The 72,089-nt window shown below is 33.4% G+C and overlaps 3 protein-coding genes, 1 non-coding gene and 1 pseudogene across 7 annotated transcripts; 1 reads left to right on the top strand and 4 right to left on the bottom strand.

Annotated features, from left to right (window-relative positions):
- Window positions 1-31,347: 31,347 nt before the first annotated feature.
- Window positions 31,348-36,963, bottom strand: LOC145572054 (pentatricopeptide repeat-containing protein DOT4, chloroplastic pseudogene; annotated as a pseudogene). The gene is made up of 3 exons (XR_014096679.1): window positions 36,859-36,963; window positions 33,572-35,796; window positions 31,348-32,848 (listed from the first exon to the last, which is right to left on the bottom strand). The product of XR_014096679.1 is annotated as a pentatricopeptide repeat-containing protein DOT4, chloroplastic pseudogene (transcript).
- Window positions 36,964-43,696: 6,733 nt separating this feature from the next.
- LOC145570374 (large ribosomal subunit protein uL14) lies at window positions 43,697-46,040 on the bottom strand. The gene is made up of 3 exons (XM_081629431.1): window positions 45,908-46,040; window positions 45,499-45,783; window positions 43,697-44,037 (listed from the first exon to the last, which is right to left on the bottom strand). The coding sequence occupies exons 1-3, from the start codon at window positions 45,918-45,920 to the stop codon at window positions 43,913-43,915; spliced, it is 423 nt and encodes a 140-aa protein (XP_081485557.1). The 5' UTR covers window positions 45,921-46,040; the 3' UTR covers window positions 43,697-43,912.
- LOC145573595 (small nucleolar RNA snoR137) lies at window positions 44,255-44,394 on the bottom strand. Its single transcript, XR_014097578.1, has one exon. It is a non-coding gene; the product is annotated as a small nucleolar RNA snoR137 (small nucleolar RNA).
- Window positions 46,041-47,232: 1,192 nt separating the features above from the next.
- Window positions 47,233-53,306, top strand: LOC145572053 (uncharacterized). Of its 2 annotated transcripts, XR_014096678.1 has the most exons (4): window positions 47,233-48,053; window positions 48,355-48,604; window positions 50,945-51,604; window positions 52,882-53,306. XR_014096678.1 is itself a non-coding variant. In XM_081631071.1 (3 exons), the coding sequence occupies exons 1-3, from the start codon at window positions 47,269-47,271 to the stop codon at window positions 51,134-51,136; spliced, it is 1,227 nt and encodes a 408-aa protein (XP_081487197.1). In that variant the 5' UTR covers window positions 47,233-47,268; the 3' UTR covers window positions 51,137-51,773. The 2 variants fall into 2 exon arrangements, 1 of the variants encoding a protein (XP_081487197.1); XM_081631071.1 differs by lacking the exon at window positions 52,882-53,306 and having other exon boundaries at window positions 50,945-51,773.
- Window positions 53,307-54,386: 1,080 nt separating this feature from the next.
- LOC145572052 (putative inactive histone-lysine N-methyltransferase SUVR2) lies at window positions 54,387-66,877 on the bottom strand. Of its 2 annotated transcripts, none has more exons than XM_081631069.1 (11): window positions 66,767-66,877; window positions 66,517-66,571; window positions 65,488-65,692; window positions 65,357-65,398; window positions 64,794-65,256; window positions 60,580-61,775; window positions 59,905-60,164; window positions 59,098-59,164; window positions 58,575-58,625; window positions 56,394-56,490; window positions 54,387-54,832 (listed from the first exon to the last, which is right to left on the bottom strand). In XM_081631069.1, the coding sequence occupies exons 3-11, from the start codon at window positions 65,665-65,667 to the stop codon at window positions 54,804-54,806; spliced, it is 2,385 nt and encodes a 794-aa protein (XP_081487195.1). In that variant the 5' UTR covers window positions 65,668-65,692; window positions 66,517-66,571; window positions 66,767-66,877; the 3' UTR covers window positions 54,387-54,803. The 2 variants fall into 2 exon arrangements, with proteins under 2 accessions (XP_081487195.1, XP_081487196.1); XM_081631070.1 differs by having other exon boundaries at window positions 65,488-65,689.
- Window positions 66,878-72,089: the final 5,212 nt, after the last annotated feature.

The following is a 72,089-nucleotide window of genomic DNA, read 5'->3' as shown; positions in this document are numbered from 1 at the left end:
TCAAGTTTTAAACATGATTTTCAAACATGGAGTCTATTTCGAATTTTATGGCCTCTAACCACTATTCGGAATTTAGATTTGTCGTAGCTATCTTACAAGGCATTATTCCCTTACTATCTAATAGTAAATAGTATGCTGGTAAGTCTTAGGTTTATTTCTAACTTAATAGAAAATTTATAAGATTCAATCCAAACATTTGGTGAATTATATACCTATACGGGGTAATTGCATCAACACGGAGTTTCAAGGCGCTTTCAAAGCCCTTTGATTATGTTGACCTTACTCCAACTTTTCAGAAGTTTAATGAGTAATGAATTCTGTTTTAAGGCACTTGTAAAGTCCTTTTTAGTATTCTTGATCAATCATTCTCATGAAGCCTTTTTGAGTCTTCCGAGATTCTCAGTTCCAGTTTGTTGCTAATCTCGATGGTCATTGAGTTCATTTTCTCCCACTTGTCATTTTGGAAATGTGTTACTTTCCAGAAAGACACCACTTAGAGCAACAAACATTATGTTCTCAATTAGGTTGTGAAGGTAATGCCCGTAGTCTCACTTGAATGCTTACAAAGAGACATGTATATTGTCTTTAGGTAAAAGTTCGTTGTGAAACAAGCAGTTAGCTCCTACTTGAGCTATCTTAGCCTTTAATGAGCCATTAAGCTCTCACTGAGCCACCTAGCTCTTGCTAAGCCGGTGAGCTCCCAATGAGTCTCTTAGCTCATACTGAGCCAGTGAGCTCCCACTGTGGCTAAGAGTTTTAGACATATACTTGAAAAGACGTTTAGAAGTTACTTCTATCCAAAACTGAATATGGCGTCCTTTCTTAGCTTCGAAATTTTTTTTAGTGTAACATTTGTCATTTGTGCAAATCTTTAAGAACTTTATAGGAAGGGATGTGATCCATCATCGTTCGAATCATTTTCAAATGACATCGAGGTCTCCGTGAAGACATATTATGATCTCTGCGGAGTTATTTATGAAAATTTCCCTTCATAACTTTGAGATGGTCACGCTTGGCTCAAGCAAACATCGCTCGATCTAATCTAGATGTTTTGATATCTTGCCAAGTCGATTCCGTACTTCATTGAACTCTTGAGCTACTCAAGGTCAAGCTTGTTCACGTTTAATGAATATAGCCATTTTCATTCAAATTCTTCGTGAAACGTTGAAGTAATTGAATCCCCTTTAGCTTTCAGAGTCAATTGTCTATACCAAAAACAATAGCTCTTTACTTTGTCGGTTTCAACAATTAAGACTTGCTTGCCTTAGAACGATTCCGAATCGATCAACTGTCAAGAGCCTATATAGCCTTGAGTACGTTCTTGTTAATGTGACATTGCTAAAGATGTTCGGAACACAAATCATTCGTATGATTTGAATTTTGTGAGTCTTCATGTTTGGGAAATGTTTGTTTATAATCAAGCATTCTTGACTCATGGTTTAGATAACCATGCCATTCAAATAAATTTGTAACTATTTCTCTTTACTTCGAATGTGAGTCTTTCCATGTGTAAACAGATTATTTGCTGATTATGGAACATAATAATAACCATTATTTATTCCAGCCTTAGCTTTAAAAGGTCTTTAAACAAAGCATACAACCTTACAACTGATGTAGTACCACTTGCTTCATTCCAAGCTTGTAAGACAATAACTTGGCTTTACTTCAATGGTTTGAGGTCACTTTCAAAGTGGAACACTCAAGCAGTATCTGATACTTGTGAAGACAATAAGTTGCTAAGTTAACTATTATAACATGAACTCTTTAGTAGAAATGGAATCTTATTCCTTTTCTTTGTTTCTTGTTTCCTATATTTCTTATCATACTTCATCTCATAATCTTTAAGAACCGTTTCTTTAAGTGTTTTGACTTTTATACTTTGTTAGGCATATTTAAGCATCTAGTGTGCCGTAAAACAAAGTTCCATATTTTCCTTTAATTCATATTTGAATTAATACATCAATGAGTTGTACTCACTAGTGTATAAAGCGAAAAGATATGTTGGTTGTCAGGCATTGACAATTTTGAGTTTCCAACTCAATACTTCATGTTTATCAAAACTACCTACTATTTTGAATACATGATGTCCAACCGTCCTTACGGAATTAGTCATAAAAGTCATTTATGAGAATTGTATTTTAGAAATGCCTTTCCTTTCTTTGAGAACTATTCTCCAAGATTTCCTTTACCAATCATTGAAAATAATATAATTTGATTTAGGATTCCACAAATATAAGTGCAAAGTATAACCATTTTCAAGAAAATAACATAATAAGTTTGAAATATAAAAGCATTCATGGAAACTTTCAATCTTATTAAGCGTCTTATCCACGCATTAAATTTGTCCCCATTTGGCAAGAATAAGGAGATTCCAAGATCCAAAGAATCAATGAGTGATTAAGCATGCTTTGACTTGTCTTAACACTTATTACTCTAAGGTAAGCAACTCTTTGCTAATGGCTCCAAGCCATTCTTGGTTAGATAAATTGTCGCATCTAATGCTCTCTCAACAATTTATCTCCTTTGTCACGACATGTTAAGACTCCATCACTCATATCGTTGAGTATAACCAAAACCAACATGTATGCGATGTCTTGCTTTGGCAAACCCATCAACATACCTTACGTTCTTAGGAGTAATAGTGATGCCTCGCTGTGGCGTAGCCCATCACTACTCTCATTAGGTCAGTAAGTGTTGTTTTGGAATAGCAAGTTTTACTCAATATTTTAGGGAACTAGGGTTTCTATGTTGGTTGATTTAAGTGAACTTAATTAATCATCACAACATTCGAAATCCTAGACATGTATCTAACATATTTATTCATATATATAAGCATAAATATATATCGAAAACATAAGTAAATGATGCATTTGGCAGCTAGCATGACCGCTTGAGTCTTCAAGGGTCTTCTTTTGCAACTTCATGGCTTCGTCTTCCAAGAACCTCCGTCTTCAAGACATAACCAAAATAATGCAAATACTAGTATCTACGATTAGGACTAATCTAAATATTAAGGTACAAAAATACTCTACGGTTCGCAGACCGTATTTAGATTTACAAAAATACATGACGGAACGCAGTCCGTGTTTTCTATCCTAATCGGGCCCCACTAGTTGCCATTTTATAAAACCTATGAGAGAATACACATTCCATTCATCCATTCACTATATGTGAATGGCCCATGCATTTTATAACGATAAACAAGTAACAATGCACAAACACGTGTAAACTAGTAACTAATATAGGTGGTTAATCCGATTAAGCGCCTAATTATAACTAGTCAAAGTTGTTTAACCAATTATGTGATTAAGCGCAACTAAAAATAATGAAGCTCCTACTAAATTCCGCATCCAATTTAATTAATCGGATTAATTAAGCCGGTAAACCCAAAATTTTGCCAAATAAAATTTTGCAAGTGCCGCTCAAAATCGAGGCCTAGCCTTCAAGCATAATTAAAATAATTAAAACGACAAAAATGCAAAAAATTAAAACCCTGAGAGACAAAATGCCTCGACTCAAGGCTAGCACCCCTTAGCACTCGTACGCACGCAATGTTGGGCGCTGCCTAGCAGCCCTGGCCTTGCGTGCCGAGATGCTGCTGGGCACTGCCTGGCAGCACGCACTCGATGCGCGTTTAGCTGCAGTTTTCTAGCACTGCTGCTGCGCCTAGCATCCTCTCGCATGCCCTTCGCGCACCAAGCCAACACACAGCCCCACGCTCACTCCTAGCTCCACACGCACCATACGCATCAGCCAGCATCCCTCGGCAGCCACATGCGGGCTGCGCGAGTAGCTCAGCTGGCCGAGAGATGCTCGTGGCTATTGTACCTCGGTTTGCGTGCTTGTACCTTGGGATTTTTTCTCGATTTTGTGTGGCATTTCTAATCAATTCTAAATTAATTTTAGAACTAATATAATGAGCAAAAATGAAAATAAAGCAAGTCTAACTTAATTAAATTCATTTAAGTGCACAAAACCGAAATTATTTCCAAGAACTATTCCTTAATAAAATTGGTTCAAATTGATGTAAAAAAATGAAAAAGGGCTATTCTCACCATTAATTTAACCAACATAAATTAATTATGAGATTTGACAAAATTATAAGAGAGTTGGTATTACGAACACAAATATTCAAATAAAGATTCCAACTTTAACTTGTGAATCCTTGAAAAATTACATCTTCAAATATGAAGATTAATTAAAATTCTATCACAAGTTAGAAACTTTATGATTCCAATCAACTTAATAAATGATTAAATCAAAAAAGTTCAATAAACATACATGGAATTTAGTAACACAAAGTTCTAATCACTTAAAATAATTAAAGATTGAATCTTTAGTACTTATGAGCCTCAAGATACAAACTTTTCACACTTAAAGCAATTTATTTGCAATTATGCGAAAATTTGAGCCAACTATTAAGCACCAATTACTACCAAGTAATTGTGCTCAAAAGTGGTCTAAAATTGCAGAAGCATAAAGGAAATAACCAAATGAATAATCACAATTAATAGGCCATTAAGATTCAATGTTTAAAAGATTTAAAATTTTTCATAAAAACGAAAAATCCCTCGAAACATGCATTTCTGGAAAAATTTGGCTTTTTCGCATTCCTAAAAGGATCAGAATGTTTCCAAAATATCGATTTCACCCAAAATTCACTAGTCTTGGGAGAAAATCTGGGTTCTGGAGCCAAAGTTCTTAATAAAACGAAATTAACATTAATAAAATCGAGCTACTAATCTAATTAGCAACATAACCAGAAATTAAATCCATTTTTAAACCCTTGAAAATTTTAGTTACAAAAATAAATAAGCAAGGCTCCGATATCGCTGTTGGGTATCGATGAGTCCGACTCACCGCGGAACAAAACCGACCCTAAGACCCGTTCACAATTAATGTAACTAAAATGACATAAATAATAAGAAAGAGAAAAAAGACTAAATTACCCTTGATGCTTGATTCGCTCGACCATCATCTTTCCATGTGGGAGAAATGACAATGTGAGAAAAATAAGCAATTAATTTAATTCTAAATTAAATTAAATAGCAACACAAATAATCAAACAACACTTGGTACACACATGGGAGTGGTTAGGTGAGGACCACAAGGAGGACCACATGGCCTCCTTGTTCCCCAAGCCACCAAACCCACCAATTACAAGGAGGCATGACCGGTCAACATCCTTGGGCACCAAGGAAAACCGGTCAAGGCCTTCATTAACTTGGTTGGGCCTCACAGCCACCCACAAGCCCACGTAGCCGCTTGTGCGCTGCTCGGCCTTGGCCTGCCAGCACGCACCGCAAGCCCACGCGAGCTGCTCGGCTGCCATGCCGAGCTTGCTAGCAGGCTTCACAAGCCATAATTGCTTGGCGCAACACTTGCTAGCGAGGCCTAGCACACTGCGCTAGCTGCTGGCCTTGCTAGCTTTGTGCCAGCGATGCTCGCACTCGGCCAGCATGCCCAGCTCGCTCATGCTTGCGGCTTGCTAGGCTTGCGTCTAGTGCTTGCGATAGCACGCGCTAGGCTATCCCTCGTCCGACTAGGCCGATACGAGTCTAAGGCTACGCATTTTGACTTTATTATTTGTTGTTTGACTTATTTGTTATGTCCCGTAAATTCCTAGAATTTAACTCAGAATTCGACGTTCGACTTTGACTCTCTAAGCTCGAAATCCGACGTCTTTGTTCATAATACTCGAGCGACTCATTAGTTCATTCCGGATTAATTTGTCGTGTCGGATTGTTAGTTTCTTGGGTGTGACCCGAAGGGTTCATTCAAGATTAAGCTATAATATTAATTATACATTAATATTACTAATCGGAAGCGGCCTCCACCTAGGCATTCCGATCACTTGACCTTACTGAATAATTAGCTTTCTAATAACCTCGTCTGTACACTTCTTAGTGAAGATTATTAGGGTGAGGGGGGTATTTATACCCTCTCATAAAAGATATTAAAAAAAATCCTCAATAAAATATATATTAATAAAATTTCATCAAAATAATATATATATATATATATATAAAGAATCTAATTTTATATTTTATCAAATCGTAAAATATGCAGGTATTACACAATGTCTACTAGTGGTTTAATTATATTCAACTGCAGTGTTACAAATAATAGCATTAAAGTCAGAGCCCATTTCAATATCATGTTATGCTTTTAGGGTGTAGGCTCTTTAAAGAGGCACATCAAAAAATGAGGAGAACGAAACCTTCCTTATATTATTAACCTAGTAAAGGCCTTTTGGGTAGGACTTCTATCTTGCACCAATGCAAATTCTACAACCACAAAGAATAAAATCAATTTGAACACAAATGAAACCAAACATACGGCTGTACACTTCTTAGTTAAGATTATTAGGGTGAGGGGGTATTTATACCCTCTCATAAAAGATATTAAAAAAAATCCTTAATAAAATATATATTAATAAAATTTTATCAAAATAATATACATATATATATATATATATATATATATATACATATATAATTATATTCAACTGCAGTGTTACAAATAATAGCATTAAAGTCAGAGCCCATTTCAATATCATGTTATGCTTTTAGGGTGTAGGCTCTTTAAAGAGGCACGTTAAAAAAATGAGGAGAAATAAACCTTCCTTATATTATTAACCTAGTAAAGGCCTTTTGGATAGGACTTCTATCCTGCACCAATGCAAATTCTTGTGTGCTAGGACCTAAATGGGACAGTATCTGCTACTCGACTGGGGTGTTTGTAGGGAATATTTCAAGCATCTAACACTTGAGCCCCACTGTGATCATACACTTAAACAAGATGGCGTCCAAAGGGAAGGAAGGTAGAGCAAAAGAGTCGCCAAAAAGTTTTAGGAACTTGTAAACCATTCACAGGGTGAATGTTACACCCCTTCACGATCCATGAGATCGCTAACTCCATACTGGTCCTGAACCATGACTGGATATTCAAGGATGAAGGTACAAATCTAACCTAAAAGAGATTGAACATGCCCTAAAAATAGGCCTCTACTTTATTCTTCTCATATTCATGTGCGTTTTCTGACTAACATACAACCAATATATTAATCCTAAACCTATTTAATCTATGTTGGTTGAATATTAATGCACAAACAAATCTATTATTGGCGATCACTTGAATTAAAATCATATTAGCCTAAATAAAATTATTAATTATCTTATTAAGCGTGATTTCAAATACAAATTCCCTTTAAACCTGCAAGTAGGGGCGTGATCAAGCAATAACAATAATATATCATCAAGCAACATAATTATAATATTGACACAACAATCATCATCATCATCATAATAATCTCATCAAAGCATAATATAATTAGCAAGATCCTAGGCATGATACTAACATGATTAATAGCAAGTCCTAACACGTCACTAAACAATAAAAATCAAAGCTTTATCCCTAACATGATACTAACATGATAGAAGAAATAGGAAGTAACCTAAGCATGATACTAAAAAGCAATAAATAACATCCTAGCATGATACTAGGAATTAAAATAATCTAAGCATGCTTTCTAAAGATATAGAGCAATAAAACAACTTACTTTGTTGCCTCGTATCTCTTTCTATCAAAACAATACACACGTTAGTAACTTCAATAAAAATATTAAATTAAACAATTAATTTAAATAATAATTGAAATTAGATTTGGGATCAAACCCTCAGAAATATCAACCTTTCACGTCTAGGGAGGATGCAACTTCGAGCTTGGTTAGGTGCGTCTAAGTCTCGTAATGGAAGAATGGTGTTTGAAAAAAGGGAGGCTTAGAAAAAGGGAGAAAGAATAAGCTTTTAGCTCTGAGAGATAAAGAGAATAGAATAGATGATTGTTGATAATTGTTAAAAACGGGGAAATACGACCTTATTTATAGAGAAAAACATCTTGAAATGATCAGAGAAGATCGAATTCTAATCGAAGTAAAATTGCATCCATCGCGGGCGCGACAGGACCATCGCGGCTCGATGATGCTGCTGGATAATTTTTTACCGTATGGAATCCATTATTGAATATAATTCGATAATTAGAGTCTGTACTTTATCTTTCAAAATCAGATTGAACCCTTTAAAACACTTGTTTTATTCCAACTAAAATTCTTTATCTTTTCTAAAAATATAATTATTAATCTTAATCTCTTTAGAATTTAAAATAACCTTCTAGATTATTCTAGAAAATTAAAGTAATTCCTAATTACTTTAGGAATGATAATTAAATGGACCCTCCACTTGATCATTGGGTCACCCATAACACTATTTTAATATCCAATTTAATATTTGGGCCATTACCGCATATTCTTAGGTGCATAGTCATGCATGTAGAAATAGGTGTAACAGGTATAAAACGCATGAGGTTCTTCTTGAAACGCAACTCAGTTATAATACCTTCTCCAACATTTCTTCCCACCCAAGTTTTTGGGTTTCCTTTTTCAATTTTTTTGGTTTCCTTTTTCCCAATTCTCTATCTTCTCCTATATTTCCTAATTCTCGTCAAAGTTTTCCATTAAAATTTCCATTAAAGTTTCTCTCAGGTTTTTTTTTTGACAAATTATCTTCTGTTTTTTCTCCTTCCTTCTTTAATTCCTTTTTCCTCTATTTTTTTTATTTTTATTTTTCTCGTTATTTTTCGTTTTTACGATTGAATCTGTTCCTTACAATATGGAACTGGTTGTTCTTCCCGAAGAGATCGTCAATGAAGGTTAGTGGCTTGATTTTGCAATTTGTAATTAGGTTTTTTTTTAGGTTAGTTTCAATTGTAATTGTTTTTTGTTTGATTTTAGGTTAGCTTCGATCAATTTTGATTGATTAGTAATCGAATTTTATCTGATTTGATTATGTTCAATCAATTTGATCTATTATGTATAAATTTCGAATTTTTATGTGGTGATTAATTTCGATTGATTAGGCTTTTTATGATTTTCTTAATTATTATGAATTGGAATTTTATGTAATTTTCTGAATTTTGTCGATCAATTTTATGTATATATTTTTATGCTTTATATTAATTTTATTGATTATGTCTTTGATTTTGTTATTAATTTTGTTTGATTTACTGAAATTTATTGTTTTGATTATTTTAATATCTGTATTTTTCGCTAATTTTGATGAATTTGATATTTTTTTTTTAAATTTTTGTGTGATTACTGTGATTAATTGTTAGCGTACTGCAATTGTTTGTTGTTATGATTTTTTTAATATTTTATTTGTTATGAACATTGACTCTTAAATAATGAACATTACATTAAATATTATGAAGTTATGAACATTGTTTATTTCACATGAACTTTGATTTTTAAATAATGAACATTACATTTAAAAATTATGAACTTATAAACATTGTCTATTAAATAATGAACATTCTTTATTAAATGATGATCATTGACTTTTAAATAGTGAACATGACATTTAATAATGAACATTTTATTTGTATCGTTTTAGGGTCTTATGAATATTCTTTACATAGTTATGAATTTATCTATTATACATTATGAACATTCAGAGTTATTTATTTCAGATACTACGGCTGCAACTGCATTTACTGAAGCTAAAGAATCTGAATTAATGAGGAAAACAGTAAGTAGTGATGATGAAGCATATGATTTGTACAAGGATTATGCTTTTAAGATTGGTTTTAGTATAAGGACGGGAAATGTAAGAACAGTTGGTAAGACTGCTGTTTGGCGAAGTAGGAGATATGTATGTTCATGTGCTGGTTTAAAGGATGACTATAAGAAGCATTTGAGGAAGTTTGAGAAGTTAGATTTTTGTACAAATTGTGGCGCTTTTGTGGAGTTCATTATTGATCCACAAGGTGTATGGACTGTTGTGGATCATCAGATGGATCATAATCATCCTTTTATACCAATTGACAAGAGACAATTGTTAAGGTCTGAAAGAAAAGTGAATAAAGACCAATTGAAGGTCATAAGTGTAATGAAGGCAAGTGGTGTTAGGGTAACTGATTTACTATTTCTTTTGTCCAAAGAAGTTGGTGGTTCGCCGAATCTTGGGTGTACTCGAAAGGGTATATACAATGCTTTGACTACTGAAAAGGCCAATAGACTTGATGGCTCGGGTTGTAATCAATTGATCAAGTATTTTGCTCAAAGGCAAGCAAAGGAAGCTAATTTCTATTATGAGTTTGAGGTAGATGAAGGAAATTCCCTTACTTGTGTTTTTTGGAGATGGAAGAATGAAAAGGGATTATGGACACTTAAGTGACTTGATGGTTTTTGACACTACTTATAGAACAAACAAGTATGGCATGATCTGTGCCCCTTTTGTTGGTATGAATCACCATTGTAACAATGTCATGTACTGTATGGGATTTGTTCTAGATGAGAAAACAAGCAGTTTCATATGGTTGTTTGAGTCTTTCATGAGATCAATGGGTGGTGGGCGTCATCCGACTACTATAATGACAGACCAAGCACCTTCTATTGCAGCGGGTATTGTGGTACCTGATTTTTAGTGGACAAAAATTAGTCTATAAAGGTTCCACTTAAGTGTCTGATAAGACTTATAATTAAAAACTTAGAGTCGCCACCTTATTTTTATCCGAATAAGGACGGATTTTAAAACAATCAATTTTAAGAAATAAAACTAAAAAAAAAAAAAAAAAAAACAACTGCTAACTCCATGAAAATAAATAAGGCACAGGATTCGGGGTTTAGGTTAAGAGAATCGAACGTTTGGAACTCGTCTTCTCTTCCGTTCTAAGGAACGGGCTCTTACTATTGCGTTTGTCAAAAATCAAGTTTTAAGACATGTTAATCACATAAAATGACACAATAATTAATATAAGGTAGGTTTGAGCACCAAAGTTGCACTACGTACCGATCATAGTGAGATTTTGAATTCACTCACGGATCAAAACCTTCGTAGTTCGGACAAATGTTTTAAGTAACCAATTCCATTGGGTTTTTAATTTGGGTAGTTGACATAAATGTTATTTTGTAAGTGGGATTTTAGTGATCTTTGATGGATTCACTCATAAAAGTAAAATGAACCACTTTGGTTGAGGAAAATCACCCCGATTAGTGATCACCAAATATGTCTTTTGAATAAGACAATTCAACAAATGTGTCCCAATTAACGACTTTTAGTGGGTCAAGGTATTTTTTGGAGTGAAACTGTAAGGTTTCACTGTATAATCTCACTTTGGATTTAAAAAACACTCAAGGGTAATTTTTGTAAGGTTTTAAGGGTTATGTGTTTAGGCTTAATGGAATTGACCAAGTAAAACACGACACCTGTCAAGGCCTTACTTCCAAATAAAAGGGAACAATAAACTATTTAATCATATCCGATTGTCAATTAATGCGTCGGGTAATTATAATGGGATATAAGCTTATCTTTATGGAGATGGATGATTGTTACAACCTTATACAACTAAATAATTAATCTTAACCTCATGTTTGGAAATGAGGCCGTAACCTCATATTAACTATCATTAATTACTAAAAATAAATGAGCAAAGTTATGATTCATACTTGTGTTACAAAAGGGTTTTGAAATAAGTAGGTTCACAAAATTATGAAGACTAAAGTAAAGAAAATAAAGTTTGTTAAAACTTTTATTTCTGAAGTCGTCTTAAAATAAAATTAAAATCCTTAGTCATCTTTAAAATAAAATTAAAGATTTTAAAACATCTTTTAGAATTAAAGTTTGTTAAAAATTCTTATTTCTAAAGTCATCTTTAGAATAAGATTAAGTTTTCTTAAAACAACATTTAGAATTAAAGCTTGTTAAAACTCTTATTTCTAAAGTCATCTCTAAGTAAAATTAAAATTACTTGAAACTCTTAGTAATTAAAGTTCCATAAATGAAAAAATACATGATATAGTGTAATATAGGTTCCATGACACTATTAGTTTCTTAGAAATAAATTAATACAATTTTTAAAAAAAAGCAATTAAGAGGAAAAAAAAAAGTGCCTTTTTCATCTCTTTGATAGCTTGAAATAAAAAAATCATTAAAAATCATAGAAAAATGAAAAAATTATTGTGAGATACGGTTGGAAAGCTCTTGAAAAATTCTATCACTTGAGCTAAATAAAAGTAGATTTTTCTAGATGTAAGGGTTGTTTCATAGGCCATCTTTGAGACGTGGTAAATTACTCTTTACTCTTGAACATCCTTTACATGAGCTCTTAATTCCTTAAGTCTTTAAGCTCACTTTAGGAAGGAAATTATTCTTAAAAAAAAAATCTTAGACGAACACATGAATGTATTAACCTTTCATATTTTAAATGCATTAGAAAGAGATGCAATGCAAAATGCAATTAACCCCCCCTCTTTTATAACCTATCACCTCACCAATAGGCTTGACTTTCTAATGTGGAGTAATGAAAGATTTAGGGCTAATTTAGCACCTAATATCGTCATTACCCCTATTGGTAACATCACATGGAAACAAACACATTAGTTAGCATAATAATAATAATTAAGGAAATTAAGAAAGGAATAAAGATAATACCTTGAGCTAGATGTAACAATTTTTTGAACCCTTCTTGCTTATCAAGGATTAAAAGATGATAACTCCTTAATTAAAGTGAAATAAAAAAGATTAAGTGACATTTTTTGGAATTTTGAGATATTAAAAGAAATTAGTGCAAAATAAAGCTAATGAACTTTTTTTTTTTTATTAAAGAAAATAATCTTGAAAAATAAAGCTAAATCTTGATAAATGAACCCCTTTTTTATTTGGTTTTAATATAGAATAGGAATACTTAAAAAATTAAAATATTTTTTTTTTAATAATGATGAAAATAACAACAATACTTAATTATACTTGGTTTTTTTTTATAGGAACTAAAGATAATAATAATAAAATAAAAATAATAACTTAATTATATGATGCTTTTTATAAGCTAATATCTTAAAAATAAAGCTAAGTTAGAGTGATTTTAACTAAAGCAAAATATTAGAGGAGAATTTTCTAGAGAGAAATTTTAGAGAGAGAATTAGTTGGAAATTTTGTTGTGTTAAAATGAGAAAATTAGGGTGGTATTTATAGGACAATAAAGGGGTTAATTTGTAAAAAAAAAAGTAAGTAAATTATAATTCAAGGATTTAAATAGTAAATATCAAGATTTTGGTAATAATGAGAATCTTGATATTAAATTCTTTCGTTTTATATGTAACAAACTACTTAATCTGTTTTGCAACGCTTAAACTGATAAAATAAACACTAGGTGAAAAAACAAAATTGGCACCGGTTCAAAACCCCTTAATACCACCGGTTTGAACCGGTGCCAATGTGGGGGGTGCCAATAAGTGGTTTAAAATGCCACCGGTTCAAACCGGTGACAAAAGTCGGAATTGGCACCTATTGCCACCGGTTAACCGGTGCCAAAAAATCCCAAAAAAAATTAATTCAATGATTTTGGCACCGGTTAACCGGTGCCAAAAGTGCCAAAAAATCAATTTTTTTTTTGTCTTTTTTTACTTAAAAATTAAATAAACTAAATTAAATAAGAACACAAAATATAAATCAAACATCACAATCAATATAAACGATTCTGTTCAATATATATATAATCAATAAAATTTTACAGTATAGATCAATTAAAAAATTACAACATATAAATCAAAAAAAAAATTACAACATATAAATCAAAAAAAAAAATACAATATAAATCAAAAAAAAAAATATTACAACATCACAATCTAAAAATCCCCATATTCTTGATTCTTGATTCTTCGGTTATGTATACCTGCGCAAATTAAAACATCAAAAATAAATTGATTAAAATGAATAAGTTGTGAAAAAAATAAAAAAAAAACCCAGAAAATAAAAAAAAAATCGAATTAAAATTAATTAAAAGGAAAAAAATCGATTAAAATAAAAACAAAATCGAAAAAACCCAGAAATCAAAAAAATAAAAACAAAATCGAAAAAAAATTGAAAAACCAAGAAATCAAAAAAATAAAAACAAAATCCCAGAAAAAAAAATGAAAAAAACCCAGAAATCAATAAAATAAAAACAAAATCGAACAATTAAAAAACCCAGAATTCAATTAAAATAAAAACAAAAACGAAAAAAAATTGAAATCGAAAAAACCCAGAAAAAATCGAAAATCAAAATCGAAAAACAAAAATCAAAAATCAAAATCAGACAACAAAAATAAAAATCGAAACACAAAAATCAAAATCGAAAAAAAAAAAGAAAAACAAAAATCAAAATCAGAAAAACAAAAATAAAAATTGAAAAACCTAGAAGTCGAAAAAATAAAAACAAAATCGAACAAATAAAAAACCCAGAAATCAATTAAAATAAAAACAAAAACGAAAAAAAATTGAAATCGAAAAAACCCAGGAAAAATAGAAAATCAAAATTGAAAAACAAAAATCTAAATCGAAAAACAAAATTCAAAAATCAAAATCAGAAAACAAAAACCCAGAAAAAAATCGAAAATCAAAATCGAAAAACAAAAATCAAAATCAAAATTAGATAACAAAAATCAAAATCAAAAATCAAAAATCAAAATCGGAAAAACAAAAATAAAAACCGAAAAAAAAATTCAAAATCGAAAAACAGAAACCCAGAAATTGAAATCAAACTCGAAAAAAAAAACCCATATGTTGTATGTTGGTGGTCTTCAAATGAAAGAAAGAAAGGAGAAGGAGATAGAAAGAGAAATAGTAGGGAGAAGGAGATCGTGAAAGAGGAGGAGAGGAGAGCGGCTGGTATGCAATTAGGGTTGGGGGGTGAATAAAGGGGCGTTTTTTTATTACATAAAGGCACCGGTTCAAACCGGTGGGCTTTATTTTTTGCCACCGGTTTGAAATGAACCGGTGCCATATGTCTTGGTTCATTAGACCGCCATTTTTTAAGGCTATTTTTGCCACCGGTTTGGACTGAACCGGTGGCAATTAGGGGGTGCCTTTTTGATTTTTTCTACTAGTGAAAGAAAACCGTAATTAAATCAGACTCTGATATTCATATAATAAAAAGGTTCTAAAATGCCATGGTATTACAAAAAAGAAAATATATAATCAAGTCATGTCACAACTCAAAAATACTCACGTGATATACGTATGACAGAGTGCCTAAATTTATTTATTGACTATTATACTCACCAAGCTACTAAAACAACACTTATAAAATAAATATCTCCCTCAGATGTCAGCTCTGAAAGTTACACAAATATATTAGGTTACAATACTAGTAAGGTTGGACAAAATATTTTCAGAGCTTATAAAAAAAAAAAAATAACCCTTGCCCTTATGGACAGTACATATAAATTTACCCAAGAACATTTAACCATACAACAAAATCTTATACATACGAGCATTATAAACAATGACCCTTACTAAAAGTATAAAGTAAGGTAAATCATATAAAGTCATAAGATTGACGTGGTCAAAGTAAAAATATACCATGTAAAATCATACTATGTTAAGTCATACAACATAAATTTAAGATAATCAAGAGTAAAATATATTCCCATAACCGAATGACCTAAAAAAAAAGGTGAATTCTTATCTTGCCTTACCCTACTAAAACACAAATTTATATTTATCATAGTCGTAAGAAGAGAAAAAAAAAATAGATACAAAACTAGATCAAAACAACAGGAAAATGAATAAAACAGAAGCCCAAATTCACGTCGGCAATATAAATGAACGTAACAGAAAGTACTGTTTGAATAGTGTCAAATAGTGTTTGAATAGTGATATGAAATATGTGATGCGTATGAAATCCAGCTGTCCCAATTAGCGTGAGATAAATATTGATACAATTGATCCAAATTGAAATTTATTGAATACAATATTAACCGTGAGAAGAAAAAAAAAGGTAACATTATTTCACTATAGATAATTATTCATCAAAATTGACGAAAGGTTACAAAAACTAGACTAAAATAAACAAGTTATACAAAATAAATAAGATAAAAAAAAAATAATAAAAAAATTGAAATAAGGAACAAGGATCCCATATTCTTGCTGCATGTAAACCACTAGAAGTAATAACACAACGAAACGATTTTTGATCTGCACTATTGACAATCATGAGTCTAAGTAAATGGAATTAGTTGAACAGTGGAATACATAACAAGAAAAGCTATGTGAGCTTACTCCATAACCACTCAAATGCATACAAAGGAAAATAAGAATCCTTATTTTTCGCTCCTTCACTTGAATTGTAGATGATTTCACTGACTTAGTGAAAGTATGGCAGAGTTGTCTTTCATAAATTAAATTTATGCGTTGTATTCATACATCCCACATGTATTTTCCTTTTACTCTCGTCCATACAATATTCAATTATCCTTAGATAAATATCGATGGGTTTGGTCCGGACTTATATTTATCGGATCAAGTACTAATTGCGGGACAAAAAGACAATGATATTTTGGTCTATGGTAAAACAAGTGTATATAAAAAGAGGTCCTTTTAGTATTATGACATGTAGTACCTCTTTAGGTATGAGAATGTTTGTCATTTCCCTACATTGGTTATCATTTTCCTACATTGGTTAGGCATGAGTCTTTGGAGTAGTAGACTTTATAGGTAAGCTGGCCAAATAATAGAGTATTGTACAAATCGTAAAAATCACTAGATAAAAAAAAAAAAAAAAAAAAAAAAAAAAAACTCTAACACTCTAAGTGAATATACTAATATACTTACTATACTTTAAAGGGTTAAACAATACTTGTTTATAAATAAAATGACATATTCCCCTGGCGGGACAAAAACTATTGTACTTTATACTATACGATTATTATACATATACGTATAAAAATACGATATAAAATACCTACTTTTTACTATAAAAGAAAATTACCCTTATCCAAAATCTCACTCACCACTTATTTCTTATCTTCTTCATCTCCCTCCTTACCCGAAAAAAAAAAAAAAAAAAAAAAAAAAAAAAAAAAAAAAAACCATTAATTTCGGCCACCATACATGTTTCAAGATAACCAGGAAGATCAGCCTTTCTTCACCTTTGAGGAAGACATGAGGATGATACGGGTGTACTTCATGTACATTGTGGGGCTAGTGGTCCTCCTAATGGCTGTATTAATTTACTTGCTAATCCACAAGTAAAGCCCGAAAATTACTTCGGTGGAGCAGGGTAAAGATACATGTGGTGTTAGATGTACTTCAGTATTTTGTAATTTAGTAGTTTAGAAGTACAAATTGTAACATGTATTTTGGAAATTATGAATAAAAATCATTATTATTACTCGTTTTCTTCGTTTTAAATAATAAAAAAAAAACGTCATTAAGTTTATAAAAATATTTAGCAAAATAAAAGTAATTATTTGCAAAAACAATAACTATAATAATAAAAGATAATAATAGTGATAATTACAAAAGTAGGATCAAAATTTGGTGTCTACAGGTATAAGAGAAATTTTCCCTAATTCTAGACATCGTTTGTGTACATGGTACCTTGGGGAGAACTCAAAAACAAATATCGGTAAATTTAGAGGTTTGAAGGGGTTCACTGATCTTTTTGATTATCTGCTCAAATACTGTGAAACTGCCGCAGAATTCGAACATTATTGGCCAAGGTACAACATTATGAACTTTCTTTATGAAATAATGACTTTATGATATTAAAACATGAACCTATGTTTGCTTAATATATTTATCATTTATTTTGTGGTTGCTCATTGTTATTTATATGAACATGTTTATTTTTGTTCATGAACATAATTAGATATTTTATGAATTTATAGGTTTATTTTATGAATATGCGTTTTTATGAACTTGTTGGTTTAGAATGAACATGTATACTGATTGTTTTGTTTGTTGTTATTCTTATGAATGTTTTAAACAATTTTATGAACATATTTAAATATATTGTGAAGTTCTTGGATTATTTTATGAATATATGTAATTTGATTATATATATGTTTTTGTTCCCTGTTCTACATAAAATATTATCTATTATGAACATAATGATGTAGTATATGAGTATAAAGTGAACTTTCTTATACTAGGATGATGAACAAGTACAATTGTAATGATAATGATTGGTTAAATCATCTGTACTCGATCAAAGAAAGATGGTGTCCAGCCTATTCTAAAGAATATTTTTCTGGAGGAGTTTTGAGTTCACAAAGGAGTGAAACAACAAACCGTTCGATTTCTCATAGATTGAGGAAGACAGATGGTTTGTGTGATTTTTACAAGACTTTTCTTGATGTTGTGGCTGAGTGGAGGAGTAAGGAAAGTAAACAGTACTTTTGGTTTTTGAGAGGTAATCGTCATTTGGCAGTTGCTAATGTAAGTCTTCTTATTCATGCTAGAGAGGTTTATACAATTTCGGTTTATATTGTGTTTGAAGATCAATTTTCGAAAGCTATTTTTTGTTCTCAAGAGAGAAAGTATGAAAATGATGAGACAATTAGTTACTTGGTATGGAGGCCTAATAAAGATATTATTAGGCATGAGGTTGTGTTAAATAAATTCACTAGGGTAATCGACTGTACATGTAAGTATTGGAATGAAATGGGTTTATTGTGTTCACATTCTCTTCGTATTTACAACATTCATTGTGTTCAAAAGATACCCGAAGAATATATTGTTAAGAGATGGACCAAAACCGCTATGTGTAGTCATGTTGTTGATGAAGACGTTGTTCAAGAGAATGTGATTTCTTCTTCTATTTGGAGAGCTCAAATGTTAAGAAAGTTTGTTCAACTTGTTACATCTTGCCAAGATCATCTTGAAGCACGAGCTGAAATTGAATATACCTTTGAAATGTTAAGGGAGAAGGTTGAGAGTGTTAGGGGGCCATTAGATTTTGATGATGGAGAAGAGGTTCAAGAGGTTGAAAAGGATGCACAACCTATTCAAAATCCGAAAGTAATTAGGAAAAAGGGTGAAAGAAATGGTAGGCCAAAGAGCACTGTTGAAAAAGCTTTTAATAAGGCTAAGGGGTGGAAGAAAAAAGTAGATAAATACAAGGATGAAGTTAAAGCTACTGCTCAAAAGGTTTTTCAGGTACTTTTATGAATTTTTTGTGTAGTTAAGTGAATATATTTGTATGGGATATGAACATAGCTATATTTATGTTTTATATTGCAGGTTTTAGATGATGATGGTAATCCTTTGATTTACTCACACCCAACAACAAAAGATTCAAGTCTTAATGTCCTTCCAAAACAGACGAATGGGCGATCATCAATGGTAATTTTCTAAAATACTTTCTAATTGTAATAGTATTCTATCATTAATTTTTTATAATATTTGTAGGGTGTTTAAGGTGCAAGTAAGAAGAGAAAAGTACCAGCAAATGATGCTCAAACTTCATCAAGGGAAAATACTTATAATTCAGTAAATGCTTCTCAGACTTTATCATCAAAAGTAATCATTTGTTTGAACTTTATGCTTATTTGTATGAACTTAATGCTACAACACCTGAACATTTATTTTACAGGGTATTGGACCACTATCTTCAAAGAATAACACTAATACCTCAACAAATGCTTCTCAGACTTCATCATCAAAAGTAATCATCTATGTGAACTTTAAGTTTATTAATATGAATTTTATGCAATAGCATCTGAACATTTATTTTACAGGGTATTGGACGACAACATTCAAAGATAAACACTAATACCTCAACAAATGCGTGTCAACCTTCTTCATCAAGTCAATTTGGATATTAAGCTAAAAAAGGAAGTTTTCAATATGAGAACAGCAAATGGTATCAGGTAAATCTGAACAACTTATTTACATTTATGAACATTTGCTTTTTATTTTTGAACTTATGTTTTTTTGTAATTGTTTTTTTATTGTATATATTTTTTTTTTAGTATTTTGATGCTGGGCGCAATGCTACAAATGAAGGGTGTGAAGTTGGTGGATCTTCAAATGTTTCACAATATAATGAAATGTTATCCATCTTTGATAAGATAATCAATGTTTAGATTTTTTAATAATTGACTATTTATTCAATTGCCTAAAAGTTGTAACAAAACACATTATTATTTATTTTCATTTTATAAATGGTTTTCATTTTCAAGAATTAATTTACTGATTTTTTATTTCTTTTAAATATATTATGCAACTTAACATAGTAAAAAAGAAAGGTGACGAAGTAGCATTATATAAGTGATCTACCATTATGTAATAATGAGAGAAATCTCAAATTAAAATGCATAATATCATACAAACCAATGTTTCAAGTCATAAATGAAATCCACTACTATTAAAGTAAGTTGTCTTTGCAAAGTTATTAACTATAAAAACTAAGTTGATTCTTCCATCCTTCGTCTTGCAGCCATCTTTATTCTGTGTGCTTCTCTATTGGTATTGCTTAGTAATATCTCAGCACAATACTTCACTCTTAGCTTCCTGATTTGATCAATCTGGAAAAACGTATGAACATAGATATTTAAAATATGAACAAACACGCTATATAAATGAACATAGTTATAAATTGAATTTTAAAAGGTTGAAACTTACATTATCAGCTTTCAGATCACACACCCATTCTACTGAAGGTTATGATGTGTATGTTTCCATATGCTTTAACAAATAAACATCACAACTCTTATGATCCCAATTGCTCCTCCAATTAATTTTTATCAAGTTAGGCTTGAAAGATTTTATTGCATCCAGTTCTTTTTCATCGTAACGTTTGGTTTTCAAAAACCCTATAAAAGCTTCAAGCTGATTTTGAAAATTCACATTCAATAGTTAGTTATATGAAATGAACATTAGAAAAAATTAGTGAACAATACGGAAAAATCAAATGAATAAAGATAAGTATTTAGTATTTACCATTTTTATGGGACTGATACCATATTTATCTTTTGCTTTCATATTCATGGGAAGCTTTCTGTTATCAATCATATCAACAGTGGCATTGTCCATGTTGAAGCAAACCAAGTAGAAGTGGTTACATGCTGACACCGGGAAAAAGAATTGTTTGACTTCTTTTATTTTTTTGATACTGCTATTTTTCATTTCAGCTTGAAGTCTGGAAACCAATTTTTAAAATTCTTGTTTTCATGTCATCCTCTTTCTTAACAATTTGGTCTGTGCACACTATCACCTGCGCATAAATAAAATACATAAATAAATAAGTTCTAATTTATGAACTTTTAATAAAATATTAATGAACTTCTAGTTCCAATATATGAACTTTTAATAAAATATTAAAGAACATCAGATATATATTTAAGTGTAAAAACATATTTACTTACATAAGGAATTGTGCTGAAGTAAATGCTATTTTTTCGACACTTGTAATTTAAAATTGTAGCCCAAGCATCAATGATGGAATTGTCGATTTCTTCATCTGTGCCTAGTGTCTTAATTTGAGATTCGTTAATACTAGTTTCTCCATCAAAGTACATCACCTCACTTCACACGCAATAAACAAACAAAACAATCCCTTGTTAAAAAATGAACAATAAAAATAGATGTATATGAACAACAAATATTATTTTATGAACAAATAATATAATAATGAGCAACTTACTTCTTAGGACCATCATTAAATGCATAGTCAGAAATTATTGCATTCATTGCATTCACATCCTTGAATAAATCTTTGTATTTTACCATGAATGGTGATTTGAGACAAGGTGGCAAATTGTGAACTTGTCTTATAGGTCGTTTGCCAATTTCAATTTCAATTTCAATTTCTTTTTCATCACTACATAAAATAACATTGTTGGTTTTAATAAGGTCAAAAATTATGAAAATTGGGGGGTTTTTTTTTTAATGAAATTTATTCACCTTGCTGTTTTGTCCTTTGACACATTTCTGCAAAAAAACAGATAATAAGTAAAAGTGATCAATATGTGAATATAAATGAACAATTGCTTAATATAAATGAACATAAGTTTTTTCCATTTTTTACCCTGGATTTTTTGCTGCTTCTGTAGATCTGCCAATAGATGAACATAATATAAAACAAAATGAATATCAAACAATAATAGATGAATATTTATAGTAAAACAAAAACTTCATTATATAATTTATAATTTTCATAGAATATATAATAATTTTCCATGTCCAAAAAATTTACATTACTTTTTTTAGTTTGTTCATCCAAAAAATTTACATTAGTTTTCTCTTTACATTACATTAGACTATCTTAGCTAGTTATTACAAAATATATATTATAGTTAGGAGTCACATTACCCTGGATATTAAAATTCAGAACTCAATGGGTTGTTCAAAATGTCCTCAAATGTAGGGTCTTGAGTTTTGAACATATGATCAAATTCCGATGCTTCAATCACCGGTTGCTCTTGCACCACACCTGCACTACTTAACCCAAATAATGGCTGCTCTTGCACCACACCTACACTACTTGACCCTCCCATACCTAACCTGAGGTTCAGATCAATTTTTTATCCAATTTCTATCTCAGTTGGATGAACCATCAGGCTAGGAGTTTGTTCTTTGTCTAACCCCAAGTTCCAAGCAGTTTCTGGATCGAATGATTCTCTCAATTTTTTCTTCCCCTTTGCTTCTGTTTTTTCTCTTGCTCTCTTTTCAGCTTGTACCTTCTCCAAATACTCCTTTTCAGCCTTATCTAAAGCATTCAAGAAAGACTCTGTACCAAATACTTCTTCATCTTGACTCAAGATTGAAAGATTTGAAGGATCCTTCAATTTCTTTTGCATATAATCTCCCACAGTTTTGAAAAGAAGATTATTTGGGAAAAGTACTTTTGCATGCTTCAACTTTTCACACTGTTTTTCAAAATTCTCACCCATAGTTCTGACCAAGTTAATAAAATCTTCCATAAATTCCTCCTACATAATGAACATACAGAACACACATTATGAATATAAAGCCTTCAATTATGAACATTAAAAATAGAGAAATAAAAAATAATATTATTATGAAACAATATGTATAAAAAGTGTGAATATATAAAATATGAACATATGCAATTCCAAATGTGAACATAAAAATTCAAAATATGAACATAGCCATCGTTTTCTTTAGTGAATGTAAGTATGTCAGAAAATGAACATATGCATACAGAATATGAACAGATGCATAAACAATATGAACATATGCATAAACATACTTAGAATATTTCATGAACAACAAATATTTATATTATGAACATTTTGAAAAAATTAATGAACATAATGCATAAAAATAATGAACATGCAATAGTATACGGCAATAAGGCTGATTCTAAAGCGGATTAAGGCAAATGGGCATCACTCAGAATCAACTCCAAAGTAAAAATTAGTGAAAACCCGTGATTATAGACTATAGAAAGAATCATACAAAAACAATCACAAAATGATAAACTAGCGAGAACCCATGTACGGAAACTATATAAAGAAATGATTTTGAAGAGAATTTGGCAACTGGTACTATAATTGAAGCAGAAAAATTACATTTGATAGCAGAAAATGTAAAAACTAACAAATTAGAAACTGACAAATTACATTTGACATGCATTAAGATGCATTATTTACTCTCTGTATATCAAGATATATGAATATTTTGAAAAAAATCAATGAACATAATGCATAAAAATAATGAACATGCAATAGTATAGGTATATTTTCTAATCAAACCTTGGTCGTTGGTATATTAGTTGATTCTTCTTGTGTTGTTTCCTTTTTGATTTCAGCTCTAGGCAAAATATTACCCAATCCAATTCCATGGCTCTCCAATTTCATCCTTTCGACCACCATATCCTTTGTCCATACAGATATGATAGGAGGAGTTCTTGGTGACGTGATGTTTTTCTATTGAATGCGATCAAAGTAAAACAACTGAAAAGAAATACAGAAAAAAAAAATCATCAATTTAGCATAAGTACAAATACAATAAAAATATAAACATATTGTATATGAAAATGAAAATAATGGCATACCAGAAGAAAAGGCAGAGGTCCTTTGTAAAACCCTCTTGGATTCAATTTCCAAGAACAGCTTGTATCCATTAAGCTACCAAGGACATACTTGCACTAATTGTATTCCTTGAGTTCAAAGACATTCTTGATTGAGAACAGAAACTTATAGTGGCAGTGTATGCTTTGGCTGCACTTCATCAAGAAATTTACAGCCAACACAATGAAATTAATAATGAAGATTTCATCAACTTCACCATTGTTCACTTTTGCAAGTTCAGTGTTCATTTTCAGCTTCCTTTTGTTCATCTTTTCTTTCATTATTTCCAACTTCTTCTTCTTTTCTTCCTCAGACTCATACTTCTGCAAAACTTTGTGTGTCTTAGGGCTGCCAGATACAACACCCCAATATTTCCTCCATCTAGTCAAAGGAGTCTCTTCTTGTTTTTCATCTTCAACCTCCTTCACTTCTTTCTCCCCTATTGGGATTCCATACACAACTTCAACATCTTATTCATAAACAATAATAGATTTGTTGTATGGAAGATAAAGTGTGCGGCTATTCTCTTTAAAACAATGCACAAGCCAAGCAGGAAATGATTGGTCATTTTTGTGGCAAATTGACATCAAGTAATGCTCCAAATCCCATATTAACAATTGCTTGTTTTTTAGAAGGGCTCAAATTTGATGCAAACGTCATGAATTTGAAATGGCCAACCCTCACTGCAACTTACCATAGTCCTCCACATCTTCAACATCATTAAGATTCACCACCTCATGTACATCTTCATTTGCATCTCTCTTTCTTTTTTTAGGTGCTTTCTCACTTTTTACATCCTCAACTTTCTCACTTTTTTTCACCTTCACCACCTCAACTTTGTCACTTTTCTGAGTTTTCTTTTCTTTCATACCTCCATCTTTCTCATTTTTCTGTTGATCTTCAGCTTGTGAACTCTTGTTTATTTGAGGCTTCTGAACTTTTGCTTGATGATTTCTTTTTTGTTACAATATGATTCACCCTACTAGAAATGTGAATATATACATTACAGAAAGTGAACATATGCATATAGAAAGTGAAAATAAGCTGTATTGAAATTATAGGCTCATATGCATTACTTGTAAGGTGCATTAAGAAGTGGGATAGTCAAGAAGCAACAAAAAAATATCAATCAAAATATGAACATGTGCAATTCCAAATGTGAACATAACCATTCAAAATATGAATATAGCCATCGTTTTCTTAGTGAATATAAGCATTTCAAAATTGAACATATGCATACAAAATATGAACATATGCATAAAAAATATGAACATAAGCATAGATAAATATGAACATACGCATAAACATACTAATTGAATTAGAGAAATCATGAATAAATATTTATATTATGAACATTCCTAAATAATCAATGAACATAATGCATATAAATAATGAACATGAAATAGTATAGGTATCAATATACCTTTAACATAGTTGAATATAAATATATGCATTGCTTGTTTCAGATTATGCATTTTAAAATGTGAAGATAAGCATTTTAATATGAATATATGCATTTACAATGTGAACATACAATGTACATAAGCATTTCATACCTTTTTTTTTTGGTAAAACTGTTGCTTTTGATTGATCTTTTTATGCTTCTTTTGATTGTTCTTCTGGTTGTTTTTCCCCTTCTTCTGGTGCGCCTTTTGATGGTTCTTCTAGTGGTTCTTCTTGTTCTTGTTGCGGTTCAACTTCATTTGTTGACTTTGAGTAACAAGTTGTGTATAACAGTGAGCTTTATGTACAAGTTGTGTATAACAGTGAGCTTTATGTACAGAGTTTCAAAAATTTCGGATGAAAATTCACAAAAAAAAAACGAAAATTTCGGACAAAATACAGTGCAAATTTACTTTTTCTTGGGAGGATCCTTTTGATTTTGCATCTCTTCTTTAATGTCCATTGATGTTTTTGCAGGTTTTTAGTGAGAGAAAATGAAATAGAGGAGAGAGAAAGTGAAATAGAGGAGAGAGAAAATCATATAGAAGAAGAAGAGTTTTGAGTTTGGAAATGACGTACATTTATTGGGTGTGGGTGGGTGTATTGTAGTTACCGTATTTTTTAGTGTTAGGACCTTTTTTAATTGGGTTGTGTGTAATTGGGCTTGTGGGCCGCTGTTACACCTATCTAAGGTGCATAGGCCAATTGCATATTTTATTTTTTAGTTGGGCTTCAACCAGGGCCAGACCCCAATAGGCCTCAATGAAGGTCCGCTCCTGGGAGCGCAAATTTTAAGGTGCACCATGGTGTACATAGAAATAGGTGCACCACGCCTATACTTTTGAACATTTAGTAAAAAATTCTGAACAATTGCAAATTTTGAACATTTTGTACAAAAAATATGAACAACGCAAATTTTGAACATTTAGTAAAAAAATATGAACAATTGAAATGCACCACGCCTATACTTTTGAACATTTAGTAAAAAAATTCCGAACAATCGCAAATTTTGAACTTTTAGTAAAAAAAATATGGACATCAAAATTTTTGAACATTTAGTAAAAAAATCTGAACAATCGCAATGCACCACGCCTATACTTTTGAACATTTAGTAAAAAAAACCTAAACAATCACAAATTTTGAACATGTAATATTAAATACAATACTATATAATAAACATCAATTTTTTGAAAGAAGTTTGTCTGACTCATAATAATTCAATAGTTTTGTAATATAAACTATTTACTACATATAAAATGAACATTCCTTTTTTAAAATATGAACATATAAAATTGCATGTTTATGTTCAGTTACTGTGACGTGTTCATATTTTTTTTTACTGAATGTTCATTTTTGTAAAGTGTTCAATTTTTTTTTACTTAATGTTCAAAAGTATAGTCGTGGTGCACCTATTTCTAGGTGCACCATGGTGCACATAATAACTATTGCCCCCGGGAGTAAGGACTACTAATCTAAAAGTACTAGACTTCCCAACTTGCCCTTCCTAAGGTTAATCTATTACACCAACACTATTATGTGGGTTTGGGCGTAAGACTAGACTAAGGCTCGGACTGGCTGGTTTTTCATTACCTCTAGTTAGACCCATCCACTTTGCCTCTATCATTGAATCAAGGTAATCTATTATAGACTTTTATGTGATCAATTAGCTAGTAGGCACATTGTAAACAGGCTTATATGGCTTAAACATATATCCCCCACCATTACATGAGTTTTCAACATTGAGTCTCGAATTTTCCGAAAATAGTCCATTTTGTATATGCCATCAAATTAGTCACCCAATAACATTCTTAGACTTGACAACGCGGCCAGGAAGGTTGTGGCACGAGACAGAGTTGACGACTCAACTAAAGAAGTTCACATATCATAATCAGATCCTAGGTGTCATGACCATATAGGCATATACTCCCTTTGTTTTTTTTATTAAGCTAGATTTACTATATTAGTCTTTTTTTTTTTTTTTATAAGCTAGAGTTCTATTTTCAGAAATCTCTTACAATTTACTACTTTGTACTCCGTATATAATTTTACCCACTTATGTCCCCACTCCCCACTATTTCTTACTTTATCTTTTCTCTCTCCTCTAAGGGTCCCCACTCTCTCTCACACCTTTTAACCTTTCAATCTTTTTAATAAAATAATAACCTTATCTACCTTACTAACATCTTTATTTTATTAATGAAAATGTTATACATAATCCTTAAGACTACATATAAGCATTAAAAAGACTCTTAAAAATTGTTTAAATTTAGAAAATCATGATAAAAACACATTAATTACACTAATTTACGCGTGTTTTTGTCATAAATTCCGGATTTTTATTCAATTTTCAATAGTGTTTTTAATGCTTTAAGGGCTATGTATAACATTACCCTTTTATTAAACCTCCTAAAACTCCGCCCAAACTATCTCTACCTTTTAAAAAAAAAAAAAAAAACCGAGGGAGTATATAAATTGATGCATTAAAAAATACGGATGAAATATTATTTTATAGTTTAAGGTATTATATTTATAATTTAAAATGGAGATAGTATTATTACATTAATGAATGGTGTTTATAGCCCCAAATTCCGTCAAGCTAAAAAGAAGTGTTATTTATGTGACATGATTCGGTGTTAATTCTTGTTGTCATAAAGTAGATGACAATTCCTAGTGGAGGGGGCCAAATTAAACCCAGTGGGCATCCCCCATTTTTATCTTGCTAACCTAATTTTTTTCATCAAAAGTGCAACTGTATTTTTTTTTTTTTTTTTTTTTGGATGAACTTTCAGTTCATTGTTTCCTTGCAATTTCCTAACATCATCTCACGCAATGTAAAAAGCAAACAATTAATTAATTTTCGTTTCACACTTTAAATTTTCTACAAATTATGAGTTTTAATACTAAAAACATTTGTAAACAATATTAGTGAGGTAGATCCATATAACACTAATAATTTGAAATAACAAATTATATGAAACAAATTTGACGGAATCTACAAGACTTTAGGAGTTTAATTAACAAAATTCGAAGCACGAAAAATGCAAGGTAGTACTATATTAACTATACAAGATTTAGGCATTTAGCAGTACCAAAATCATCACCAACTTGGCCCAAAAAAAAAAAAAAAAAAAAAAAAAAAAAAAAAAAGGGCTGTGCCAAATGAACAAACGGTGAGCAAATCTTAAGTTCGAAAAAAAAAAAAAAAAAAGGTTCTAAAAAGATTTCAAGGTGCCAAGGGTGAAGGTCGATCAAGAGGACGACCACTGTCGAAATTTTGATTGTAGCTCTTAGCATCGTAGCTATAGTTGATCGCGTTACCTCTTTGTCGTTTCAAGCAATATTGCTTCCATTTAGCGCGAATTTTCCAAAACAACTGCTTGACCAATAAAAATGAACCTCCTTCACAACATTCTTGTGGTGTTGCTCTTCTATGTATTTTCATGTAAGATGTTGCAGATGAAGCTCCACCACCACTACACGCGATTCGCCTCTTCATGCTTGCCATTGGATCCCATCCTAATATCTTCATAGCTTAATTGATTGATCACTCTTACTTAACTTGCAATATTAATCTTTCAGATAATTTTGGTATGTAATGTACTATATATGTGAATTTCAGATGCTTGTTTTTCACTAGGAAGTGTAGTACTACATATACTTTGCAAGTTGCGGGGAACTTTACATGATGTGTTATAATATCACAAGAGCATCAGCATTATTCTTGTTGGACATCGCTTTCTCAAGTGTTGGATAAGGGGGCATATTTAACCAATACTAGCTTTGTCGCTAAATAATACTTCGTATCCCTCATACGAGTAGATGTGTCAATTCGGATGTTCGAATTGGGTCTAATAAGGTCGGATCGGGTCGAGTTGGGTGTGGTTTTGACACCTGTACATACGAGTATATATGTTCAACTATTTTACAATGATAAGTGACTTTTTAATTTTTTTTGAACGGGAAGTAATTTTTTAATTTAATATATCTGTTTTAAAAATAAATGCACTATTTTGACTTTTTCTAATGTCTATATAATAGTTTGACTTCCTTTTTATAATACTTTGTACGAGTATATTATAAAAGATTGTTCGACTCTGTCTGTTGTCTATCTTCAATCTATTCCAAAATAAATTGTCTATGTTAATTGATAATTAAAATTATTAATGGTTAAATTTGGACATAGACATACCTTAAATAATTTGTATCATGACCAAAGTTGTGGTCTTGGTTATAAAACTCTAAAGCAAATTACATTGGGTAAAGTTTTGGGTGAGACGGACTCACGTGAGTCCACTATCATGTTTTTGATGTTGCGGGCCTCGCGATCGGGTTTAGTTAGCCCGCGCCTTTTTATTGGACTTTTGTTATTGAGCCCGGTCTCACGTGAGTCCGGTCTCACACAAAACCTTTTGATTACATTGATATCACATTGATGTAATTGAAGAGGGAAGTTTGTTGCGGATATTTTCCTACTAAAGTTCTTCGAAATGAACCACTAGTGATGAGGGGTATTATAAATTCATAATCAACCATTTGTCAAAAATAACAATCATTATATCCCTATGACGTATATACTTCTTGCAACAATGATAAATTTATTAGGCATGTTCGTATGTTATCAAATTTTACCCCTTTTGTTTCAAGTTATAAATGCAATAAGCCAATTTTTTCACTATCAATAATTTGTTTTCATTTATTTAACCTTTAATCTCACCAATATATAAAAACAATGTGTTATTATAAAATGTTTTAGATTGATCTCAATCTTACAAAGTTAATGAAAAATACGAATGATTAAAGTCGTCCATTATCAAATGTGTCAGTCAAATTGCATCATTTAACCTAAACGGATAGGGGGGATTATTCTTACTAAACAAAATATAACATAATATTTGAGAATCATTGGACAATCGGCTATTATTTCCGTTTCCAATGGAGGGAGTATAATCAATGCTTGTAGGAACAATACATGAGGTGCATTGGATGGACATGATGATTTCAAAGGAATGGAAAATGAGAGATGATTCCATGTGTTGTGTTAGTGCAGTAACATCAGTCAACACTCGTAGACTATGCAAAGAGGCCCCATTAGTACAATTGATTGGTTTTATAAGCCATAATTGTGTCTAATTTTGCTTCTATTTCACATAAAGGTTGACGTCAATGAAAAGATCATCAACGACAAATAAAGGTGAAAATTTTTTACCCTGGAAAAAAAAAAAAACAAAAAATTCTTGGATTTCATACCGACCATTTTAGATTTTTTTTTTTAATTTTTTTTTATTTTTGAAATACGTACAAATTAATAAATTATGTAAAAAAGAAGACAAGAATTAGTGTCATTTTCACATTCAATTTGGTGAAATTATTCTGATTTCCTGCACCTGGATAAAAGACGTAAACTCCTGTTGACACGTGGAAATTAAGATCATTGTTTGTTCCAATGTTCTTCCAATTTCGTGCATTACTTTTTTATTTTTATATTATAGTCACTAAATAACGACCTGCAACATATCAAATTTAGGCTTGGAATTGGAATATGCTAATTTTACATTTTTTATGTTCACCACATGATAAAATTGATAGCTCATCTATACTTAGTATTTAAAAAGCGAAACCACAATCACCTATATGACACATGTCATCATAATTCACCCATATGCCACATAACACAACAATTAATATTTCCTCTTTATACTCCCTTTTAAAGTAAAAGATAAAATAAAATGTTATTGAATGATAAAGTCTTTATGCATTCCTAACTTGCAAATTTGAGTAAGAAATGGAGTGTTCAATTAGTGTTTCATTTTCACTATAAAAAAAAGTTGTACTTCTCTTTATACCCCTTTTAATGTAAAAGTTAAAATAACAAATTATTTAATGTTAAAATCTTTATGTATTCCTAACTTGCAAATTATAAGTAAGAAAATTAAGCAAATTATTATAAAAAAATCACCGACACATACAACACAAATAAGTAACACATTTCAAGAAAAATAAAATGAGCTTCAACCCGTTCGTTGAACGGGCCAAAATGCTAGTTTATTATAAATTTTATTACAAGAATAATAAAATACGGAGAAAGAAGTATTAGGAGACCATCCTTCTTATAAAGGGAACACTAATGCATCGATAACAATAATTGAAAATAAATACGGTAAGAACTATTACATGGAAGAATATATACTACCTATGTAAACTTTTAATTATAACTTTGGAATATTTAATACCTCATAAATAATAGCGCAAAGCTGCAATTAAAAATTATCAGAGGTAGTAGATACCAAATGTTATCGACGTTAGTTATCCAATATGCTGCGCAATTTGCTTCTTGTAGGTGTGTTGAACATTTCAGTTGTCCAAATGTTGAAGAAGGAAGCAAATATCTGTAAAGCTAGTCAATTCGACAAAGCAATATTCGACCCTCTTGACGAATTACTATCTTCTTCTCTTCACATAACTTTTTAAGTGGTACGAAATATATCAGAAAGTTCCATAAAGCAGACAAAGAAGTAGGAAACAATATAGCTTTTGAGCATATATACATAAGTCTTGCGCGTTGCTCAAATATACTTTTATCTCATGGTAGTGGATTTGTGGGCATTCCAAAAGAAAATGGGGACTTTGATTTGGTGGCAATGTAATTAGGAACTTAATATTGAGTTTAAGTTGTGGAGGAAGAATTCAAGCAAACGGCATGCTTGCACAGCACACTGCCAACTCTACTTCAGGTATGAACTCTGATGTAACAAGATACGGATCCCATACCAATTACGAGCAGTATATAAGCAGTAAGATGTACTGATACCTTGAGAGTTTAAAGGTCATTAGCTAATTCATGGTTTATTCATTGACTCTGTGAGAGGTGTGTAACGAGAGCAATCTGAGCACTAAAGCATCATCGGAAGAATTGAAAGCAAAACCTCGGAATAGGATTTGTAGCAAAACAACCTTATGGCTTAGTATAACACCATACCTTTTTGGAATAACAGATTATGTTGTCCCCATGGAAAAACTGGAACTTAGGATTTCCGATTCCAGCCAGAGTTCTTAGTTGCTTGAATCAGACCTTATGAGCCAAATTTCGAGATCCCTTGGCATCCTGCTCTTAAATTTCACTTCTTTAGCCAAAATAATTGCTGGGAAGCGGCAATTACTATTAGATACAGTAACAAAGAAAATCACATCTTCATTACTGTAGTCTGCGGCTTCTGGCCTCCCAATGACCTGGACTACAAGACCCAAAACTTTAAGCATTGCAATCGTTCAACATAACCCTCTGACAAAAGACTGAATCGGAAGCTTTGCACATCAAGCAACCCCGTCATTTCACATGGACCACCTTAACCAATCACAGATTTTGGAAATTCAAGTCTAAGCCTGCAGGGCTTGATTAGTCCTTCACAAAATCACAAGTGTGTTGTTGATGTTCAGTTCTCGGAGACAGTGACTGCTTCATGACAAAGGAGACTCGCGATAATTAAAGAATCAAAAGTCTAGGATTCATCAATCACTCTCGCTTAATTATGCAGTTAAGCCATCCTCCCAATCCTGCACATAATACAATTGACTTGGTTTAAATGATATAATAACATGATGTCATTGCAACTCATCTAAAATACAGGAGCTAAGAGAATTCTGGAAATTACCCCAGAATTTTACATGATTCAAAATCACCTACTGATGATGTCTACCCTTAAAATTGATGTTGGATAGCAAAATCTCCATCAAAGATAGTGCGACCATTAATAAGACCAAATTAGAGGTTTAAATGATCTCATTTTTGGTACAAGTGTGTTCGTGCATGTCCTATAGATTTGCCTGTTGTTGATTGGATATTGCAAATGGATATTTGAAAGAAACAATTGCTTCTAACATTGCCTTTAAACAATAAATTAGCAATCTGAGAAGTGTCCACCGATGTCAGGGGCACTCTGAAGGAATGTAACTACATATGCAAACTTATGACATGGATATCATTCACACCAATTTCAATATGCCAAGGTACCAAAATAAGTGCATGTTACTCTCTGTAGTAAAAAGTGGCAATGCTCACCAAGAAGTTAGCTTAAAATTTGAAACTGGAATGAACACAACTACATGAGCCATTTTACTATGTCATGGTATTAAAAATAACAGTTACTATAACATATGCTTCGCATGTCACACACACTGACCCATACATTCTTTCTTCGGTTTGCAACTCAGTCAAATAAAAGCAGATTTTAAGAAAATTATTAGATGCAAAATCCTAGTTAACTCTATTTCTCATACCTGAGAGGCTGAGATTGATAAACCAGGCATCATCAGAAGAAGATGCAGATCCTCGTCTTTTTCTCAAGTAATGCGCCTGAGGTTCATAACAGTAAACATATATACCTTCACAATGCAACATCACCATGAGTCTCCACAAGAGCATTGTCCATCCTTAAAATGGTGAAAGCAATTGGGATCCTTCAATATTATTTCTCGAGCTTCTATTCTAGATATGACTTTTGCCATTTCATGACAGTTGTGACAAACATGACTGTTTTTAGTTATCCGAATTGCACTCCTTTGGGTGCTAATTAAACCAAAGGAAATGGCAAGCATTTCACTATGCCCCATTGGAATGCATTCTCTCTCCTCATCAACATCATGGAGACTAAAATCTGCGTCAAAAGCGTACTCCTTTTCCTTAATCTTCGTCATCAAACATTGGAGTTCCCAGTACAATTTTTCAGATCTTGGGTGGGATACATCACCAGTCCCAAATACATGTATTTTATTGCAGAATTCTATCCAACTATATGCTCTCTTAGGTACCAAGCCCATGTCTCTGATTGTTTCCCTAATTTTATTCACCGAGTCCCATTTTGAATAGCTAGCATACCAATTTGACAATAGAACGTAATTATCAGCATTAAGTGGTTCCAAATCACAAAGCTGTTCAATAATTTTCTTCCCTGTTTTAACATTTCGATGATTCCTGCACCCATCTAATAAAGCTCTTAACACCTCTGTATGTTGTCCGAGTTGATTTTTCTCAATAAAGATCTTTGCCTCATAGAAATATCCAGCACGGGCCAGAAGCAAAACCATAAAAGCATAATGCCTGACATTAGGTCTCTTAATAAAATTGAAGAGTGTCTTCCCTTCCTGAACTAAATTAGCTACCACACAAGCATAGAGAACAGAAGAATATGCAACTTCATCAATTTCAAGATTGGTTTTTTTCATTTCATGGAACAATTTAACCCCACGTGCTCCTTGTCCATGAAGGCTGTAGCCATAGATCATTATTGTCCACGAAATGGCATCTTTAGTTGTCATTCCACTGAAGATCTTAGAAGCAGAATCGATGGATCCTGATTTGACATACATGTCTATAAGAGCATTCTCCACAGTAACATTCATTTCAAGACCATTCCTGATCAAGTAACCATGAATTTCTTTGCCCTGCTTATGAGCAGTCATTCTTGCACATGCAGGTAAAATGCTTGATACTGCGTGTAGATCAGGTTGAATGCCCTCAGACATCATCTTTTTGAATAATTTCAGACCTTCATTAAATCCCCCATTCTTCACATAACCGCGGATCAATTCTGTCCAAGAAATGGGGTCTCTAGATGACATTACATCAAAAATTTCACGAGCACTTTCAATGCTTCCACAATCCACATACATTTTCAGCAAGGAATTACATACCAAGACATGAGTTTCCAATCCACAAGACTTGGCTATCTCATGTACTCTTCTTCCTTCGTGCAAGGATTGCAGCATGCCACAAGCACCAACTGCAGTCATTATTGCCACTGCATCAATCTCAGCACCCAGAGTTACCATTTGGTAAAACAGGTCTATAGCAAATCTGGGTTTATTTTCCTTTAAATACATGGAGATTAACAAGGTCCCAAAGACGGAGCTTTTCCCTACACTCGACGTATTGAAGACCTGTTTCACTGTTTTGGCACCATCTAAATGGCCATACATTTTCATCAATGCAGTAATGACATAGTCTTCATAAGAAATACCTAGTTTAACAGCATGTGCATGAACTTGTCTGCCAAGAAACAAGGAATTTGAAAGACAAGAAGCAGCCAAAATTCGAGGAATTGTGTGCTTATCAGGGCAAACACCTCGTATTAACATTTGCTGATATATGTACATGACATTGTCTATCTCTCCGGTAGCAAGATGGGTTCGGATCATCTGGTTCCAAGCAAAAGTATCCGTCCTAGGCATCTTATCAAGCACATGATGGCTCAGTGATAAATCCTCTGATCTTGAGGCTACTTGAGCATGCAATTTTGGGCGAAAATTACACAAAGAATGGTCTTTCAGAGGCAAGTATCTCTTGGAATTCAAGTATGGTAGTAGCTGTGAAGATGCAAGTGCTTCCATATCTCGAGGCACTAGGGAAGTTTATCTATCAAAGACTTGAATAATTGTTGGCACTTGCATCTGAAAGAATGGTCTTTCAGAGGCAAGTATCACTTGCTGACTTTCGTATTCTAATCCTGCATAAAACTAATGAGTCAAAATATGATTATTGAAAGTCTAATAGAATATGAAAACATCTAATCTTCTTGACAATAACAACAAGAATGTGGAATCCACTATAGGGGAAGGTCAAATGTATATAGCTTACTCTAATCTCCTAAACAAAGGCAATATATATAACTCTAAAAACACTCACAAAATTCTAAAAATGGAATAGCCTGACCTAAGCGAGTCAACCTCCTTTTGTCATCTCCTACAATGTAACTTCTAAAATTTTCCTTTCCTTTCCTCTCCTTTCAATCTTTCATCAAAGCTAATAGCGTGCTTGTGCTTTCGATTTGGGAGTAATTGGTTTTTCTACTTTCTCTTGGATGAGAAAATTTCAGTGATTGTTTTCATATACATATTTCGGGTCAATCCACTGACGACTACTGAATACCTTCTACTATTGTATTGGAGAGTCAACAGGAGGTTTATTCAACAAGACAACTTACCACACTCAACCCTGAACATTATAAACGGGGACAGGGGCAATCGTTCCAAACTATCTTCTATTTCTTCCTCCATATACTAATTCTTTAGTCATCCTTGTCTAATTACTTCTTTAGCGCGATTTCATACGCTCTATGATATTCATTTTACTTCTTACTGTTTGTGCTGCTACCTATCCACTTATCTATCATCAAATATCATCTTCCTACCATCTATTCCAAAACTATAATGGAGTTCTCTGTCATTCTTTCCAAGCCATTCAAAACACAATTAGGAAATACAAATATTATACTATGAATAAAGTACATACAGGAATACAAAAACAAAAGCCTGCAACAAATTAGCACTTAGCAGCCAAATTTGATTCAATTGTTAAACTAGGCTTTAAAATTCACATTAAATTCCTATTGTAGAAATGAAATCACTAGTTATAATCTTCCGTAACATCAGTAATTATAACAAATAGTTCAATAATCTAACATAGAAGAACCCTAAATTGATTATACTTACAATTAAATTGACGACTAACACTACATTATGAAATAAAATTAAATGATTAATGAAATGGAAAAAAAAAATTATCTTACCTTAGAAGCTGGTTTAATGGAGGAGAGAAAGCTCACTAGCCACTTCAATGGTGAATTCAGAGTACGCTTCAATGGAGGAGAAAGAGAGGAGGGGTTGGGTTGGGTGGGTTGCGGAAACGTAAAAAAGCTTTAGAGAGGGAGGAAGAAAAAACTGGCCCAACTTGAACAAAAAAAATCATAAAATTTAGTCAAACACAAACAAGTTTGACCCCAGGGTGAGAGGGTTAAGATAAGGGATCCTCATCTTCAACTCTTCAAGCGTCTCTAGTAGGGAGAATGTACAATCTTTTCCACTATATCAAGTTTAATTTGGTTATTTGACCTTTTAACCACCGATAGATAATCTTATGTCACCGATAATTATCAATCCAAAATTGACAAGTACTTCATATTTAATACGATGGTTTAATGTCGAGATAAGTTTACCTGAGAGGTTGAGTGGTAAAAACCATTTAGACTAGACAAATACCCCAGTTTATTGGGTCCATAATTACCTAATTCTTTCTTGATCAAATCTGAAACTAAAAAGACCCAACCATTTTTTTGTGCTCCATATTTTTTTCCTCTGTTTTTGAACACATAAATGTACTTTGTAGTTTGTACTTTATAACCTTTATTCTCTATTTTTAAATAAACAAATCCAAAAAAAAAAAGTTGGACATCAATTGTGTAAAGTTATATTCTATGTATTCAGTATTGAAATGATCAAAAGTCATCCGATGGAAGTTAAAGTTTTCTCACTTGTTTAGTAAAGTCAAGTTTTTGTTACCTATCGAAAACTATTTTTTTTTTTTTTTTTTTTTTTGAAGGAACATAATTTTATTGATAATGATAAGATATCTCCCTTAAAGAATAAAAATAAAATTTTCAATATGTATAACACATATTAAAATTATACTTTGTATTAAAGTTTAACTTTAAAGTTACCTCAAAGCATATTACGTAATAGTACACCGATATTATTGTACACTGAGCTTACATACACAACTATTTATACTCCGTATGATTAAGGTATTATTAATTAATTCGCTTTTACATTTTCAGCTATAGACATGTTATCACCACTTTTCAGCAACCATTAGAGTGAGAGTGCTTTGATATCTCTATTTGTTTCTGATGCAGCAGCAATGCTTCAATACACTCAGAATCCGCTGCGGCGGATGTAGGTGTACTGCAGTCTTTTTATTTGCATCCTACACTGACAATGTGAGCATTCAGCAAAGCCTAAACTGAATTGGAAAGATTGATTATTCGTGTCGAATACATACACTAAATAGTACCAAGTATTCCAGTTAGTACTATATTGCTAATAATAAAGTGTTAAAAGAGTATAAAATTTGCACAAATTAACATTAAGTTCAAGTTATGTACATACCTGTAGTCCTGTAAACTTCCTGAATCATCCGTAGTTTCGTGGAAACGAAATCAGTGTTTGCCCCTCAGATGCCCTAGACAATACTAAACTCTCAACATAAAGTGTCCACATAAGTTATATAACTATAACCACTGACGTCTGCTCGTCTGACAGGCTCTAGTAGACAATTTATAATATTACAGGACCTCGTATTACAGGACATTACCCACCCTTTTAATTCAGAAACCCGTAACAAAAATTTAGCAGATTTCTCATCATAGGAAATCAAAGTATTTCTGGCACGACTGCAACAAAGCAAGTCTTTGTAGCTAGCTTCACTTGAACCTCCTAAGGACCATACACTCCATGGGTCCTCGCCGCCATCCTTACTCATAGTCCATATGCAATTACTCTTGCGCGACACACCAAATATGGCTAGTGATTCACCAAGTACGAAAAGATAACCATTTTTTCTGAAAAATCCGGAATTTTCACATAGCTAAAGTTTTCCGTGATAAAATCAAAGTGTTAGAGGACCAACTCAACCAAAAATTTAAACTGATGGTTGAGGTCCAGGAATATGTTTTATACTCTATCACGCCCCCTCACACGAGAGCCCGATGGGCTTGAAGTGTGGATGTAGCATGGTATCGGAGCCAACGTGACATAGAGGTCACGGGTTCGAATCTCATCCGCCCCTCCTTTAAAGTGGAATTGATTCGCTCCTTGTATGGGTGAGTCTGTGTTGCATCCATATTTCAAGCACAAAGGGTCTTTCACTTGAGGGGGAGTGATAGAGTATAAAACATATTCCCGAGCCTTAACCATCAGCTTAAGTTTTTGGTTGAGTTGGTCCTCTAATATGGTATCGGAGCCAGCATGACATAAAGGTCACGGGTTCGAATCTTATCCGTCCCCCACTTTCAAGTGGAATATTAAGCGCTGGGTATGAGGAGGACCCATGCTGCATCCACACTTCTAGCCCAAACGGGATCTCGTGTGAGGGGGCGTGATAAACTATAAAACATATTTATGGGCCTCAACCATCAGCTTAAATTTTTGGTTGAGTTGATCAACTAACACAAAGGAAAGAGCATAAGTGAATAAATCGCGGTTATTATCAATCACCTTCCAATGTGCAACCCCTTCCACATACACGTACGTACCTTCAATGTGAATCCATTAGAGTCGAATTAAATGGAAAAGAATAAGCTTAGTAGCTTTCGTCCTCCAAGTTTGATCATTAAGTGAATAAATGGCAATCGACAACTCACAATAACCGTCCTCAACATTTACATTAAAAATAATCACTCTAAAATCATTACAAGAAGAGACAAACCCTAATACAAAGTTGCCATTGTATTGTAAATTCAAAATTGGGCACGGTGGAAGTGTCAAAGACTTTCGTGTAGATATTATTTAAATCATACAGACTTACGCACAATAACAACCCGTGACAACTTCCAAAAAATTCGTAGCGTGTAGTAGTCTTAACAAGTTGTTTAATCTTCTAAATTCGAATATCATATTAATGGTGAACCAACATAGTTCCATAGATCCACAATATCCAATTCTTCCATGACTAGTAATTTTAGGCTTGGTAGTAGAATTATTCTTGTATAGTTTAAGGTGTTTAGAAAATATGAAATGTGATGAATCAATAATTGAGCACCATAGTTTTCAGACACACCTGAATCTTATCAAGGTTGCTACCGGCAGCCTTGCTAACATCTCCGTCAATAACTCCGGCACTAACCACTTGTTTTCCGGCCACTTTACGTCGTCATGATGTCTCCTTCTCTGGTGATCCATTAAAGTTTCACCGAATTTGATGAGAAAGAAGGAATGGAGAGGTTACATGTATGGGTTGTTGAAGACTAGGGGATGATGATCTTATGCTAAGGAAAAAACTATAAGGAATAAGATAAATAAAACATTGATAACAACTAACAAGTACTTGTATATCTTAGGAAATAATATTAGTTATATTGACAATCTAAGATAAAATTATACAAACATTGACATAAGAAATAAGAAAAATTTACTAGTACAACAATAATCCCACCTTTTGTCAGTTTTCTTAAAATAGTCCCATCTAAAAAAATCTAGGAATAATCCCACCTTTTAGTGCTATCTTCTCAAAATTATCCTATTAGGAAGTTAACGTGTTTTAGGATTAGGAAGTTAGTATCATCTTATTTGGATATGTCCGGTGTCAAAACTACAAATATATACAATCATAATTTTATTTGGTTTTAACAAACTAATTTTGACTTGGCGAGCTTGTTTTTTAAGTTTAAATTGAACTACTTTAGTAATTGAGTAACGCACGGACACTACTAATTTTATATGTTAAATTATAGCATATGAAATAAAAAATGTATAAAAAAAATTGTCTAATAATTAAACTTGAATTTTGATATGTAACACGCCAGACACTACTAATTTTAAGGTAATGATATCAGAGTTTGGCCATGGGACGGCCTAGACAATACTAAACTCTCCTCATAAGTATCCACATAAGTTGTACAACCGCGATTATCTTTTCCAAAACGCTCTACTTGACAGCTTGTAATGTTACCCAAACTTAGGCACCTTGACCAAGGAACTGAGGAAAGCATAGCCAAAAATGTACCAGACTTCTCATCAAAGGAAACCAAAGTATTTCTGTAAGGCTTGAAGATTTCATAGCTATTTTCACTTGAACCTCCTTCAGACCATACACTCCACGGATTGTCGTTGTCGCCGCCGTCCTTACTCATGACCCATACGCAGCTACTCTTGGGTAATACACCAAAGATGGCTAATGATTCGCCGAGCACGAAAAGATGCTTGGCCATTTCAATTGGAGAGTCTGGAAGTTTTACATAGCTAAATTCCTCAGTACTAAAATCAAAGGAATAAACAAAGGGACATGGATTATATTCTTTTCCATTATACTTATACACCATCCAATATGCAGCCTCTTTAAAATACACGTAACGAGTAGTTAAATCAAATGCAATAGGAAATTCTTGTTTAGTGGTTTTCATAGTCCAAGTATCATCATTGAGTGAATAAACTGCAATTGAAGACGACAATTTATGATCATCCTTCTTAAAAACAACCACCCTAAAATCATTACACGAAGAGACGAACCCCAATACACCTTTGACGACGTCCAAAATTGGGCACGGTGGAAGTGTCAAGGCCTTTCTTATAGAAAGGTTACACAACATGGTTGTAATACTGTCTAAACGACCATCAACATACAAGTTGCGACGGCGCAACAATAACAGCCCGTGACACCTCCCCACAATGAAGTACGATACATTAGTCCTAACACGTTGTGTTAGTTTTCTGAAATTGAGTCTTGTGCGAATGGTAAATGTACTTCCCCTATATCTATCACTATATGGTTTAGCAAGACGAATTCTTTCCAATACTAGTATATTAGGCTTGGTAAAGTTATTCTTGTATAGTTTAAGGTGTTTAGAATAAATAAAATATGATGAATCAATAATTGTGCGCCATTGTTTACATACACACAACACACCTGAATCTTAACAAGGTTGCCACCGGCAGCCTTGCAAATATCTCCGTCCATAACTCCAGCGCTAACCACTTGTTCTCTGGCCACTTTCCGCCATCTTGACGTCTCCTTTTCCGGCAACCCATCGAAGATTTACCGCATTTAATGAGAAAAAAAGAATGGAGAGGTTTTTGTAATTGAGATTATGGGTGATCCTTTGCTAATAAGTTTGTGGTAAACGTATAGCATATTACTGATATTAACAATTTAACATACTCGATCTTCTAATGTGATGAAGGAGCATAAATCCTATCACCTCACAACTTTCCATAAGATATTATTCAATTATTCTCTAAACACTAATTATTCTAAAGATATTTTTTCTTACTTCATATACATCAATATGAATTGGAAAAATTAACATAGATAACTTATATAGGTATTTTCTTAAAACATTATTCCAAAACAAATAAAAAAATTGGGATTATTTTAAAAACGTTATTCATTTTGATTTTTGAAACATGTTATGTTTTGGTATGTCTTGAGGAAAAGCACACTGTACAAGAACAAAAATGCCCTTGTATTGCAAGGAGAGCCTTTTTTTTTTTTTGGTTAAAGAGAAAGATCAGTACCTCAACTCTCACAATTTTTTTGGTCCGAAATTTGCAAGTCAGATACTTTGAGAGTGAGGGGGAAGAGTAAGGGATCCCCACCCTCAAAGAGTCAAAGTGTCCCTAATGGGGATTGAACCCCCAACCTCAAGAAAAGCCTCTTTTTTATACCACGCTCTACAACAAATGAATTGCATAAAAAAAAAAAAAATTATACATAGTAAAATTATACATAGGATAATTTTTCACTATTCACCTTTCTTTTGTTACTCCCTCGGTTTTTAACTACTTGCTTCATTTCTTCATGCGCGGAGTTTTAGGAGAAATTGGAAAAAAAATAATAAAATATAGAGATAGTGGGGCAGGTGGAAGAATAAAAATTATTAACAGCAAAACTAGTGTAGAGAATTTGAGGAAAGAGAATATGAAATTAAAAAAGTATAATTTGTGTTAGGTCCACTAGGTGAGAAATAAATTAAGGGCCTGTTCATATTTACTTAATTTCAGTTCAGTTCAGCTTCAATCAGTTCAGTTCAGTTCCAATCAGTTCAGTTCAGTTCAGCTCTTAATTTCCCTCTCACATAAAATATTCATTTCAGCTCAATTCAGGGCATGTTCATATTTACTTAATTTCAGTTCAGTTCAGCTCCTATCAGTTCAGTTCAGTTCCAATCAGTTCAGTTCAGTTCAGCTCTTAATTTCCCTCTCACATAAAATATTCATTTCAGCTTAATTCAGTTCAGTTCAGTTCCAATCAGTTCAGTTCAGTTCCAATCAGTTCAGTTCAGCTCCAATCAGTTCAGTTCAGTAAATATGAACAGGCCCTCAGTTCAGTTCAGTTCCAATCAGTTCAGTTCAGTTCCAATCAGTTCAGTTCAGTTCAGCTCCAATCAGTTCAGTTCAGCTCAGTAAATATGAACAGGCCCTAAATATTGTAAAAACTTTTCAAACAAGGAAATGGAACAAAGATTTTAAAAACACAGAGAGTACTTCCTTGAAAAAAAAACATGGAGTATAGGTATAAATTTGAGGCAAATTTTCAGGTCTCATACGGCATGAAATCATTGTTCATTCAAAAGCACCACTTTTTCATGAGCTCAATTAAAAGAATAGGCCTTGAATTCTGGTGAATATAACTAAAATAATCGGGATCATGCGCTGTATGTGTGACCTATATGGAATTATATTGAACTTTGACAACACAAACAGCATATTAGGACACTAGATGCTCAACAATGTAGTATGAAAGACCTCCAAACAAAATTCCGATGATCATGACGACACTAGATGCTCAACAATGTAGTATGAAAGACCTCCAAACAAAATTCCGATGATCATGACGACACTAGATGCTCAACAATGTAGTATGAAAGACCTCCAAACAAAATTCCGATTGAAAAAAGTCGGCATTGAAGCCACAATAGTTGAAACACAGTTCCTTCTTTAGCACAGACTATTAAAGATACTTTCAAAGTTCAACCAGGATATTAAGTATGACCCTAACAAAATTCGAACTATTCAATCTAAACACCAAAATCACTAGAAATGTAAATAGGGCTACAAAGAGCAGAAGCACACTTAAACAATAGCATTAGCAGCACTTGCAATTCTTGGCCATAGATCAGCACATTCCTTTCCGATGGGTCCTGTGATAGCAGATCCTTTCATTTCTCCCTTTGGATTCACAATGACACCAGCATTATCTGCAAACCAGCCAAAGTGCAAAGATTAATACCAAGGTCCAACCAAACGAGCACAACAGAGTACAAGAGCCACAATATAAGAACATAAGATCCTACATGTAGAATAGTAAACAGAATTTAAAGATAGATTATGTACCGAGTGGAGTGTGGAGACTGAAGATAATATACAAGATCCTAGTTGTACATGTACATTATATGACAACACCATACGTAAAATAGATATAGCAGGAGACAGGTAGCACAATGCCACAGTCAACATCATGCTGTTTAATCCTGGGCAAAATTGCTTTATGCTTCCAACAAAATAAAGAGACCAACCAATATACAGTCACTCTATTCAAGAATCAAAGAAGCAACTAAAGGAGATACATATTATTTGAAACAAAAGCAGTGGGAACAACACTAAAATTGCTTGATTATGGATGCTGCTACAACTTAATTATTTTCCTAGGCTAATTGAAACCAAATCGTAAGGAAAAAACTCACTCTTTGATTGTTTAGATTTTTCTTTCCCAAAAAAGACAGTTACAGCTTAATAGCTTATTGCTCACTTCTAATATACACTAATGCACCTACTTAACTTTTAGTTTGTGATTAAGCTAACACATTGCTGGTTTAAATTCGACAGTGATCTACCATCAAAAATTCGATTTGGATGGATGAATTATGTGGAGAATATAGCTTAAAAGGCTATATAAATGAAATGAAAATTTAAAAAATGGGAACGAATAAAGTGTAACTAATATTCATAACAAGCAAAAAAAATGGCTTCACTATGCTGCAGGACATCCAAATGATTACAAAAACAAACCTATATAGATGTACTAAACTACTAACCAATTATACATAAACTTGCGAAAGGAGACAAACATAAAAAATCAAACAGAGATCAATAATAATGTATACAATAAATCAATACCAATTGACTGAAATGCTTCAATTATCCCACCACAACATTTCCTAGCTTAAACATAATGATTAATCTCAACTGCACACAGCATTGCAACAGAAAGCACCACTTTGTAACCAGTCCATAACAACGAACATTCGGAACTAAGACTTTTACCACATAAGCATCAACAAACTACAATATGAATACTGAAGTAAACAATGAAGAAAACCCAATAACATCAACACAACATAGTAACCTCAACTCTCATTTAACATTCAATTAAGTAAACTACATTCAATCAAATGAATTTACATTCTTACCTAACATTACAATCCATAACAAACAATTACACATACAATGCTCAACAACAAATACTAATCAAACCAACAAAATCAACAATAACCAAACTCAAACTATCAAAAAACACAAATCAGGACAAATTAGAGAAACCCTATTCTTCAAAACTCAAAATAATTAAAAGAAAAATACCCATTTCACCATTCGAAACCCCAGAAAAAACACCCAATTCAAGAATCAAAACAAAACCCAGAAAAAGTAGAAGAACAAACCTTCAAAGTACATGAAAACACCATCCTTTCGGCGCCAAGGCTTACGCTGCCTAACAATAACAGCAGGCATAACCTTCTTACGAAGATCAGGCTTACCCTTCTTAACAGTAGCCATAACCATATCACCAACACAAGCTGAAGGCAAACGATTAAGCCTACCCTTGATACCCTTCACTGAAATGATGTAAAGGTTCTTTGCTCCGGTGTTGTCGGCGCAGTTCACCACCGCCGCCACTGGTAAACCCAGTGACATTCTGAACTTGTTCCCCGCCGATCCTCCGCGTCCTGCAAATCAAATCAAATCAAATCAAGATCAAACATTTTTAGGGTTTATGAGATTGTTGCAATAAACTAAGAAATTGGGGGTGATTAAAATTTGAAGAAGAAGAAGATGGTTGATGGGGTTTACCTCGCTTCGACATTGTTGCTGCTGGGTTTCTCCCACTCTCTCTCTCTTGTTTTTGTATGGAGTGATTAGGAGGAGGAGAAAGAGGCGTTTTTATGTTAGGGTTTTGTTGAGGGGTTTTTTTTGGTGGGCTGGATTTTAGTACTTGCTAATTTGCTAGTGAATCATTTTGCTGAGCATTTGTCAATTGGGTCAATGGGTGGGTGGGTTGAGTGTAAGTCGGATCTTGTTGGTTCGGGTCATATTGTGGATTTGGATTGTGTTGAAGACTTGAAGTAGTGTATTCATGTGCATTGAACTTTTTTTTTTTTTTTTGAAAGAATGTGCATTGAACTTGAGGAATGAGGAGTAAAGGGATTGTTAGTCCCTCCATCTTCCCCATGTGTGAGGAATGAGGAGTAAAGGGATTGTTAGTCCCTCCATCTTCCCCATGTGTGATAGCCCTGATAGGGGTTCGATTCCTCATCTTCCCTATTCTCTCATTTATCTTTCATTTGCGAGCATCTTTGTCTATAATGTACACTTCCTCCGTCCCTATATGTTAAACATATAACAATTGAACATCAATAAACTATTCATTAAGATGAATAAAATAATATCAAATTGGAATAACATATAGGGACTAAGGGAGTACTAATATACTTTTTTCAAGAACAATCATGAGTCTTACTCTCTCTAACTTTCACATATCCACTAATTATAATATAGTTTTTTAATCATAAAATAGAAACAATACAAAATCAAACTAAATTCTACACAATTATTTAAAAATAACACCATATCAACAATGTTACTCGATTAAGAAAGAGAAAGAGGGAGAACGTTGGTTAGGAGGCTGCTTGACTGAAGTGGGGGCTGCGAAATATGGTCTGATACTTGCTCGAAGGTTGGGTTTCTAGAGGGTTATGTTGGAGAGTGATGCTTTGACTTTGGTACAGGCAATCCAAAGAAAACAAAAGGGAGCAGCTCCTATTTTCTTTATTTATGAGGACATTCTAAAGTCTAGTATATTTTTTTTAATTATTTTACTTGTAAGCATGTTAAATGTATGGGTAACACTATATCTCACTTGGTTGCTAGATGGGACACAAACTTCTCTCTAGAGCGTGTATGTATGAGTTTTTTTCTCCAAAACCTACAAACTTTGACGAAACTTAATTTGTCTAAATATAATCCCATACATTTCCTTTAAAACAAAAAAATACTTTCCATTATCAATGCATTTTTATAATTCCATCTAAAATACGCTAATCATCCAATGATTCCAATCTACCAAGAGTCCAGGAGACTTCATAGAAGTTAGAACAAAAGATAACAAACCCAATTGAACACCAAACTAAGACACCAAAAAAAATCTCAAAACCATGTCCACTTCTTTCCTCCAATCTCCACCATTTTTCACCACCAAAATCACCACCACTAAAACCACCAATCCCCAACATCTCCGCCGCAACTTCCGCCCAATAAACTCCGTCAACCGCCCCACAACACCACCAACTTCCACCACCCCAAACAATGTCCAAACTCTCCTCACCAACCTCACAAAACTCCTATGGTCAAATACCCTTCCACCCCAACTCCTCATCTCCACCGTCCGATCAATCTGGACCACCACGTGGCTTCTTATGATGTCCCAGCTCGCCCCTTCTGACCCCACTGGTAGTTACTCAAGACCCACCTCTCAATTTCGCGCCAAAATCAACAACCTTTCCCGCCATAACCTAACTACCCTCCATCTCTATGTGGGTCTTCCTTGTCCTTGGGCTCATAGAACCCTCATTGTTAGGGCTCTAAAGGGTCTTGAGGAGGTGGTTCCGGTGTCGGTAGCGTCGCCGGGTGTGGATGGGTTGTGGGTTTTTGATGGGGTGATGGGAACTGATGATAATGCTAATGGGTGTAAGACTTTGAAGGAGGTTTATAAGCTTAGGAAAGATGGGTATGATGGGAGGTCTACTGTGCCTATGTTGTGGGATGTGGAGAAGAAGGAGGTTGTGTGTAATGAGAGTTATGATATTGTTCAATTGCTTAATTCTGGGTTTAATGAATTGGCCAAGAATCCAGGTTTGGACCTCGAACCTCCCTCGTTGAAGGGGAGGATTGAGGAGTGGAATCGCGTTATTTATCCTTATGTGAACAATGGGGTCTATAGGTAATCATCTATCTATGGCTTGAAATTATATATGCTATAGGAGTTGTTTTGTTAATTGTTTGATATTTTTCTTAATGTTCAATGATGGGGTCTATAGGTGATTGTCTATACTTGTATTTATAATCATTGGTAGTTAATTTGGTTTGCTTCTTGTGTTATTAATAGACTATTGTTAAATTGAGTAATTATTTGATTTGATGATCAATGGATTTAGACCATTTAGTTGGCATTGTTTTGTGATAGTATGCACTGTGAATGGATAGAATGCATAATGATATTGGCGCGATGTATTTTATGGTAGGTGTGGGTTTGCTCAAACTCAAGAGGCTTATGATGCAGCTGTGAGTGACTTGTTTGGCACACTAGACACGCTAGAAGATCATTTGGAGCATTCCCGATACCTTTGTGGAGATTCATTGACAATTGCTGATGTCTGCTTGTTCACTACCTTAATCAGATTTGATCTTGTTTATAATGTTATGTTCAAGTGCACAAAGAAAAAGATAGTTGAGTATACCAATCTTCATGCATATATGCGAGACATTTATCAGGTAGCATTACTCTTCTCTTTTTCATTATTCATTGATTCTTGACTTCTTGTGATGCTTATTTTTCTGGTATAGTATAGATCAACCTTTTTTCCTGATACATTTTTATGCATTGATTGAGCCCATGCAGTGAGATATACAAGCAATGTGTGTTCTTTTTCACTTCGTTGTATTTGAATTTGAATGGCAGCATAATTCCTTAAGTTCTTACTTCCTAATTTCACAAAAGAAGAATAAGTGTCAAGACTGTCAACTTTTGGCAATTGATGGGTTTGTGAGTTCGTGTAGATCAGAGTGCTTAATGTTTGAACCACTAAAGCGAAAAGGTTCTACATGATCAGACTTCAAATACGCAACTTATCAAATAGAGATTTTTGCTGCTTTAAGTCAGATGAATGGTTAATGATTTTGGCTGCGTACATCATAGTAAACAAGGAAAATACTAGATTTGATTGAGAAAGTAATTAGGTAACCAAGCCTAGCAAGTCCAGGCATTTTGGTTTGACCACCTCCAATGCAGCTTGAAATGGACAATCTATCAGGGTGATGATTTAAGACTCTTATTCATTTTGTGGAAACATGTATGTGGGAAAACTTGGAGCCTGGACTCCTCTAGATCCCTGACTAATTTTTCTGTTCACATGTACTTCAAAATCTATATTCATCTCCTCAAATGTGTTTTCCTGCCATGTTCACAACAGCCAGAATCTAATATTTTGCTCCTCTTCCTGCTCTATTAGGTTCTTAACTTCTTAGAGTAGAAATTTACCCATACATCCAATTAATTCTCTAGCGAGAATGTACTTTTGAAGGGAAAACAGCTAGGATGGCCATTGCACATCTAAGATTGAATAGTGATGCAAGAGCTCTTACCCTGAAGGTTTACTTAAGACCACTGTTACACTTGTTGCTTAATACCCCCTTCTTCCCAAATAGATTGCCCATCTACCAAAAATTGATGTCCCTAAACCCCATACCCCATACCCCCTATCTGGTAAGTTTTCCTACTAGCACCCTACTTGCTCTCTCTATCTATCTCCTCGTCTATAATTGTCCCCACCCAGCTAAATTTTTTCTTGGTTCTTAATAATTGGGTTTGGGGCAATTTTTTTAGGGAATGAGAGAACTCTAGTTTCACCTGTGAATCATGGCCATGCTGAGTCATGCCATGCATTTTTCTTACACCCCATGCCAGTATGTCACAATATTCATTATGCTAAACTAACATTTGAATATTCTGTTAAATGTTTAAGGCAGTGCTAATGTTTTAGTGTCGGTTAGCTTAATGGGATCTCTCTAATAATATGCAGTAAGGTGATACTTCATTAGCTTGCCAATGAGTGTTGAATGAAGTTATTTTCTTGTCTCTATTATTAGTTGGGAATTTCCGAGTTGACCTTCATGAGACTTCTTACGTGTCTTGGAATGAGTACCTGCTTGGAAGAAAGAATTCATAGGTTTCAAGCATTTGAGTGGCTTGGTAACTCCCTAGAACTAAGTACTTTTCACTGTATTTCCCATGCTCTCCGCCTCTCTAATCTTCAGTATCTATAGAACAAAGCCAACAAACTAACCCCTTGCTTCCTCTCCAAGCTAATCCTAACAGATTTATTATGCACTACCAATAGTACCCCTCCATTTACGTCGGTTCGTTGCATCAACAAGGATAAAATTAGATTAGTGCACCTAGAAGACACAATAGATAATACTTTCTTAAGAATCACCTGTATGCTATTCTTTACATGTTTCTTTCAAACCATTTACGTAAGGCAATTTTGCTCGATTTTTTTAATCAGTAAAATTCTTATGGTCGTGCCTTAGCTGTACCCTAAGGCATGCAACAAAAATAAGGGTGTAATTGTGTAAACTCCTACTCCGTGCATGTAACTAGACATTTTTCATTCTTTAATATATAGCACCATATTGGATGTCGGTGATTTTTTGTTAGTACATCACATCAAGCCTATTAAAAGCTATAATGATTATACTGAAGAAGCAAATGATCACATAGGTTAGTTTTTATTTTTATTTTTTATTTTTTTGAAATATATGGATGCTATGTAACAACTGGATTGTGAAAATACTGATATGTACTTTCTGAGTTCTATAACTACTATATTGGCTGATTCTTGAACATATGGTCTAGTATTCTATGTTCAGAAGTGCACATATTGATAATCATATCAGCTTAATCATTACTTGCATGATCAGTTTGGAATCATATTTGCTGTTGTTCTTGCTTACCTTTCATTCAATTTTCTTGTTTTTCTATGTCTAGGGAGGGGGAGGGCCAGAGGGGTATTCTGTGCATATACTAATGCTTATATGATACATTGCGTGCAGATTCCAAAAGTCGCAGAAACTTGCAATTTAAAAGCTATGATGGATGGCTACTACAATTTCCTGTTTCCACTTAATCCAGGAAATATTCGGCCTATCACGCCATCTGGTTGTGAGCATGAATCTCTCTCAAGACCGCACAATAGGGAATTACTATCATCGGCTGATGAAAGCTTGCAGACTATTATATCTTGATTATTCAGACTCAGAGTGTAAAATGTGAGTATATCATATGACTAAACATAGACAATGGATCTTGTTAATTCTTTTCTATTGATTGTAGTATTATATGTAATAAGTGGGAGTTTTTTTCCTTTTCTAGGGGAGTAGAGGTGGGGATGGAATGGTTGAAAGAGCGAAATTGTCAGTTGTGTATAGTTGTATTTTTTGTACTCTGCCCTCCTTGAGCTAATGTAGACTTTAAGAGGAATTATACTAATGAGCAAATTCTTAGTTAATTTTGGGATCAAGCAGATGTGTTATTTATTTATTGTATTTTCTTATTTTTTTAGCCAGTTTTTGAATTCAGGTTGGAAATTTCTTATTTGTCTGGAGACATTTTGGCAAATTTGAAGTCTTGAACTACTCCTTAGTACCAAGGCTTTTTTTAATTGTATGATTATTGAGGATAAAGCTGCTGCAAACACCTATCCACATATTCAGGTATTTCCTTGAAGATGCCATGAGTTTTATTTTCATGTTGCATTTATACAATTTGAGTGCTTGCTTATGCTGGTTATTGGTAAGGACTTGAATTATAAGTGTCTAATAATGGTTAGTAGAGGATATAGCCAACACATGAATTTAAGGATGCCTAACAACCCTCTCACAACAAAGAAAAGGACTTTTTTCACACTATATATGTATAATGATTCAAGGGTTAGAACTTAGAAGGCTGTATGTTGGTGGATTTGCAATTACTAATGCCTTGAGGGTGAAGCATTGTGGGGTTCAATGGAACATAATTTGATTGAAATTCAGAGAATAATTGATGCTGGATTAATGGAATTGTTTCACAGGAGGAAATAGTATTTCATATAAACAAGAAAAGATAATGGAGTGATAGAAAATCTTACTGGGAGAAATCTGAACAATATTCTCATTATATGTTTTACCTTGCTTGCTTATTTATGTTGGTACTCTTTGCAGAGCTACGCAGTGTTTTTTAGTAATCAATTTAACCCTCTAAAAGCATTATAAACCTTCACATTTACCTCCTATCACTGCCAGTATCTTTCATGGTAATTTTAGAGGTGTGACTCATTTTCTTTATCTTTTCATCGACACCTTTTGTGCAATTTGGTTTTGTACCATCCTACTTCCAATAAGTACAAAATCCTCTTCTTTTAGAGTATTTTCTTTCTGGTGACCATGTCTGTTTCATCTATGTGATAAATTTTGCCTTGATTTTTCTGTGCTGCAATTTCATGACTTACTATTGCAGTTATAAGGCTGTCAAATCTTCTTTAATTTATTTGCTAGCTTCTTCCATCTTTAGATCTTTGACCGTGATCAAATTTGTGTTCAAAAGTTACTTTTAACCTGCAATTTGTTCATTTGGGGTGGATTTGATATTCTTGTAGAACATAATATGTTGTTTTGTTGATATATTGCCATCATACAACAGGCATAAGCGATACAACTTACAGCTTATCCTAATGATTAAAAACCAACCTCTATCAGCTTGGACACCTTTATACAACTATACCTAAGATACTACTGTAATATCTATTCTTCACTGTGCTCTGGACACCTTTATACCTAAGATATTAATAGTAGGATTTACAACGCCATATAGCTTCATCTCTGACATTCGAGAATGTGTACACTGTAGCAGCCACAGTTGCTATTGCATTGATTATCTATTCCTACTAAAGATATTATTATTTCTAGGGTTGCAGTTTGTGCTTTGTCATTGATTATCTATTGTTCACAAACAGGTTAAGAATCCTGCTGCACTGATCGATCTGAGCATGAAGCTAGCACATTAAAAACTGAAGAAGATCAACTTTTCTACTTCTAGCAAAGAGGGATCAAGTAAAAAAAAGGGGAAATGGCTGCCAGCCTGCCATGATATCTGAATTTTGCAAGGATGTGTTCAACGAGCCTCCAGACGAGTTTGGTACTGTACAGAATCAACTCATGAGCATCAAACTTGATGGATCAGTTTGATAGATATATTTTTTCAAGTATCCTATATTTAAGTGGTGGCGACGACAGTCTCTACGAGAGTACAAGAGAGTGAATGATTTTACGTTAAGAAAGAGAGGCTCGAAGGACATATATGAAAAGAAGTGTCCCCTTTGATTAACCATGGTTATGTACTTATACTGGAATGTATATACTGGGCATTAGATTATGAGAAACTCTAATGATTGAAGCGTTTGCCATCGATTAATATGAGGAAGCTGCCATTAATCAGCCTGATATACAATTTAAGGGGGCAAAAATTGGCATAATATGGGATAATCAGGGTAAAACCCCTAACATCGGTAGCAATTTTACCCCTAATACCGCAAACATAATTGTTTACCTGGCTTATGAACTTTAATATACAAGTATGTAATCAAGAAAAGTAACAGTCTTAATTGTGTCAGTGAAAATGTTAGTTTGCTCTTGATTTCTAAGCAAGTTTTGCTTACACATCACATATGCACATATCATATATGTCCCCATGGTATTAGTTTAGCCATGGAATATGATGACAAATTAGGGTTTTTTTTTTTTTTTTTTTAACTTTTTCTTATTTATTTATTTATTTTTTAGTTTAAGGTTAGTTCTATTATTGCACTAGAATGCTAGAATGAAGAGTTGAAAATTGGCTAGACATGCATAAAAATTTGGCTAAGCTAGTTTCTTCCATATTTTGTCCTACTACGGAAGCTCGTCCTTGTTATAGCAACTTCCAAATAATTCACCCGCGGTAAATAATGAAATAGTAACTTTAAAGTTTCCTGCGGTAAATAAACAAGGATATTTTTCTGTATCAAAATTCTCATATTGCAACCAGGAAAATTTCCTCTCCATCTGTTCTGTTTGACCTATATACATATGCTCCAGCACAAAAAATTGGTTAACAGTCTATTGTATTTAGCTCAATGTGGTGCTAAAAAATATATTGCTTGGCTGTATTCAGATATGATTTAGTTGTGCGGTGCTTTAGTCATGGTTTTATTTTCTTCCAGAAATCATGTAGTAATTAAACTCCTTTCAACAACAGTATAACTTTTTAAGAAGTTGCAACATATTTGTAGCACTGCTTTATTTGCAGGTTTGTTAACATACGACTGTCTTTTTATCTCTCTATCTACAGAATCTCCCTCCTCTCCTTAATCCCTGTTCATCCCCTCGCGTTGTAATTAATCAAGAACGGAGAGTACTTTGTACATGACTTTATATTATATGGAGCACAAAATAAATGCATCAAAAACCCATCGACTGTAAGTAGAATCTGAACGGGCATAATTAACACTGAAAAAACAACAATCCCAACATCCTAATGACCAATTTTCATGGACTAATATACAGTTTCTACCAGAAGCTATTAGCTTAGGCCAAAATAAAAGATAGCTGCACATTTTTTCAAGACTTTCATGTCTAACCACACCTAACAGATTATTCTGCAACTACTTAGCAATGCATTTACTAGTCAATCCAAAATGCTATGGGCATGCATGCCCATTGATCACTGTACATAAAGACAACGCTGCTTTGCATTACATATTCACTTGCCCTAAATATTACAGTCTAACCACTAGGTCGGTCAGTTGCAAAACAGCAAAATTAGAGTCAATTGATCATATATCAGCAACAGATGATGTCAAAAGCTAACGAGCTCAATCCTCAGTTTTTCAACAAGCTTTTATTGTAAAGTTAAGGTAGACCTAGATCCTGCACAACAAGAAAAACAAGAACCTAAATGAAAAAAGAGCATAACAAGAGCATTAATTATGAATTTCAAGATCAACATCATTAGAATCACAACAAATGCAATAAAAGTAAGTTATTTTATATGACAACTTCACGGATGATCAAGGGCACATCTAAGGCCTCGTTTGATTGCATATGAGATTTAAATGCCTATAGGAAGTTACAATACATGGGAAATTTTATTGCCTAGGAAATACGAAATTTGTGTTTGGTTGACGTATAGGAAATCATATTTCCCATGAATTAGTTTCCTATGTGCCTGATCGAATTGATCGGGCCATGTAGGAACAAAGTTCATTTTGTTTGGTTAACTTATGTAATACCCATGTATTATTATAACTTGAACTACTTTACCAAAATTTTGAGGACAATAATGTAATTTCACCCAAAATACATGTGGGAAATTTGAGTGACCAAGGTAGGGTGTGGGAAATTAATTCCCACGTTTTGTAGGAATTCCAAATTCCTAAGGAATTTCCACTTTCTACATTTTTGCTAACCAAACAACTACTCATAAACACATTTCCCATGAATTTGTATTTCCCCCATTATTGAAGTGCAACCAAACAAGGCCTAAGTATCTGACCACATCAACTAAAGCAGTCACTAAACACAAACAGAAAGGCAATATGAAAGACTCAAAATTTGCCTGCTGTTCTCATGAATAAGTCCTGTGATGCAAATGTGCATAGCAAGGAATTGTTGTACTGATGACCACAATAAGATTAACCCAGGATATTCCATCTTCAACAAGTTCATTATACAAGACTCGTATTTAAAACCAAAGTCATGGTTCATGACCACTGTTTGAGAAGCTTTCAGGTCCAACAAATTGTTAGTTTTGGTCCTTTAAGAGGTGGAAAACAGGTTATTTGGTTCAACTTCAGGAACAGATAGTATACGGGTAATAAGGACATTTTTGGATCGGGTACGTGCCATTCAGGTGAGAATATTTTAGGTTAGGGAAAGGGAAGTGCCAGGTTAATTTCAGGTCTTTTAAAAATTGGACTGTGGGACACGAAGCAATGTTCACTATATATGATTTCAGTCAGGTCAATTTTGGACCAGGTCAGTTTCAGGTCATCCAATTAGAGGCACGGTTTAGTTTCGAGTCATCCAGCTTTGGGTACCAGATCAGTTTTGGCAGGTACAATTTTAAGTACCTTCCAAATAATTATAAAAAAAATACCATTCGTATATCTTTTCTTTAACAAAATTGTTAACATAAAGATCTAGGATCAAATATTCTCTAGACGATTATATAATAAAGATTTTTCATAAGTTGTAGCAGTCCATCCATTCAAGAACAGCTGACTGATTCCAACAAAAAAAAAAAAAAAAAAAAATGTACAAGTGGTTCAAAAGACTAATATAAAGTCCAGTTCAATAGATTGCTTCTTATAATAAGGCACTAAACAAATTACATATTCAAGTACTGTACTTATTAAAGAAGGTTCTCAAAGACAAAGTACTTGGTACTTGAGAGAAATCAAATTGCATCATGAAAAAGATATGCACTTACTGCTGGATCGTTTCATGTTGCGACAAAAATTGCTGCCACAAAGACACCGGAATGCTTTGATATGATGTTCACCATCATCAAAATCAACACCATAATCCTGTGGACACATTACCAATGGGTGCTTATTAGACAAAGCCAAAAAGGTATCAATGATTATTACAAAACTTATTGATACTAAGAGAACAAAGGGAAACTAAGACCTAAAAATACTAAAATTTTCAACTTGATTGCGGATCCTTGAATCTTGGATAGCTGAAGCATACAGAAAAGAATGCATACATACAAAGCCTCCACAGCTTTCTGCATCACCAGAACTCGTGACAATCAGGCCTAATGAGAACATGACTGTCATGCTCATAACACTAGACAACACACCGATACAGAGCAATGCATTTCACACATTATTCATTAAATTGGGATACGCTTAATATTTTATAAATAGCACAAGTATGCAGCAACAATTAGAGGATGGGACATTTCACACCTTCAGGTCTACAGACTACTATCTACAATCTGAACAGAGAGATGAATTACATAGGAGATGATGACGCATACTACAGGCATTCAAGCGCCACGTAATTCACTAGAAATAGAGACAGCATATAGCTTGTCGAACAGGTGACACTCTTTGAAATGATGAGTATAACTAAACGTACTGAGAATATCAGAAATATATAAGAATTAGAAAGCAATCAACAAAAAGCATAACATGGTGACCAGCTAAGATTTATCTAGTCTAAAGTACCAATACCATGAACCACAAGTATACAATCACCTGATGATTAAACTTTGGTTCTCCTTAAAGAGATTCCTATGTTTAAGAGGGAAAGTCATCAATGTTTCCACATTCTCACTAACCCACCCATTGGTTAAGGGTATAAGAAGGGAATAAGGCCTGTTTTCTCCTTTACCAACATCTAACAGTATAAGTATAAATAAGCTTTACTGGCATTCTGTATCTGGCATTAATATGAATATATATCACAGATTCACAGTAATTCATCCAATAAAAAGGTCAATCCAAATTTAAACCTTAAAATGGCTAATTGACACGTCAAAAAGAAACGGTTATTTTCATGCACCTGAAGATGTTAGTAATGATTTTTACAATCACAAAGAGCATGATTATACAAGTGAGCTTAACCTAGTCTCCAAGACCATCATTTCTATAAATCAATACAGATACAAAATATCAAATATTTAGCTGATGTTGAAGACTAAACTTTCATTAATTTTTACATCATATCAATAGTCGTTGAAAATCTAAAGGTGGAAAATTTTCTCAGGTCAAAAGGTATATATGAAGACATCTTATAAAAAAAAAAGATAATAAAAAAAAAAAAGCATAAAAATTTTCAGTCTTCTACGTAATAGTTTGCAGATTAATGTGGTTCATTGTTTTATAAAGGTAAGCAACTTATATTAATTCCTTTGTTCCATCAATATTGCAACAAGGGGAGGAGCAAAAGATGTTAGTGCTTAGTGGTAAAAAAAAGGAAAAGAGAGACAAAATTACAAACTTGTTCATTTGATTGCAAGCATTAACTAAAGCAACAAGTATTGAAAAATAAGGGTATAGGGTATTTGCGTGGGTATGTTGCAATATGTGTGAAACTTCATAATGAGGTAAACATTGCAATATAAAAGGAACAGAGGATGTCTCATTCAAAAAAGTTGAATAAATCATGTAAACACAGAAATAATAATACTTGAAACCACAGTATTCATCATGAAAACTGCCTTAACTTGCAAAAGTAACATAATGCATAAGAACATGGACTGTTGAGTTAGCGAGCACCAAGCAAAAACCACGGTCCCACTAAGCTATTAAATCTTTGGAATGCATAAATTTTCCTTTTCAGAGTCAAAACACTACCTCTATCAGTATTAGTGTTTAACAGCATACACCAAATAAGCTTGTAAGTTTAAGCTAAAATACCTAATGGGACAAGCAAAAAAAATTTCTTTTGGGACAACAAGTATACAACATTACAACTAATCCAAATGTTTGTGAATCATGTCATGTTCTCTAAGTCTAGGCAGGTTTATTGAAACCATTTTATATAATGACCCCTACTATCTTACTAGTTATTATAGTCCACTGAGAAGTTTTCATAAGATAGATTGATCTTCCTAAAAAAGATTACTGTCCAAATGAAGCCCAAACTATAATGTACATACCCATGTCAATTCTTCGAAAGCATTAACTGCTCTTGTTGTAAACAATGCAACCTGCACAAGAAAAAGAATGTTCCTTAAGTTGTTAGATAAACAAGCAGTTTCAGAAACTTTAGTACTCTTTGCTCCCTGTCCCAAAACAATCGTCTTGTTGCATAGATTGTACTTTACACTTTCCATACTTTCATGTTATTGGATCAAGTCATATACTCTATGTCCAGACAAGAATATCGAAATCATTTTAAGTATCTCCCTTTCCCATTTGCACTCCGTACTCTACTTTCTCTTACTACCTTTTCTCTTTCTATCTCATTGATCCTTTTCTCACAGTTCCAACACTATATATTAATGCCATTACTCTCCCTCTTTACTCTAAATTACTATTCACATATAACCATTTTTCTTAATCTCCATGCCAAAAGCTAAGAGAACAATTATTTTGGGACAGACAGAATATTTATTAATCTTAGTTTCCATAACAGCAAATACAAGGACCAGAATCTAAATGAATCTTCAAGTTTCATACATGATAGTAGTGGTGATTAGGAGTCTCCACTTCAACAGGGATTTCAATCAAGTTTGCATCCGAACACCTATAACAACATGGACATAACTCAGTCATTATTCCAGAAACATGAAAACTAAAGGAAAGACATGGAAATCAGAATGTGAAAGGCTAAGAAGTGCAGAAAAGAGGACAAGGTTATAATTAAATGAAAAAGGGTAGAAAAAGAGAGAGAAGAAAGTTACATTGAAGAAAACAGAGGCTCGTGTATGAGCTCCCATACTATTGCTTCTTTCTTTTTTTTTTTATTACACTGTTCAGAGTGATTACTAAGTCACTAATTAATGCGCTCACAAAATACACGTCGTATTCCCATCTACTCCATATGACTAATATGAGTACTAACAGAACTATCTACAACCAACTACATGATCAATCTTCAAATGCTAGATTACACAAACAAATATAGTAAAACTAGAGCAAATCAAATTCCTTTATGCCCCCGCTAGCAGCTCAGACTCGTAAAGTTGGCTTGATTTACATTATAATTGGTATTGATCAACCACCTTTCTCACAAAATGCCATCCACTTTAAATTAGTCATTTTTTCATTGCTAAACAAAAAGAAACTTTAAATAACTGCCTAGCCAATCATGCAAAAGAATAGATCATAATGCTCAATCAATGAGTTCCATTACCACATCTTCTTGTCCTATGTTAATGTTAACAAAATCAGAAATGGAAAAGAAAAGTGATACAGGATATAGAGATACGTGCAAGGTGGGGGGCACATTAATTCAACAAATCAAGAGAGCTTTCAAAAAATTACCTATGGTTAATAAACCTTGCCACATTTCCATACACCGAGGCATCCAAACAGAGAATTTCTGATTCTTTTAAAGCTCTTGTACCCCATTCTGTATCAAGTAGCACTGCATATGAATGCTTGTCATTGCTTCTTCTCATATTCCTCTTATGGAGCTCTGTACTAGTTAAAATTTCTCCAATGAATTCACAAACAAAAGTCCCTTTTGGCAGATCTTCCAGTGTCCTCAAACCCCAACCTTTCCCTTCTGCAGTCCAGAACACCTAGACACAAGCTCTCAAAATTGATGAAGCAATTTAGAAAATATAACACCAAAACATCTTGCGAAATGAGAAACAACACTTTTAAATAATCCTTATCCCATAAAGTTGGCAAGACTTTCCGTTGATAGCTTTCCCAAAAAAAATGGATAAAAGTTAAATAGGTGAAATAAATTCTGCATATGTAAGAAGCTAAATGTTATGCAAAGCAATAATTACATTTTTTTCCTGGTGTTTTCAAAGTGTCACTAACTTTACAGGACTAGTGAAAAATAAATGATCACAGAGGCATAAATTAGTTAAGCACACTGCATGCAGGCCAGATGACAAGACAATATCACTGTAAACTACCTATTATACTGCAAAACTCATATTTAAAGAGATTGAGCACGATATCAAGTAAATAGTTCAACTTCACCTGCAAGTTATGGCTTATGCCATGTTGTATAACTTTATTTCCACAGTGCTTGTTGCAGCCACACTTAGCCCAGCATTCTTTAATGAACGTCCGTCTCAAGTGACCTTTGCATGGATCAAGCATATCCTCATTCTTCAATCGTTCAAGGGGACACTCTTTACAATAAACAAGGTAGTCTTTTTGAGGGTTCTTAACCATTGAAATACACTTGTCCAAAAACTCTTCCCTCACAAGACCGTCTGAATTGTAAGAGGACTCCCCGCCATTACGTCGAGCACAATTGCATGATGAGGACAATGCCAAGCAGTCACCAACGCACGAATGGCAACAATCTTGATCACCAATTTGAGCAAGAGAGAAAATCAGATCAGCATTGTGTGAGATGACATTTTGGGGAATATAGTGAAACAATGGTAAAGAGTCACAATTTGACTTTTCTACTGAAACTTTAACTGCTTCTACGCCTCTTGAGATGTCACTTGTGACATCAAGAATTTCAAGAGAGGAGGGGATGAGCTGCTGCTGCTGAACAACCACCAAGCTATTAGAATCCTTTTCAGCACAATGATCATCAGTAGCTTCACAATTGGTAGCTGATGTTGGATTTGAAGCTTCAGGTTCTGCCATGTCAGTTGTGGCAGCCACATTATCAGACGATTCTGCATTTATGGCAGCCACAGTTCCATTGCTGTCAATGACCCCAGCATCCTGTTGACTAGACCCTTCTTGATTCACAGCATTAGCTTTTGTGCCCAGCTTCCCAGCACATTCACAAAACTCCTCCATAACTTTTATAACAGAAAATTCAGGATCCATGATTTTGTACTTTGTAAGACAATTATCATTAACTTTTTTCAAGACAACTTGTAAATCCGGAAAATAGAAATCATTCCCTTCTGGACAAGGGTTGCAGCTCAGAGATAACCTCACCTCTCCAAGAGATGAGGCTGCAATGTCTATGTTAGCTGAAGTTTTCTTAGAATCTTCAGCTTCCTGAATATGGTTCTCAGCATTTGGTGAAGCCAATGTTCCCAAACTTTTATCAATAACGCCCACAGATTTAGAGGCCCTGGATTCTTGACCATCTTGGCTGCAGACTGATTTACCAGAATAAGAAGGAACTTCTGGACGCATAGATTCTGCCTGGCTCCCAGCTGGATTAGTAGACTTTGAAGGAACCTCCTTGTGCATGCTGTCTTTACAATAAAAGCATAAATGAATCATAATAAATCAGAATTCAAATAGAATACCAAAAAAACAAAAACAAAAAAAAAATCTTTAATACAGGAAAAAAACAAAAAACTTGCTATCAGCACTATTGCATGGAAATCAAAATAAAGACCTAACTTAAGGTGCATTTTTATGTGTTACTGAACCAGATATGGCCATTCACGTGCATGCGATTCTCAAAAGTCACAGCATATGTATCAGTAACTGAAGTATACAGAGCACTTCAAGTAGTGGTTATTTTCTTTACTTCTTCCGTTGTTTTTTAGTTGCTACACTTTTATTTTCACGGTCTCCTAGACAACTTTTTAAGAGGAGAGAGATAGAAAAATAAGAGGGACCCATGTGAGTAGGAGAGAGATAGAGAGAAAGAAATGTCAAAAATGGAAAGTGTTGCAACTAATTTACACTTTCCAAAATAGGAAAGAGTAGCAACTAAAAAGAAACGGAGGAAATATTTTATTTTTATTTTATATTTTTGGAAGGGGGAAGAGGTTTCCATTAGCAGGTTCAGTTTGTTTCGGGCTAACCAATAGCCTTGATGATCGTTAAAAAAATAATTATGTAATTAACTGCCTGGCCATGAGCATCAAGTAATCTGTCATACAACCAATAATTTAATTTGATGATCTGATCATAAAGGAAAAATTGAGAAACCAAATAAACAAAAAGTATATGTCTTTTATTGTTAAGAGTGTTAGTAGAAGTCCATTATGATTATATAAGTTCGGCATTAAGCACAAAAGCAAAAAACCACTAAATTCCTTTAAAACTTGTCTCCAAATAATTAGTAAGCACTATAATATCAGACATTAATAAATAATCAAGGACTGACCACAACATCTGCCTTCCCTATTATCTTGTAATACTTGTATAGTTGTATTAACACTTTATATAGATAGATCATATCCAAGAACATTTATTAAGATATAGCTCCATATACTAAAGCTTGTATAACCCAAATTCTATATCATTTTCAAAGTACCTCCTTCATTTGGTCATACCCTCTCTTCCAGATTAACTCCACCCATTATGTTGCCTAGCCCAGGCACCTGGCACTAGTTACATGAATTTTGCAATAGGTCTCGAATCTCCAGAGAGAATTACACTATGACCTAAAAAAAAAAAAACTTTATATTCCACTCTCCATTGTCAAGGACAAATCTTGACGATTATACTATATCATCATATGTGAGGAAAGAGGGGGGGCACATTTAACTATTTTTCAAGAGATGACTTAAATAATACTAAGTAGTATATTCACATTGTAAAATCTTTCAACAAGATTATGGATCGAGTAATAGACAAGCTACAACTCTCCAAGGAAGTATCTTTAGGAGACAAGTCCCAAATTCAAATAGTCTAATCTCATAACCTTCACTACTACTCTCTTCTTAATTTATATACAAGGAGGTACACAACTAGCTGTTACTACTACTATTGTCCATAGTAATACTCTACCAATGCTGCTTTCCATGGTTCTACTACTTGCTGCTGTACTGCTGCCCTTCAGAGTTTAATTGTTTTTGTCTTCATCTGAAAAGCCTTGATATCTTGTTTTCATCTTTTCTCTTGTAAAACTTGGTGACTGGCGGCTTTAAGCCTTGAAGCTGGTCCATTAAAGATCGCTATAAGATGTAATAGACTAATATTAGGAAGGGCAAATTGGGAAGTCTAGTACTTTTAGGTTAGTAGTCCTTACTCCTTAGCCTTAGTACAAATAAGGGATAGTATCTGCAGTAGGCATCATATGAATTGAGAGGGAAAATGTTGTAAGTAGTAACCTCAAGTTACTAGGAGAGTGATAACCTAAAGTTATCAAGACAGTAATAGCCTTAAGCTATTAATCTATCACTTTTGTACCCAAATTTCTGCCATTATTAATCAAGTATCAGCTTTTATCTCTTAATTAGTCTTTAAAGCAGAAAATATTAAGTCAGAAGTTCAATCTATTACATAAAATACTTCATCTAAAGTACCAAGAACTGAAGAGAAGATCTTTTTTAAACAAGAGCCATATTGGTGATGAAGGCAATATACAACTTAAGAAGATAACATTTTGTGTTCAACCTAAAAAGAAGAGACTGTAAATTCTAAATAACAACATAACTTGTGTGAGTCCCACTACTGTTGTACACATTAGGAGTTAAGGACGACTGCACAAGTAATTCCTGTATAGCTTCAAGGCATCAGAATAATAAGAGGCTACAGCTCACCCAATATTCACACTGGCAACTATGACATTCATATTGAAGTCTCTGTGCAAAGACCAGGACACAGAACAGGTGGGTGGGGAGGATGGTACAGCATAGCAACATTATGATATATGACGTCTTAGTTTTAAAAGGCGCAAATGGTCCTTGCAGCCTAGGCGCGAGGCGAAGGCGCGCGCCTTTTGTATGCAAGGCGCATGTATTTGTATATTTATATCAAATTATTTTTTACTTTGATTGTACTTAATACAAACTAAAAAGATTTATAATAAATTAAATAATGATATATATGAAGCTAAGGTAGTCTGAATTTGAAAAAATGTCCATCATTCTTCAATTTATAACTTAAATCTTAGTTATTTTCCTAGAGGCGCAAAGGCGAGCCTTACCAAAGGCGCTTTAAGGCGCGCACCTCGCGCGCCTTCCGTAGGTGACTGAGCCTCGCCTAGCTAAAGCCCATTTCCCAGAGCCTGGAAGCGAAGCGCGCTTTTTAAAACCAAGTATGACATAGCAACATTATACATCCACCAAAAAAATGAACTTTTTATTAGAACATGCATAAATTCTTAAAGGTAGCAAGAGTAATTTAAACACTATAAATTTCTAAATTCCCACTGCAAAATTAACCTAAGCCTTGAATGGTAGCAAACTTTCAGTGTACTGATAGGCTGAGATACATGAAAAGGAAGTAGCTATAGAGTATATATATTTGCAAAATACATGTAAGCATTTACAAAAAAAGTAAGCAAAATAAAGCAAAAAAATGCTATATACCTGGAGGCAATACAGCAAGCGGTGCAGGTGTTATCATGTCCTCAGTAAATGGCTCATCTTTGGGCTTTAACAAAATTGTACTAGGCTGTTTTTGCCTGGGATTAACAACTGGTTCAGCCCTTGGCTCTTTGATCTGGAGTGCTTGAGATGCCCGTTCAGGTGCAGTTCTTTTATCTCTCTGACTAACTTGAGGCGAAACAGGTTGTTTCCCCTTGTTTCGCGTAAACACAACAGGTTGAGGAGATCCTGTCAAAGGTTGGGTCCGCTGACCGGGAGAAATTTCTGACTCACCAGGCTCCAGTTTAGGCGTCTTCAATGCACAAGAAGCAGACGGGGGGCTATGTTGGCCATTAGAAGGTGCAGCTTGGCCTTGGTGTTTTAAGCGCAGCCTTTTCAATGGCCTCTCGGGCTCATCCTGCACCTCATCCTGCACTGGAGCTGCTTCCTCAAAAGCCTCCCCTTGCTAATCAAATATAGCAAAAGAATACACTTTCAAGAAATTTTCATACAAATAAGCCCCAAAAATAATACGTAAATGACAGCATAAGTAGCCTATTACATACATCAACATTTCCTGGTATCTTCTTTTTTTCTTTCTCTGCAGCCTGATACACCAACAAGATAAAAACACAGTAAGCCATGCAAATTACTTAAATAAAGCTAGAGCGGTTAAAGGAAATAACAAGATAGACACCTCTGAATCCTCATATTCAAAGATAGTATCTGCAAGGACTCTATAATTTTCTTCTTCAATCAGATCCCAATTCTTATCAAACAATTTTAGCAGCTTCTTCAGGGCAGGTTTTGTTTTTTCTTCAGGAATTCCAATATCTTTCATCGCTCTAAAAGCTGCCTTAACTTTTCCTGGCGCCATCTTCGATCACAGGCTCCTCAAACTACTGAATGGTAATTACATAAGTCAAAAACCAAAGTAATCCTAACCAAATACGAACAAAATCGCAAAATTACATACTTTGCAACTTCTTAGCTTACAAGAAAAAAAAAATGGAAGTATTCATGCTGCATCAACAAAAATCACCATAACAGCTGGATTGTTAATTGATGCAACATTTGAACAAGATTATATTCAATTTTAACTAAATTCTAAAGCTAGATGAAACATGTCATTAATCAACCAATTTCATCTGCCCTAACATTTATAATAGCTTTCAAATTCCCAGGAAAAAGCACTCAAGAAGCAAGCAACAATCATGCAACCAACGCACTTCAAAATTTCAAACTTACAAGACAGTCATTCACTCCTTCGATCCCAAAATAAATATATACTCCCTCCATCTACCCAATAAACTTCCTGTATTCCTTTCTTGAATGTCCATTGTCGAACAAACCATATATCCAAAAAAATTGGGTCAGATTTAGACCTTTACTATTTCTTGAAACATATTAACAAAATCTATAATTCAAAATTCACAATTATGAGTAAATTCTCAAATATATGCATAACAAATTTCAATTCCGTTTAATGGTATACATTATCATACCCTTCATATATTATAAGTCAAACTGACAAGTAATTTGGGGCAGAAAGAACAATTAGGGTATAATTTAACCCGAAATGATGAACAAAAAAAAAATCGCTAGAGCAAAATGTACTACATCTGTAAACATAAACCCACATCCCAGAAATTGCTGAAATTTAAAGGGTATACTTCTAAACTCAAGAAACTGGAAAATATGAGATTAAAAATATGAAAAAAGATACCTTTTTTTTTCCCTCGTAAATTTTCAATTTGGGAATTTCAGAGCTCAGAGAAAACCTGCAAAAAATTATCAAAATAAACAGAAAAGTCAAACAATTACCGAAAATTAGAACAGAAAATGACGAAACTTTCTCAAAAATTAAAGTTTTTTTTTAGAGCATGCAAGCAATTGAAACCATAAAACCCCAGAAATTAAACTCAAATGTCGGAGAATTGGCGCAACAAAAATGGAAGAAAATGGGTAAAACTTACGAGCATTTGGGGAGCAGTTGAAAAGATTTTGGATGAAGACTGGAAGTAGTACAGTGAGAGTGTCAGTAGAGAGAGAAAGGGTTTTTGGGTTTTGGGAAGAGGGAAGAGGGAGAGAGTGAAGAAAGAGAGGGAAATTGAAAGAGTCAATGGGAAGTTGGGTCAATTGCCAATGTTTTTTTCTCTTTCTTTTCAAATTTGATTATTTTTGCAACTAGGTGAATTGAATTGGAAAAAATACTTACAAGTTTATCATCTTGATATTTGTTTATCAAATGGCAAAATATCAAGATGATAAACTTGTTGATTTTTTCACCATTCGAGTACTCAATTTTTTTTTTCACTGTTTGGGTACTCTTACCCTATTTCTGGCCAAAAAAATTAATTCACCCAAAAGAATTGATTACCCTTGGTTAAAAATTGAGTACCTTGGGTTAACTTGTGGGACCTAAAAAAAAAGCATGGCTTTCTTTCTTATTCCTCCCCTCTTCATATTCTTTTCCTTTTCTGGAAAATTGTCACGAGGTTTGGTGAGGAAAAGGGCTTGGATTGTAGCAAAATTTGGGGAAAAAAGCAAGAATTTCACCCATTTTTTGAGGTATGTATGATTCTTCAGTAATCTACTTGTTTTTTACTAATTTATTTCAATTATTTAGGGTGTTTGAATAGTGTAGTTTTGCAAGTTAGGGTTTATAGTTTATGGGTTGAGAACGATAGTGCAATGGTGATTTGTTGTTTTTTCGATTAATTTGTGCTTATGATGTAGTGTATTGCAGCTATGCGTGATTGATTTTGTTGAATTGTGGGTAATTGTTGTAGAAATTGATCTAGGGTTTGATCATAAATGTTTTTGTGCGTCGCAAAACAGGGGAAGTTTTGCTCAAAAATTTTATGGGTGAATGTTGCAAATTTGGTTGTTTTTGTTGTCAATTTGAAGTCGCTAACTTTAGATTATGGTCAGTTTCATTTGTTCAGGTAAAAATGCTTTGAGGGAGGTTCTTGAACACAAAAGGGAGAAGGACATCTGTTTTTGAGAAAGCTGGACTGATTTTCTGGATTTTTTGTGTTTTTTTTTTGGGGGGGGGGGGGGAAATCTTGCTTTGAATTTTGCATTACTAATATGATTTTTTTTTTTTTTTGGTGAAGAAGGTTATTTTTATGGATTTTTTTGGCTACTGTAAACTCAAATTAATAGCCACTAATGAATAGTTTTATTTTGAAAATCAGATTATTTTAATTTTTGCATTTAATTTTATTAAATTTAATTACATATAGTTAAGGGTGAGTTAAAGGTAAGTTAGTTGGCCGGAAAATGGGTTTGAGTACCCAAAGAGTGAAAAAAATAAATTGAGTACCCAAAGAGTGAAAAAAGTGAGAATTGAGTGTCTGATTGTGATATTAACTCTTTTTTCTTAAATATTGATCGTATATATTGATATAATTACATAAAAGTAAAAGTGATTAGACACCTTTGTTGATTTATCTATGATTATGCCACTTGATAAACAAATTAAAGTGATAAAATGAGGTTCTCACGATTCAGTTTATAACCTAGATAAACAAATTATGTTTATCATGTGGCATCTTGGTATATAAGTTGCATTGAAATTTGTGCTTGTTGATCAAAAAATTAATTTTTTTTGTTTATGGGCCATTGTGGTAAGGTGGATAGAAGTTTGGTGCTAACTCCTATTTGTCATCTTCTTCCTCACTCCTTCTCCTTCCCTCTTGTTCATATATTATCTTCTACCCACCTTAATCTTCTTCCTCCAATCTTTACCCACTTTCATCTCCTTTTTCAGGACGCTTCAACTCCGCTAGCACCACCATTTTCGGCGGCTTCACCGCCAAAGTTAAACAAAAACTCGAGTAACAAAAAGAGAAATTTATGGCATGGTTAACCCTAAAGGGTAGATGAGCTTTCTCCCTCCATTAATTTTGACTTAGCAAGATCATTTCTGGTAGTGTTAAACGAAAACCCGAATAACAAAGTGAAAGGGGCATGGTTAACCCTAAAAGATAGGTAAGCTTTTTTTTTTCTCCATTGATTTCGGCTTATTTGATGTCTTAGTGAAGAGGTAAAAAGGCCAGGTATACTTTCCACCATTGAAATTGGAAGTTGAAGGAGGAGAAACCTAGAGAAAGAGAAGAAAAGTAAGCTGATAAACTAATAGCAATTAACTAAACTTATTTGTAATTTATATAAAAACTCTTTGATAAACATGAATTGTTTATCAAGGTCTTGTATTTTCTCAATTGAATCAATGCTGATTTTAGATGGAAATCAAGAGATTACAAGTGTTATACTATAATATGAGAGATTTATTTTAATTTATTAAGCGTTTACAAAGTTTCTTTTCTTAGTCCTTCCTCTATTTTATTTTAAATGCAATTAAACATAAGTGGTTTTCATGCCGAATTAGTGCTATTCACATATTGTATTACTTCAAATGAAGTTTTATTAAGGTGATTGTTGATAGAATCTGCGATATACTTATTTCTAAATTGTTATGTATTTGTGTTGGAATTTTAGATTTTTGGAAATTGTTTGTAAGTACCTCTTTCCTATCATAATTTTATCCAATAATTAAGATATATTCTATAGTTATATCCTTGATTTCTTGGCTTGCTATTCACTTGTATTTTTATCTTATGACTTGGCTAATTGGCTTGATTGGAGGATGGATTGCCTTTAATTTGTATTGATTTTTCCCTTAAATAAACCGATCTTGTCTAACTCATTACATGATCTTAATTTAATTTCACTTGTTTTCCTTTTTATCTTGATTTATGTGAAGATTATACAATGATTTTACTATAAAGACACCCATTACTATAGTCTTATGATATTAATCATTATTTATTTCATATTTACGATTTTAATATTAAATTTTTTTTATATAATTATTAAAATGAGATTATATTGATGTTTGTAACATTACATCGCAATATTTAGCCCCTTTTCCAAAACCAATTAATAAAATGAAAAAAATTGGAGAATTATCAATGTGTCACTTCCGTGTATTAAAACAAAAAGGCTTATGAATTCGCCAATGAAAATTAATCAAATTAAAATAAACACTTAAAAATTAAATAAAACCAAAGTCAAACGTTGTACAAATTGAAACCACAACTTAAGGCTCTTATTTAAATCCAAAACCATTCACATAAAGATTTAATTTAAATTATAAATTGAATAAATTAAGCAAATAATGACCACAACGGGAAATCGAGTATATACTCATCCACACTTCATCCATTGGAAATGCATGCATGATCTTGGAATCACATCTCTTAAAGATACTTGTGAAAAACATATGCTCAATAATATCGGTGTAAAAGGAAACTGATTCAACCAGAACTACGTGAGAGTTTCAAAGCTATTAGTTTACAGTTGACCGATTGCTCCATAAGAGCGGAAAGATAGTCCATTTAAAAGGACGCATATAACGGAGCAACCAGCCCCCTTCAACCTTGGTCCGATTGTTCATCTTGCTTTGCTGGTCCCGGCTGACGACAGCCATGCAGCACCTGTATGAAAGTAAGTACCATCCAAAAGCTCAGGGGAAATTTTTCCCCGGCTCTTTTGAATGTGAATATTGAGTGAAATCCCCAAAGTGCTTCCTCTCCTCTAAAGAGACAGAAAAAAATTCCCAGTCTACCTCAAAAAATTCTCTCCGTTGAACTTCCACAGTGCAGTTTCTCTACTGCTACTAGAGAAAGCTCTATCGACTCGACGAAAAAAAGAAAAGCGTTATCGGAGCAAGAAAACGGCGACACTTGCGGATTACCTTTTTCTATTCTATATCCTCATTCGAGATATCTTAGTTCGGGCAGCGGGACCAGCAAAGCAAGATGAACAATCGGACCACCGATTGAAAAGATTGGAAGGCCGGGTCAGGCAAAAAGACGGGTATGACTCTCCTAGAAGAATGGACGTGTAGAAGCATCTCGATTAGTTTATACCGCACTGCCCTATGGAGTATTATGATGAAGAAAGCCGCTCCTTCATTGGCTATAGACGTAAAGACTTGACTTCACTGAACCGGCCTCAGATCTATGACCTCCCAAAGGAGGGTCGATTAGTGAAAGGCCGCCTGTGTTGATGCAATAACCGGTGCGCAGACACTCTAGATAGGACTAGGCGGATTAGTTCTCAATTTGATTTAGATTCGTTCACTATTTAACTAAACTAATAATAAAAAATAGAATCACAAGTTCATTGTAGAATAGGTCTCATACTGTAATTTCATGCTTGCATTGCTAGTGCTATTGCATTTGCTTTTGTCAAAAAAAAAATAATAAAAAAAAATGCTATTGCTATTGCTATTGCTATTGAATGCACAGTGTCTCACATTGCTATAGCTATGTGGAAAACCCTAGCTTGAAATAATTGCCAAACACTTTGTAAAATTGAGTTTTTATTTTGCATGTGAATTATGGGAGTTGATTTTTTCCCCTTTTCCTTCCTTAGATTCAATCCAAATACACCCCTATTTTAATTGATCTTATTTTTTTAAAAGTCTTTGTAGTGACTTTTAAATAATTATATGATTTCGTGATTTAAATCAATTTTCATAAAACAATAAAGACATTGTTATTATAAAATAAGGGAAAAGGGAGAATAAGAGAGAGAGAGATGTAGAGGTAATTGGGTTGTCTCTATACATCCATTTCATGAGTCACCTATATATATATATATACATGATAGAACATTATAACTTATATGGACAATGAAGAGTCCATTCATGAGAGGGTTAATGTGACCTAATGACATATGGAGGGTTACAAGGATGTTATTACTACCATACTTAAGGTAGTCATAAAAGAGATATTTACAAGCTATAATGGTCATCCATAATTAACATATTTTATAACACTCCCCCTTGGATGGACATTATCTAAAATAGATTTAATGCGCATATATGCTGTCTCATTAAAAACCTTTCTAGGAAAAACCCTATGGGAAAAAAAAAACCATGGATAAGGGAAAAAGAGTGCAGCGTGCAAGTACTCCCCCTCATTATTATATCACTGAAGATCTTTGAGACGACGCAATCCAATATGATAAACTAACTTTTTAAATGTTGTTGTTGGAAGAGCCTTAGTGAATAAGTCTGCTAAATTCTCACTTGAACGAATCTGCAATACATTTATATTTCCATTCTTCTGAAGATCATGAGTGAAGAAAAATTTGGGTAAGATGTACTTTGTTCTGCCGTCTTTGATGTATCCTTCCTTAAGTTGAGCAATACAAGCTGCGTTATCCTCATATAAAGTTGTCGGCCTCTTTCCTAGATGATAAACCACAAACTTCTTTTATATG

Source organism: Chenopodium album, chromosome 12, assembly GCF_948465745.1.
Source record: "Chenopodium album chromosome 12, dcCheAlbu1.1, whole genome shotgun sequence".
Lineage (NCBI taxonomy): Eukaryota > Viridiplantae > Streptophyta > Magnoliopsida > Caryophyllales > Amaranthaceae > Chenopodium > Chenopodium album.
This window is presented reverse-complemented; position numbering and strand designations above follow the sequence as displayed.

Bases quoted from the DNA above. Each gene is read 5' to 3' on its own strand.
- LOC145570374 (XM_081629431.1), bottom strand. The intron at 44,038-45,498 runs GTTTGTTCTTCT...GCTGGTTTGCAG, and splicing joins TGTTTTCATGTACTTTGAAG to ATAATGCTGGTGTCATTGTG.
- LOC145572053 (XM_081631071.1), top strand. From the start codon at position 47,269: ATGTCCACTTCTTTCCTCCAATCTCCACCATTTTTCACCACCAAAATC. The intron at 48,054-48,354 runs GTAATCATCTAT...ATTTTATGGTAG, and splicing joins GTGAACAATGGGGTCTATAG to GTGTGGGTTTGCTCAAACTC. The intron at 48,605-50,944 runs GTAGCATTACTC...CATTGCGTGCAG, and splicing joins ATATGCGAGACATTTATCAG to ATTCCAAAAGTCGCAGAAAC.
- LOC145572052 (XM_081631069.1), bottom strand. From the start codon at position 65,667: ATGGCGCCAGGAAAAGTTAAGGCAGCTTTTAGAGCGATGAAAGATATT. The intron at 60,165-60,579 runs GTGAAGTTGAAC...GCTTGTGTCTAG, and splicing joins GCATAAGCCATAACTTGCAG to GTGTTCTGGACTGCAGAAGG. The intron at 58,626-59,097 runs GTATGAAACTTG...TTTCTTGTGCAG, and splicing joins CTAATCACCACTACTATCAT to GTTGCATTGTTTACAACAAG.